This window comes from Ambystoma mexicanum, chromosome 4q, assembly GCF_040938575.1.
Source record: "Ambystoma mexicanum isolate Mex_15411 chromosome 4q, UKY_AmexF1_1, whole genome shotgun sequence".
Taxonomy (NCBI): domain Eukaryota; kingdom Metazoa; phylum Chordata; class Amphibia; order Caudata; family Ambystomatidae; genus Ambystoma; species Ambystoma mexicanum.
Genome location: NC_090928.1, coordinates 1,091,805,133 through 1,091,877,221, shown reverse-complemented (window position 1 = coordinate 1,091,877,221; position 72,089 = coordinate 1,091,805,133). Strand labels below are relative to the sequence as shown.

Sequence of the window (72,089 nt, the reverse complement as noted above, 5' to 3'; positions counted from 1 at the left end):
AGTTCGACAATGAAGTCTGTAGACACGTGTTCCCATGGTCGTGATGGTAAGGAATGCTGCTGCAAGAGACCGAGTGGTTTGCCAGTGCGGTATTTATTAGAAGCACATATAGAGCATGAAGTGACATACTGGTGCACATCCTTTCTTACCCTTGGCCACCAGAAACCTCGTTGCAGCAATTCATAGGTCTTTCGGATACCGGGATGTCCTGTCAAGGGAGAATCATGACACCAGGAAAGAATGAGTTTCTGCAGATTTTTAGTGGGAATGAAAAGTGCGTCTTCATGGTAGTACAACCCATCACTACGTAAGCGGACCGAAGAAGGGAGTTCTGTGCAAGCCTGATATTGAGGTATCAGGTCTTGGAGGAAGGAGACAGTAGTTGCTAAAACCTTAAGATTGGGGAAAATACGGTCATGCCCTTCGTAATTCCCTGAGCTGTCCCCGATGCTTTGTGACAAGGCATCCGCCTTCTTGTTTTCGGAGCCGGGAATGTAGGTTATCACAAAATCGAATTGCAAAAAAAAATAAGCCCACCGGGCATGTCGGGCATTGGTACACTCCATTTGTTGGAGAACCCAAAGGTTACGATGGTCCGTTCTGATCACAAAACAATGGGCAGCGCCCTGTAGGAGATGTCGCCATTCTTGACAGGCTGATTTGATGGGCAACAGCTCTCTTTCCAGAACAGAGTAATTGCGTTCGCTGCTGGTGAGGGTCTTAGAAAAGTATGCCACTGGGTGTTCATACTCATCCGCGGCCTTCTGCAATAGGATAGCACCTATCGCTCCTATCGGCGCATCAGTCTCCAAAATGAAAGGTTTGGTTTGGTCTGGTTGTACCAGAACAGGAGCAGAAGAAAAACACTCCTTAAGGGTTAGAATCGCCCTCTGTTGTTCCTCTCCGAAGGCAAACTTGACACCCTTCTTTAGCAGGGAGGTAAGAGGAAGCACTAGGTTGGAGAAGTTGGGAATGAACCTCCTGTAAAAATGTGCTAACCCTAAGAAGCTTTGTAGCTCCTTGACGGTGTTGGGTTCTCTCCATTCCCTGATGGCCTTAACCTTACCTGGATCCATCTCTATGCCTCTTCCTGACAAAAGGAATCCTAGGTAGGATACAGAGGTGGTTTCGAATTGGCACTTCTCCGGTTTAACTAATAGCTTGTGTTCTTGAAGACGTTGCAGTACTCTCTTAACCAGTACCCTATGCTTGGGTAATGTCTGGGAGAATACCAGGATGTCGTCCAAGTACACTACAACAGATACGAACAACATATCCGCGAATACCTTGGCAATGTATCTTTGAAAAATGGCTGGGGCATTGACAAGGCCAAACGGCATCACCCTGTACTCGAAAAGTCCAAATGGGGTGCGGAACGCCGTCTTCCATTCGTCCCCTCTTCTTATCCTTAGGAGGTGGTAAGCGCCCCTTAAATCCAGTTTGGTGAAGTAAATAGCCCCCTGTACTGCCTCCAGAATATCTCGGATCAAAGGCATGGGATACCTGTCCCGAATCGTCACCTTATTCAAACCTCTATAGTCTATGCATGGACGTAATTCTGCACTATCCTTCTTCGGAATAAAGAACAAGGAGGCACCACAAGCGGATCTGGACTCCTGGATAAGCCCGTTTTGAAGATTGGAGTCTAGGTAATTCCATAGAGCTTTTCTTTTAGGGAGAGACAAGGGATACATCCGTCCAACCGGAACTACAGCATCCGGAAGTAAGTCGATACCACAGTCTTCTGCCCTGTGAGGAGGTAACTCACATGGTTGGATGTCTAAAAACACCTCCGAATACTCTTGGTAATGTGTTGGAACCAAAGCGATGATAGCCGGACTTAGAGCAGGACCCGACCTCCCGCCATGGTGAGTTAAACCGATTGACTGGTTCATACAAGTGGACTTACAAAAGTGCGAATTAAAGCTCACTCTATTGGCCTTCCAGTTGATCTGAGGATTGTGTCGTCTTAACCAAGGGATACCAATGACCAATGGAAAGTGCGCAGCTCGGATCTGATCGAACACCAAATATTCAGAATGGTGACTCAATTCCATCTTCAAAGGTATAGTCTCTTTAGTAATAGGTCCGGAGGACAAAGGCCTCCCATCCACACCTTCTACAGGTATGGGAGTTATCTTTGGTCTTGTGGACACCTGATGTTCCTTAGCCCAATTGGAGTCCATAAAGTTTCCGGCTGCTCCACAATCTAACATTGCAAGAACTTCAATGGGACTCGAGTCAGATAGCCACAATTTAACTCGGAACACCATCAGACTGTTCTCCTCGGGGTTATTCATGGTTTTTGAGCAGTTGCAAGGGTACTTGGCAATTCCCCCGAGACTTCCCTTGAGACAGCTCGGGGGCTGTAGTTTTCCTTCCGCCTAGGAGGAACTTCCGGACAGTTTCTTAGTAAATGTTTAGAGGAACCGCAGTACATGCACAATCCGGCTTCTCTTCTTCGTTTGCGTTCCTCAGGTGTGAGAGGCCCTCGGGTGGCTCCTATTTGCATAGGTTCTTCAGGAGTGAGGTTTGACCTGGATGTGGGAGAAGGAGCAGGTAGACCGACAGTCTGAGGGGTGCCTCTGATTCGTCTTCTTTCTTGTCTCCGTTCTGATAGACGGAATTCGATCTGTAGAGATAGAGTCATCAATCCTTGGCAGGACACAGGTCGAGCTACACGAGCTAACTCATCCTTGATTTCATCGTGTAGCCCTCTTCTGAATATTGTTTGTTGAGCAGAGTCCGGCCAATCTGCCTTAGCCGCCAATCTCTGGAAGCGGGATATGTAGGTCTGGACGTCTGTGTTCCCTTGTGTGACATCCAATATAGCTTCCAGTGAAGAGTAGAATACTTCTGGTCTGTCAAACTTATCCTTAAAGGCTTCCACAAAACGGTCATAGTCATTCAGGGAGGGGTCATTTCTGGCTACCAGGGGAGTGGCCCAAGCCAGTGCGTTGCCAATGAGGTTGGCAATAATAAATCCGACTCTGGACTTGGCGGATTCATAGGCATGGGTGCGAAAGGCGAAATAAACATTGCAGGCGTCGAGGAAGTCCTTTAATCCCCCTGGGTGACCATCGTACTTGCCAAAAGAAAGGGGCATAGCGGGTAGATCCCCGCGGTCGTCACGGTGTAAGACCACCTGTTGTCGGAGGGCGATATTCTCAGTTCTCAGCGCTTGGACTTCTACAGTTAGGTTCTGCATAGCTGCCACTAGTTCTTGGTATTGTTCCAAGGAGGCCATGGTATTGCACGGCCGTTGTATTCTGTCAAGATCTGAGTCTACCTCCCCTTTCTCCTCACCTGACTCTCCTGAGGTGGATTCTTGACGGCCGGTTTCAGTCTTCTGGAGTCTCTTTTTAATCCTTGCACCCTTGGGTGCTCGAACCTTCTTTTCGTGCAGGTAAGGTCTAGCCCCTCCAGAGGCCACCTTGACAGAGGCAAAGACCTGTCCTAGGGGAACCCCAGGGGGCCAGCCTCCAATCTAGGGAAAAAGCACGAGGCAGAAAAAACCCTAGTTCATAGATGGTCTTGATGATGATTCGAAGAGATGGCACAGATGCTCAGCAGCTCTTGTTGTGGATCCAGAGAGGTGAAATTACAATCCGATGGTAAACTAGATAAACCTCGCGGAGGCGAGCAAAACACAGCATATGACTGGGGGTACAGAATCAAGTAAGAAGGGAGCTGCCGAGCTGGCAGTGGACGAAAGGCAGCAGAAATGAAGTAGAGAACACGGTGCGAAGAAGTGGCATTGCGTCCTAAAGGTAGGAAGTTGAACCAAAACTGCTGGCGGATAGGAAGGTGCTCTAAGCAAACGAAAGTATTGTTGACAGTACAGTACAGAGCGACAGCGACAAGGTAGAATGTAAAAGTTAACTGGGGAGGCAAAAGCAGGAAGACGGAAACACAGAAAAAAGGATAGATAGGTAAGAGAGGAAAGGAAACGAGCGTAGTTCAGGCTCGCTACGGGAGGGCTGTAGAAGGAGTAGAAATCACGGAACGAAGATACGAGTAAACAGCACTCGCAGCGTTGAATGAAACAGCAACAGATACAACGCGCCGAGCAGGGGGGCGGAGCCTGCCTTTAAAGGCATCGCGCCATGTTTGATGAGGACTAGAAAGATCCTCGGGATCGGAACTTCCATCGACTCCAGCATTTCCAATCCTGGTTCCTGACAGTCAGTGATGACAATCATTTTTGCCAAGACCCCAACGGAACGCCACTAGTACCTGTGGGACATATTTCAAAGTCTTAGAATCCAATGACTTGGCGAGCTGGTGTGAGAAACCTAAGGGTATTCTCACTTCTGCTCCCCTTGGATCCTCTATGCCAGGGAAAGACCATCGCTTTTGGATCCTGAACCTGAGGGTGGACAAGCGAGGGAGGATTACCGGGGTGGAGGGCCCTTAGGGATGGAGAGTGGGATGCCTTTAGGTGAGACATGGTATCCTCCTTATCCTAAGGACAATCAACGTAACTCTCCCCCGACCTTTATGGCTTATTGTAGGTCAACTTCCTTTCCTTTCCCTCTTGGGACACCTGACAGTAATGAGATGAGGAAGAAGCAACTCAGAATAATGAACACCAGGGTTCGAAATTGAGGGGATCTGGGAGCTAATTAACGCCAGCTTGTATCCTTGAAGAGCCTTGTTAGCTTGACACTAACTGTTAGCAGAAGCTACTTTTGGCTCCCCAGGCCAACAGATGCCAAACAAACACACCTATGTGAATTTAAATCTGTGCTTTTGGGACACTATAAAGATTAGGATACATCTATAGAACCTTTAAAGCATAACGGGTCATTGAAAATAGAAAGAATTTATGTGTTTCCATGCTATACGGAAGTTAGATTTGTGGAATGCACAAATTAGCTCCATGGCTGCCTCCAAACCGGGCTTTTCCGGGTTCCTGCAATGGGGACTTACCGGGTCATTCCGACATAGGAGGACCCGGTAAATCCTCCTTGCAGGAACCATTCCCCATTCCCATTTGAGCCCCCCATAGGGCTCAATGGGAATGGGGATGGAGGTAACAACGGGCACATTATGGTTTTACCAGGCGTCCGATCCGGGTCCCGCGATGGGAAGCTTGTAATCAGCCCTGACGGAATGAAGGGGGCTGGTCCCGTACCGGCCTCCTTCATTCCGTCAGCGCAAGCCTCGTAATGATGCCCTATGACTTTTGTTTTTGAAACTGCCTTTGAGAAATTATTTGTTTGCTGAATATCAAAATGCTAAAAGGAAGACTAATGGTTCCTGGTTGCGCGACCATATTTTGACAAGGAAACCTACTATTGTGTCAAAAGGAAAACTATTATTGGGGCATATAAAACTTGAGGAAGGGAACCCTGACCTGTGAAGAATTGTTAGAACATAGCTTAACCACGAAAACCAATAGATACTTTCTTTGGTGACAACTTTGACATTGAACGTGGGGGATGGAACCCTGAGACTTTCTCCCATGAAACTTATAGAACTTGGGGAAGGGAATCCTGGCATTTAAAAAGGTGTGGAGCTACATTTTTTTAAATCCAAGAGAACGGAATTTGAACATTGTGGTGAACTTGTTGATATTTGGGAGGAGAATCTGAACAATAAGCATGAGTTGGAATTAGCTCAGAACTTTACTTTTAGAACACTGTTTAATTTATGGTTGACATCCCTACACATTGTTTTGATGTTAGTTGTGAGAGCAAGCATAGGTTTTGGACACAGACAGAGCTTTAAGTTGAATTTACTGACACACACTATCCTTAGTTTCTTTAGGAAGGGAAATCCCACTTTAGCATCAAGCAAGTTATGCCTTACAACATCCTGACATTTAAGTTAATAAAGGTATTTTGGTTACATTGGGCCTCATTACGAGTAGGGCGGTTAGGGATACCTGGCACCGGTAAGGAGACCGGTGCTGGTCATCCCTTACCGCCCTACTACGAGGTCCCTTAGCGGGTCCCTTCCTTAATGCCTAGTCTGACCAGTTAAGGGAGTTAAGGGACCTGGGCGCAAATAACGGGCTTGGCATACGCCGGCCCATTATTTGCGCCCCCCCATTCCCATTGAGCCCTACAGGGGGTCAATGGGAATGGGGAATGGTTTGGTAAATGGGGATTTACCGGTCCCTCCAAGGTCGGAATGGACCGGTAAGTCCCCATTGTACCAAATCGGAGTCGGTACCGGTATGGGAGGCAGTCATGGCGCAAATAGCGCCATGGCTACCACCATACTTGGAATGAGGCCCATTGAATCTGTATTATGTGTCTCCTTCCAGATGCCATCCTCACACTAGACACCCAAGAGTGTGCTGCCAGGCACACGGAATTCAACTGCTTCGAAACCATGTGCAGGAAGATCGGAGAAGTGACCCTGGAGGTCAGGGACACTGTGATGGTAAAGTACTTGAGGCCTCAGGGAAAGGTTCACCCACTGTTTGATCTGTGGGAACTCACCACAACAGCCAAACAAAGAGGCATGATCATGGCCTGTAATGAAGCAGTGCAAGTCATGAGAATCTCATCACATTTTAAAGTATTGGCTGGGGGCGGGGTGCACCTGAGATGGTATATTATGTTATATGGCACTTGCATAACGCATACTGCCATTGGTATGGCTTCAAAGCGCTGTGGGGTTGAACACCCTTTGAAAGACCATAGTCACAGCTGTAAGAAGTGAAGAAAGGATTTCTAAAATAGGTGTGTGCATTTTTTGCCAGCACGTCTCTGGCAATTATGAGGTGTGAAAATGGGTTCCAGGACTAAATGTCAGAGGAGTGGGATAGTCAGAAAAAAATAATTATCTGAACGGCTGGTCTGAATTTTGCCTGGGTCTCAGCTGTATTTTATTGGATGTGCTGATGCGTGTTTTGGGTGTGTGTAATCGAGTAGTGTTTATGTTTAGTGATCGAGTTGAGAGATATGCAGGCGGGTGAGCTGTACCCGTGCAGGTACGGTTATGTTTTGTTGTGATGGTGTGCATCATGTTCCATCGGAGAGAGACTGACACCTGATTGGAAAGAATCTTGTGAATCTCATCATAAATGCTTGGCTGTGGTGCATTTTCTGGGCATGGAAAGAGTCCCACCTTGTCGATTCCTCAGGTGCCCCAGCATTCCTGTTAGGGGTGAGTAATAGTTCATCGAGGAGATGAGCTGAGTTTGTCAGGCTGTCGACAGGAAGAGTCAGGCTTTGAGCACGTTCCTGAAGGCAAGATAATCTTCTATGCAACAGATGATTAAAAGGATCCAGTTCCAGATGGTGGGTGCTAGGACTGAGAAAGCAGAGCACCTATTCTTGTCTACTTTGTCACTGGAATGATAAGGAGAAGTGCCGAGCCTGATCTGAGATTTCTGTTAGGCCTGTATGGTGTAAATTTATGCTGACCATAGTCAGAGCTGTAAGGAGTGAAGAAAGGATTTCTAAAATAGGTGTGTGCATTTTTTGCCAGCACGTCCCTATCAATTATCAGGTGTGAAAATGGGTGCCAGGACAAAATGTTAGGGGAGTGGGATAGTCAGAAAAAAAGAATTATGTGAATGGCTGGTCCAAATTTTGCCTGGGTCTCAGCTGTATTTTATTGGATGTGCTGATGCGTGTGTTGGGTGTGTGTAATCGAGTAGCGTTTATGTTTAGTGATCGAGTTGAGAGAATTGTAGGTGAGTGAGCTGTACCCGTTCTGGTACGGTTATGTATTGTTGTTATGGTATGCAACATGTTCTATCGAAGAGAGACTGAAGCCTGATTGGAAAGAATCTTGTAAAGCCTCTCATGAATGCTTGGCTGTGGTGCATTTTCTGGGCATGGAAAGGGTCCCACCTTGTCGATTCTTCAGGTGCCCCAGCATTCCCGTTAGGGCTGAGTAATAATTCATCCAGGAGATGTGCTGAGTTTGTCAGGCTGTCGACAGGAAGAGCCGGGCTATGAGCAAGTTCCTGAAGGCAAGGTCATCTTCTATGCAACAGATTATTAAAGGGATCAAGTTCCAGATGGTGGGTTCTAGGACTGAGAAAGCGGAGCACCTTATTCTTGTTGACTTTGGGCCTCATTACGACCCAGGCGGAAAACCATGGTGCTAGTAGCACCATGGTCCATGCCGGTAACTTACCGACTCCGCCATGGAGAAAGGGGGAATTACCACCCCATTACAAGGTTGGCGGGGCGGTAATTCCCCCTTCCTCCATGGCCCTTCCCCATTCCCATTTTTGCCCCATAGGCCTCAATGGGAATGGGGAAGACGCTAAGTACGGTACCGCAAATTGCGGTACCTTACTTAGCACCAAGGTCCCTTTGCGGGTCCCTACTTTAACGGCTGGTGTAGACCAGCCGTTAGGGTCGGGTCCCGCAAAGGGACCTCGTAATCAGGCGCTAATGGGTTAACGGCGCCGCAGCCTTTTACGGCGCTGTTAACCCATTAGCGCCAGGGTTGTAATGAGGCCCTTTGTCACTGTAATGATAAGGAGAAGTGCTGAGCCTGATCTGAGATTTCTGTTAGACCTGTATGGCGTAATTTTATGCTGCAGGTATTCCGGTCCTGCGTTGTGGAGTCCCTTGGTAGGTGTTGCACATTGCCTTGAAGGTGGATCTTTGCCCGATCGGAAGCCAGTGAAAGACACAGAGGGCTGGTGAGATGTGTTCTCTTCGGCCTAAGGCTGGGAGGAGCCTTGCGGCTGTGTTTTGCACCTGCTCTAGTTTTCTTATTTATGTTTTGTGAGAAACCTGAAGGGGTCTCACCCGCTGGTCCCCGGAGATATGTCACCTAGGTGGCCAGGACACAGCCATCGCTATTGGATCCAATTCCTGGAGGTGGACCAGTGGGATAGGATCACCTGGATGAGGGGTCTTCGGGGAGTGGAAGTGGGACACTGATGGGCAAGACGCGTTACCCCTTCCTTGTAACACCTTTTCCCCATCCTACCCTGTAGGACATTTAGAGGCTCTACCCCCTCCCTCTTTTCTGACACAAACACTTTCTTACACAGTAACAGACAACGGACTAACACCAGAGCCATTTACCTGACATGTCCCAACACATGGGTCAGACAGAGTCAGGCAATTGACAATAACCACGCACACCTGATGGCCCTTTACCTTCACCACAGGGATAAATGTGGAGCACGAGAACACACTACAAGCAAGGCTGAACGCATGAAGACACAGCTAGACCCGACTTGCAGTTGAAGCGGAGGAGAAAGGCGGCGAGACATGTAGGGATGACAAAGGGGAAACTGCCCTTGCCCTTTTCAAATCAGACCCAGAGCCACCGAAAGGGAAATCATAAGACCGGGAGTCACAGCTGGCGAGTGCAGGAACAGATATCAATGGTGCACAGCGGCCTCCCGCATTGAGGGCATAAGGGCCTCCAGCTGCAGAGTAGTCAGGCACCACAGAAGTGCTAATTCGATGGACTCTCACTGGCCCCTTTTGTTTGTGTTGAAACTGCAAGTACCAGAAGGCCCTAGTAGAGTGCTGTGTGAGATGTCAGAGTGATCCTACTAGGGTCACATCAAATCCCTTGTACAATTGAAAGCCTCTGACCCATTACTGAGAGAAAGCTAGGGGAAGGGACCCCCGCTTTCTGATAAGATTGTGAACTGTGGAATAAGACAAGTGTTAACCCGACAGAGGAATGCCCAAAGAAAGCTATGAGAAGGGAACCCACGCTTTCTGATGAAAATGAGCAAATCATGAACTGTGTTAGAGATTCATGAACTGTGTTAAAGAAGGCTGTAGTGAACCCGATGGAGGGTGGCCAATTTTGCAAAGAGGGTCCGAGCCCGGCGGAGGGAGGTCCTAGGAGCGAAGAGCAATCTCACATGGTGCAAGACCAGCAAAGGAACTTTTGTTTGTTTGTTTGTTTGTTGTTTTGATCCAGCAGGCCTTCTAAGGCAAGATACTTTGAGGAAAGAGACTTGACCCTTGAAGGTTCTGGTATCATGAAATAGACTTGTGAACCTCGTGCTGGAGAGGCCCAGGATTGTGCTGTGCTCAGGAGTCCCGCCTTCTCCCGTGCTAAAAACATGGGGAAGGGAGACCCGCTATACCATCCTGACTTATCATTTTGTGAACACTTTCATTCTTTTTTGTTGAACATTATCCCACACTCTTTTTGTAACTTAGTGGTATAGATTGGCAATAGGTTTTGTAAGTATAGGTCCTTTTTATTTTCGACAAGACGCTACTAGGACTGCCTTATTATTATTTGATAGTCATAACGTGGTCCCATCTTAGCTTTAGGTTTAGTTTAGTTGTTTTTCTCACCCATGCATACAGTTTAATAAACACCCTTGAACTCTTGAACTATGATCACTTGTGTCTGTCTTTACTGTTGCCACCATGACTTCCACACAGTTTCGATGGCTCTAAGGTATGGGGCATTAGCATAGTGAAAGTGAGAGTCCCCAAAAAGACTGTTAAACTCTTCAATGAGAGGCAATATTGCACGCACCCCATCAGGGAATGAGACCAAGACCAAGTTCGGGTGAGATATAAAATGCTTTATCAAAATCAATATAGGGCATGCAAAGGGCTCTGCAAACTCCGAGAGCGCTCTGTCTGGCAATAGCAAAGACAGTCATATTTATTACAAAAATACATCATGAGTTAGTTAAGCTATAGGGGGCACATAATCGTGGGGATTGGGTGATGAAGACCAGCTACTATGTACAATGTAGGTGCGGCAGTCCATGATTGGTGGAGATCCACGTGGTGGCATCGCTGGGTGCTTGGGTCACCTGGGCTCATCGGGGTGGAGTATCAGGTCACGAGCTGTCCATGTGGATACATTGCTGCTGCACTAACATTTTGCCCTTGCGGCCACGCATACACATTCATCATGAATTTCTATGTCAATTTAACCTATAAATCCTACAACTCATTAATCTAATACCATGAAAGAGACAGAGAGAAATAGTATATAACTCTGGGCATTCTTAATATATCATCATAAAATCTCTGGTACAAAGGACCCAGTGTCATGAGTCCAGGTGTCTTATCGGGGGGCACAGGTTAGGGTACCTTTATCATTCTACATTGTTAGATGTAGTAAGAGACAGCTTTATGACATGTTAGTACAAAAGGTGAATAACTGCCTCCGTGGTCGTGGCGATGGTGGGGTGCATTAGGGTACCAGTAGGTCAGAGGGGCACATAGCTGGCACCTTAACAGGTGGCAGGCTGTGGGGCCGTACTACTCATTCAAGTAGCATGCACATCATTATAGAGACGGAAAACTGAGGTATGTCAGTACACTTATATGTTTTACGTAAATACATTCATCTATGGATATATCGTACGAGCTTATGCACACTATTTAGTTTACACTTCTTCGTGGTTTAAGAATACTGTATTTACAGAATCAAATAAAAAGCTTTTTTTAACATCACATCATTCGCAGTTCTTCATTTTGCTGCGGGGACACATGGGGAAAGCTAGCATAAAACATGCGGTAGAACGAGGTTGGTGTATATGTACAAATTACAATGTTACACTTATAATTGGACTGATGTACATTCTTAAGGGTGAAAACAATTGCTTCAAACGACATCCCATGTGCCAACAGGTGGAGTGTGTTACTGTAAAATGGCTTGTATATGTTACAACGCTTACAATTGTATCATGCATATGGATTTTGTACATTGCCTTTTAAATATTGCGCAGTAGTGATCATCTATGGTCGGGACAATAGGTTTGAATATGCTTATGTTGGACAACTTTACATGTGAATATATGAGATGGGCAAGGGTCGTTCCATTTTAATATGGACAATCAACATTATGAGTTTTGAGCCTCCTCATAAATGGCTTAACAGCATGGGTAATACTGGGTGGCACATGGGTTCAACATTCAAGTCTTACACTTCAAATGGGGAACAGGGTAGGGGATTAGGCACAACATATATCATGAGTGTGGGGGTCTACAGGGGGTCAAGACATGTTTATAGGGACAGCTCTGTACTTTCCCTGTCCTCAACTTAAACTCCAGTCACCGTCAGGGCAATGATGTACTGCAGAAGTTAAATGATACAGTGTTTGTTCGGTTACTTGTTTGCGCCTAGTTGCTCGTGAGAACAGGCCTTCAGTGGAGCCGCCATGGGGAGGAGGCTGGGGGAAGTGTGGGTTTGCTGTGTGTGCGATCAAGTGGGGGAGAGCTGTAGCTCTGCAGGCTGCATGTTCCACGGAGGCCTGAATTAGTGTACTCAATATGGAGCCTAAGTGTATTACAAAATGGAGTCATGCTACAAGGTAAGCCGTGCAGTCTCATGCGTCGGCCCGCAGCCACCCTGCATTCCGAGCCCAGGCGCATGGGTGGCTGCGGACGAGTCCATGATTGTGGAGACTCTGTGAGTGAAGGTCAGGTAGGGAAATAGGTGGCGAAAAATGCAAATGTGTAGGTAGCAGCTTTTTGTCAGAGTCATGTGATAGGGGCTGGTCCGCATGCATATTGCATCTGGGGTTTTTTACTGTGTTGGAGGTGGAGGGCGAAGGGCCTAGAGAGAGTTGCCAAGTGGTGGGTTGGAAAAAGAGGGAGGTCTTGCCGCAGATCATGATCTCAGTTTTTCCCGGGATTAGTACGATTTGGGTGTTGTCTGTATAATTATATCAGGTCAGGCCATGGGATCCAATGAATGCGGGAAGGGGGCTCAGGTAGAGGTTAAAGAGAGGGGAGAGTGAGAGAGACACCCTGCAGCAGTCCCTGGGTGACTGGGCGGGGGGTCGAGGAGAAAGGTGGCAAGTGCACTATTTGGGATCTGTTGGAGAGGAAGAAGGCCATCCACTTCAGAGCTGAGACCCTGATGGCGAAAGAGTAAAGTCTGTCTGTGAGTGTGGGCTGGTCAATGGTGTCGACGGCTGCTGAGAGGTCGATAAGCATTAGGGAGGCTCAGCCTTCCAAGTCTGAGTGTCTTCCAAGTCTAGGGTCTGAAGCCAATCGGCTTCAGACCTTAAGAGGAACTGAATCGTGCCTATTTTCCATCTGGGATGATCTTAAAAGACACTCAGACTTTAGGGTCTAGGATCTGGTTAGAGTCTGTGAACTGGCATAGTTGTGAGTATGCTGCTCGGTCGGTCAGTTTAGCTATACATTTGGTTATTTGAGATGGTCTGTAATTCGGTGGGTCAAGGTGGTCGAGTGTGGATTTTGTGATCCGGGACTGCAGGGAAAGTGCCAGAAATGAGAGATGTGTTTACGATGGATCTTGCAAATTCGTCGTCCCAGGTGACAATCAGGATTTATTTTAGTAGAGCGGGGGAGCAGGGTTCTCTCAGGGGTCCTGAGGCATGGCTGGTTGTTCGTAGCTTGAGAAATCTTGGCTGAGATATGGGAGAGAAGGATGGAAAGAGCGGGAGGGTGGCAACCGGTACTGAAGTCCTGATTCAGGTCAGGGGGAGGGAGCATTGAGTGATGCTATTTTAGAGACGCTGGTGTTGTTTCTTTCTAAGGATATGTTGAGGAAGTGGTCTGAGAGGGAGTCTCAGAGGGATTGGATGTGGATGGGAGTAGAGGCGGTGCATGCTGGTGAGTAGAATTTGGCGATAACCTAGTTAAGTTCTCTTGAGGAGTTAGGCACATTGGTGATTCTATTCCAGTAATACTTATTTTTTTTGGCCTTGCATATTTCTGCCCAGTAAGCCTTTTGCTGTGAGTTGCATCCAAATCTGTTCAATGCCAATAGGTCTGCATGCCATCTGCATTCCAGGATGTGGTTCTGAGATTTAAGAATTATAAGGGCCGTGTTGAACCATTTCAGGGAGAGGTCGTGTCTACAAGAGAAGAATTTCAAGAAAAACATAGTGAAGATGGCAAGGATTGAATGAATCTAGAGAGGTGTGAAGAAGAAAGAAAACCAACATTGTATAAGCTATATGGTGAGGGAGGGGATCAGACAACCCTGAGCCCATGCCCTCCATTGGCACGCCACTAAACCATGAGAAATCAAAGGACAACCGCCAGACAAGTTCAATGACTTTATAATGTGGTAATGGTTGAAGTAAAGAGCCAAGGGAGCTAGACAATCTCCAACAGGTGGATACAACTTTATTGTAAAGGGGGAGGGATGTGATGATGCTCACAGAGCACCACAGAGGCGCAATTGCCGCACCTGGAGCAAGGCCCATGGGCATACACGCATACACACACACAGGGATGCTCTGACGCGTCACTGCACTAATAAAGGAGAAGCACTGAATGCACAGGCTGGACTCCTGAGATAGACACCTCAGACCCTCATCAAATTGCAAAGAAGACTGCAGGTACTCACAGAATGGCACAGCACTTTCTAGAAAAAATGATGATAAAGGGCTCCTTCTTTGCTTTGTCAACCGCAGCCTTATCAAGATAATCTCAGATTCATATGCCCACCAAATATTATGTAACTGCCCCTCCTGCTAAAGAAAACATGGTTCTTCACCAAACTGGATCTTAGTATTGCATTTCATCCCATCAAATTGCTCCCTTACTCCAAGCATTATGATGTGTTTTTCACACCTTAGGGTGTTTTTCAGTATACCAGGGTGCTGTTTCGGCTACGATTTGCAACCTCCATTTTCCAGTGCACCATCGCCAACCTACTGTGAAGGTCGCCTAAAGTTCTGTACCTCCAAGGCGACATCTTGGTGTATGGTGCTTCTCAAGAGGCCCACAGCCACTTCCTTGATCATGTGCTACAAAAGATCCAGGACAACAATCTCACACTACGCATTCATTCAAAATTATCCTTTGTGTTTCCCATTGAAAAGCAAGTAATACTCTCGTAGGTCAATCTACTTTGAAACCCATAGGATATTTTTATGCTAACTTCTCATAGGGCTTTAGGTGAATAATAATATTAAAGGTTATAACTAATTGTTTTATACATGACTTGCTGCAATTTGACCTTGGAAGATATTATATGATATGATAGTTTATTTATATAGAGCCTATACACAGTGTGTTTCAAAGCTCTTCAAGGAAACGGAGGGAACAAGGGAAAATACAATGAAATTCTCACAGACCATGAACAGTAAGGATGTGAAATTAACTATCGTACTCGGCCTGACGACATTTCAGATAGTAAAAGAGCTAAGACATGGATAAGGAAGGGAGGGGGAGAGTGGGAAGGAAATGGAAACAGACAGGCGACTACCGTACTAGGCCTGACGACATTTCTGGTAGAGTCGAAGAAAAACAAAAGGTGAAGGAGAGGCGTGCAGAAAGGGAGGCGAGGATCAAAACAAGCGACTAGCATAGTAGGCCTGACAACATTTCAGCTACTGCTGGAGGGGAGGAGGGACACACAAAGGGAGGGGGGAGGAGACAGACGATGTTGTCATCATACTAGGTCCAGGGACAATTCTGATAGAGTAAGTGCAGAGAAGAAAGTAAGGGGAGGAGGGGAGGAGATAGGAAAAGGGAGAGGAGGAGAGAACAGAGAGTAAGCAGTCAAAAAAGAGCAAGAGGTGAGAGCGAATGCAATTGCAGAAGGCAGTAGTAACACATAATGTTGCAAGCCAGGATACAAGATGAAGATGAGAACAGCATGATTCAGGGCCACCATGAGTACAAGATGCAAAGGAAGTTCAGCATGAGAGTTGAGAAAGGGTGACGCACTGTGAATCAATGAAGTCCATAAAAGTCAAATCCAGCATTGGCCTAAAGACGGTGATGGTGAAACCAGAATGTATCAGGACAGATTCCTGCAGAAGTAGTTGAAAAAACAATGTGTCCTCCAAGCCTTCTTGCTGCAGTAAAAGATCTGCACACTGAGACAAATGTCAGAATACGACTTGATTGCCAAGGGAATTTGTCAACACCATTCCTGACTTTTCGAGGTGTAAAACAAGGATGTCCACTTGCCGCCATTATTTTCAACTTCTTTCTTCATGATATTGACCAAACAATTAACGGAGAGGGATCATTTTCACCAAAAGTTAACTGGTCACATGTGAGTCATCTACTTTATGCAGATGACTTAATTTTGTTAGACCTAACTCCAATTGGTCTACAACGGAAATTAACAGCATTGGTACGTTATGTTGAAAAAAATGAACTATGCATAAATGCTGCAAAATCGGAAATCCTTGTATCAAGAGATCTGCGTGGTCAAAAAACCATCACACATTCCACCTTTAAATGGCATATAGGAAAAATACAACTTCACTCTATCACTGATACCAAATACCTAGGTATGAGGATTAGTTCCAGTTTGAACGACCCTCCATGGGTCGAACAAACAAAACTGAAGAGCCGACAACTGGCTACACAGGCTATGGTTTTACATAAAAAACATGGCCGGTATTCCATGCTTCCAGTTATATCTTTTTTAAAAAAAAAAGCTACCCCAGCCTTAATTCATGGGGCAGAATGTGCTTTTGGCTGTTCAGCCGATTTGTGGAACTCGATCGAAAACATCTTTTGGACTAAAGTCCTTGGTTTACCTAGAAGCACTCCCTCTGCATGTATACGGTATGAGCTGAGTTTAACATCTATCAATGCAAGAGTGACCTGGAATACATTGACCTTGTTTCGTAAAATGTCTCTTAAAGATCTCACCTTGCAGTTTAAAATTCTTTCAAATCCAGGAGAAAACAACAAAAACTCTGTACTGTATTTATGGGTGCAACGATGTAAAAACGTGCTTACAGAACTAGACACAGACCTCGAAACACTACATATTAATCCTGATCATGTCAAAAACAAACTATGGAGACGTGATTGGTGTGAGACCTGTGATCTTAGATGCACCTATAAACTTATGCAAGATGCTCCTGGTGAAAAACGAGCGTTAAACGAGATACACATTCCTTGGAAACAATTTCCTGATGAAAGGAAAAGAAGACTTTATATGATGTTTCGTCTCAATATCTTTAAAACTCGCGAAAGAACTAACCATTGGGCAAAAAATGAGTCGCCTTCCGATCTTTGTCGATTGTGTAACGAAACGAAAGAAACTTTACAACATCTTGTTCTATTCTGTGTGGGTCTCACTGAAGATAGAACTCGTCAATTTGGAAGTATCGCGTCGGAAAGATCGACCTATCGTGTAAAAGACTGGTGGCAACTAATGTTCGATGCAACTGATCAAAGACTAATTTTGGCGCTAACTTTTTTCTTGGAAGCAATGGCCTCAGGACTTGAATATCTTGAGGATGTAAGAACAAACAACTTAGAAACTTTGATCATGCCTTGTGACTAATCACTGCTCCAAGTTTATGCTCCTGTGGTCGTATTTGATGTATGAAGTTTGGATCGATCGATTGTGAAGTTTTGTAATCCGCTTGTGTTTGTCTGATGGTTTCTACTTTCCTTTTCTGTTTTTAAAGGTTTATTATACACCATATAAAAAATAAAAATAAAAGAAGTAGTCTGAAGGGGGTTGGAGCAGGGAAGAAGAATCAAGCAAAACAGGCAACACCTGTGTGCGAGATGGGGTGGGGGAGGCACAAGGGAACATCACGGGGGGACCAGAGGGGGTGGAATGGCCTGTGGGGACAGAGGGTGTAAACACATGTTGGTGCATGCTTATCTGCTGTCTGAGCAGGGGGTCGGGCCCTGGATCCTCCTGGTCCGAACAGGTCCAAACAGGGATTGCCCTTTTCTTCGACTGCCCTTCGCTTCGGATGCCCTTGATCTAAGAGTGAAGAGCAGGAAGGCAGAGGCAGGGCTAAGAAGGTGGGTGGTGCTTAGGCCAGGTGACCTAGATGCACTTGCACCTGCCCCCTAGCTGCAAAGGAAAAGAGGCCGGATGGCTCCTTAAGTAGGGAAAAGAGCGGCAAGCAGGAAGGCACTAGGTGGGCGGGGCTTGCTAAGTGGTGAAAAAGAGCAGCAACCAGGAAGGATAAAGGATAAACAAGCGTAGATTTAGAAAACACCAAAAGCACTTTTATACGAGGGCTGTTGCTTTTTCATAGAATGTTATGATTGGTACAATAGGATGGCACTAGTAATCCAATTGAAATCATTAGGAAACAAACTGGACAGTTTATTCTGAAGTTGCTTCATACTCAATTCAATAAATATATCTAAACGTTACACCACTTAGTGTTAACATTTTTTAATGTGGTACACTAAGTTCGCATTATTATCAAACCCCAGTACCAGGTTTATTGTAACAGAACCACAGCACAACATCCTACAAGTTATGCCCCAATAGACAGACATGCATACAAAATAATGAAGAAAATGCCAACAGACCTATAACTGGCCCTTTCCATGGTATGCTTCAGAAAGGGCCTGAAAGCCCTAATATTCAAAGAACATCTCACCGATCACTGATCACTCCAGTCCCCACTTCTTCTCCCCTTATGCAGCATCCCCTGTCCCTTGCTTTCCCTAACCCTTCCATTTACCTCTGCTACGCCCACAGCCCACCTGCAACACTGTGCTGCGTCTCCTCTGTACAGCACGCCGATGCCTCCGAGCTATGTTTGTGCTTTATAAATCCCATAGCAGCTCTAATCAATTATGGGTCCCACGCGATACTAAGCTGGGTTTGTATACAGCTTTTCAGCAAAACTTTCCGCAATCCCTTCAAAAGAAAGGTTCCACATACACAAAGATGGGTCACTGTGAAAATGCATTTGATGACAAAGTCTGACAATGTAAACACACCCTGTCTGCAACCATTCCAACCGGACAACCTCCCATAATTACAGTGGACACTGGTACTTATGGCCTAGGAACAACCACCATAATGCAACAAAGCAATCAGCGACGTCATTCACCAAAATGCCTGGGGTAGCTGAAGTAACATCACATGACCCTTGACCTCTTATGACATTGCAGGAAGTGATGTAATTTGACCCCACCCCGAAGTGACATCACAGGAAGCGATGGAACATGACCGTTTACCCCTTGACAAAACAGGAAGTGGCATCACATAGCATTGTTTCTAAGTAGACCTTGAAAAATATGGTTACAATATCACTGTAAAGTGATATACATTTCCTACAAGAATGGATCACCATATGTATCGAAAGAAAAAAACATTCTATAACTGCAGCTTGCAAATAGCAAAATACATAGTTTGAAATGGATGCTTATTCTACTCTAAATGCTTTTTGGAGGATGTTGTCTGCATTGTGAATTTGAGGTTTTTAAGAACAGACTAAATCAGTGAAGTGTGACTGAAATAAACCTTTAATGAGTCTGCCAATTAATGTATAGAATTCCAGAAAGACAAATTATTTGTTATTCATATTCCTTCTTATTTAGGGTCATTGCTCAAAGTGTTACACTTGTGGAAACCCCTGTTTCTCTAAGAATCCTGAACAAGAAAGCCAACCACTCTAGAAACAAAGAACCACATGGTATTGGCCACAGCCCAGGAGCTTCAATTTGTAAGAAAAAAATAAAAATAAAAAATATATATATATATATATATATATATATATATATATATATATATATATATATATATATTTTTTTTTTTTTGTATTTTAGTTTTAGAAAATGAGACCACAGGGGTTGCAAGGGAGACCTCAGGGGTCACAAGGGAGAACCCTAAATGATGTCCCTGAAAGCAATACTTCTGACTCAGTAGGAAATAATTAGTCAGTGATCAATTTAGAGATGCTTGCCTTTGCCTGGGCCACTGACTATTTCAGGGCATGTGTTTGGTGCAGGATATTCAGAGTTCACACTAAACAAAATCCCCTCATCCACATCCTCGCTTGTTAAGGATTTCAATCAAGCGACACACACCTTGATCTCGACCTAGTATGTAGCGCACTATTGAGATGTTTTTCTCCTTATTTGATGCAGATTTAATTTTGGGATGGTACACCACTCATATCACACTCCCTTTTCAAATACCCCCGGGTCACAATGGACCATGAACCAGGCTGGTTGGTAAAATGCAATATTTATTTATTTATTTTAAAATTCAAAAGGAAACATACACTTTTTAATATTGGGCAGCAATCACCAATGGGGTGATAATTACAATGAGAATGTGAGTGATGCACTGGGTCTAACCTTCTAGTGGAACATATACACAGCACAGTGGAATAGGAGCATTATTTTGGTTTAGGAAAGATAGCACCCAAGTTAGGATTTCCCCCTGCAATGTTCACTCAACACACAAATAATCAATTCCGAGTGGATAAACAGAAGCAGCAGGTAACCAGGAATAAGAAACAGGAAACGGAATCTAAATCTGACCTTCCCTCCCCAAATAAGAGAGAAAAACAGATTTTAAACCCCTTGCAATGTCATGAAATGACACTCAGAAATGGACAAATAAATAATGAATGTGTGTGAAAAACCTTGAAGCAAATATAATACCTCACTAAAGCAACAATACAACGACACTAACAATCACAAATAATAGATTACCAAAAGCATTCATTTCGAAAATGAGTGGCAAGTTTAAAACATGTTGCAGCAAAATGACACGTTGGAAACTTTGCAATTTACCCTATTCCCGCTTTAAATTACCCAAACGGTTTTTAATAAAAACGGGTGAAATACACTGATTTGGAGTGCAGTGCTGGGGGATAGAGGTATATCACAGGGATATTCGGAAGTGAAAGTACGTCTCTAGCTGGTAAATTGGAGGAGTTATACCAGATATAAAAAGGTGCGTTTGAGTAAAATGAAGCCATGAAATAGGAAAGGAAATCAGTTGTGACAAGAATAGTTTTACTTTAAACTAGAGAATTCAGGCTAGACCAACAAGGATGGTCACAGTAAGATCCAAGGTTGATTAGCGAGTTCAATCCTATCACCCCAGCACCCAACCTTGGCGGAAACCAGTTCGATCACTCGAAATAGGACTAATGGCATAGGATTACACAAGACAAAATTGAAAAGAGAAATGGTGCTAGCACTAGGAATCAAGGACAGGGACAGGGTTGCACGGATCATTCTGACAGTTTTACTAGTTGTAGGGATAAGGATAGGATGGCTTAGAGAGAGGGATAAGGACAAAGGCAAGACAAGGGGCCTCATTCCGAGTTGGGCAGTAAGGGTTACCGGGCACCGGTTAGGAGACCGGTGCCGGTAAACCCTTACCGCCCAATTCCTAGGTCCCTTAGCGAGAACCGCAAAGGACGTGTGGTCAGACCACATGTGTTATTCTCACCTGGTATCCACGGGGACACCACCCAGCTGCGGGGACTCTGGTGCCCTTCTCAGCCGCTCCCTGGTATAATCAGCGGGGAAGTTCTGCCTGGAAAGCAGGTGGGCAATGTTCAAGACTGGGCAACTGGGGTAAGAGCCTTCCAACACCCCGTATGCCCGCAGCCCCTCCCCGGACCTTTCCTCACCTTGTTATGGATTTTGGCGTGCTCTATGTCCTACCTTCTTGGCAGGGGCGCGTTGTCCTTTGTGGGCGAGTGCAATCTAGTTACTTCACTGATGCTGCCCTTTAGAGTCTTTCAGGTAGGTCTTATTACTGTTATACTGTAAGCCTTTCTTGGATTCAATAATGTCTTTTCTCTCTCCTTAGGTGCGCGGAAGTTCGCCGTGGAACGTTGGCTGAATTTGGACTCACCGGCAGGTGATGGTGTTTCGAGAGCGCCTTGATGCGGGAAGTAGGTGCTATGCGCAGCACTATGATGCCTTGCCTTTGCTAACCTATTGTCTTTTGTTCCCGTAGGTTGCGGTGCTCATCCGGAGCAAGAAGTCCCAAGGCGATGCTGGTCGATGGGCGACTTGAGAGGTAAGCTGCCGGCACAATTGTAAATGTCTAATGTCTTGTTTCTCTCCTTTTGCAGATCCGACGGTCCGGGAGGCTCGCTGCTCCTTGGATGCTGTTTGCAGGAGCAGAGGGCAGCTAGCGGTGGAATCACAGGTAAGCTGCTGCTAATAACGATGTCCCTTTTGTTTTTTCAGGTGCTGTTCTTCCGAGGTTCGCAGATGCTGCTGAACACGATGAGCGTCACGTTGCAGGATTGCAAAGTAACGCAAAGCGTGTTCTCCAAGTCGGGTGTGGTTTAAATAGCATCAAGAAAGTAGTCCAGGTAAAATAGTCCCTAGGCTACCACACCCAAAACACAATACCGCATAGCTTGGGTCCAAGGAGCCAAGCTATGTGGATGCCTCCATGTTGACTGGCATTGAAATAAAGTAGTTCCCAAGCAAAAGTCTTCATTAAATATAAGCCTGGCGCCAAAGTCGCCAGGACTGGCCCCAAGAGGGCCTAGGCAAAGGATGCTTAAGCTTATTGGGGGCCCGAGCCGAGACCCCTCCTGGCCCAAGGGCCTGCCGGGGGGGTTTCAGGAAGTGGGTCGTGACAGCAGCCCCCCCCCCAAGGCCCCACTCAAGGTGTTCCTTCTGTCCGGCCCTGGTTTAGTTGGAAAGTTGCGATGATATGTTCTGATCAGACGTGGTGCATGAATGTTTTCACAGGGTTCCCAGGATCTGTCTTGGGGTCCAAATCCTTTCCAATCGACTAGGTAGTATAACCTTCCCCTCGAATACTTGTAATCCAAGATGCTTCTAACTTCGAACTCTGGTTCTCCGTCAATAAGTATGGGTTTAGGTGGTGTCCCAATCCGTGTACCGGGCTGCATCGTTTTAATAGGGACACATGAAATACTGGGTGAATCTGTAGGTTAGGTGGTAAGTCTAGTTTGACGGCCGCTGGATTGATAATTGCCTTGATGATGTACGGTCCTAAGTACCTGGGTTGAAAAGTCCGGGTTCCCTTGACGGGTACAAACTTGGCAGCCAGCCAAACCTTGTCTCCTACCTGATAGTCTGGGGCCTTTTTCCGGTGTTGGTCGGCAAATTGCTTTTGTTTTTCTTTGGCGAAAATAAGATGTTCTTTGCCCTTTTTGAAAGCCTGAGTGATGTTGGTGTGAAGAGTTTTTACTGCTGGCATTTCCAAATGTGTTGGTACATCTAATTCTGAGGTACGCGGGTGTCTAACATAAAGGGTATAAAAGGGTGTTTGTCCGGTACTGGAGTGCAAGGAGTTGTTATATGCGTACTCGGCTATCCATAACAAATCTTTCCAGTCTCTTAGTTCATGGTGTAACATGCACCGTAGGTATTGTTCGAGGGCCTGGTTGGTCCTCTCGGTCTGACCGTTCATTTGGGGGTGATGGCTAGTGGATATCCTAACGTCCATTTGTGCCATTGCACAACATTTTTTCCAGAAGTTGGAGGTGAACGGGCTACCTCGATCGGAGATCAGGGCTAATGGGAAGCCAGTAGTTTTACAATACCATCCAGGAACACTTTGGCTAGAGTGGGTGAGTCAGGGAGGCCTTTGAGTGGAAAAAAGTGCGCCATTTTTGAGAACAAGTCCACGACTACCAGGATGGTGTTAAACCCTTGACTGGGAGGTAGGTCAGTGATGAAGTCGAGGGAAAGAGTGTGCCAGGGAGTGGGAGGAATGTCTAAAGGTTGCAGAAGACAGGATGGTTTTTGTTTTTGCGACTTGTTTTGCGCACAGACTCCGCAGGACTGAACATATTGGATGACATCCTTATGCCAGGCAGGCCACCAGAAGTTCTGTTTTACCTTGGCTAGAGTCTTGGTGATTCCTGGGTGCCCTTCGATCAGGGAATCATGATAACTAGCAATAATTTGTTGTTGTAAGTCTTTGGTGGGTACATACAACCGATCCTTAAAAAAGGGTAAGTGATCTTTAATGGAATATTGTTCTCCTTGCGCTTGCCATGCGAGGAAGGCATCGGGGTTCATGGTTTGTTGAATCTTCTCTCTCAGTTCAACTTGGGTTAAGGCCGTAGTGAGGCCCAAGAGCTTGTCTTCCAGTATGATGGGGACTGGATCTGGGGCCGTATATACCAAGTCATCAGTGCCTGTACGAGAGAGTGCGTCAGCTTTTCCATTCTTGACCACTGGTTGAAAAGTGATGACATATTCATATTCGGTGAAGAAAAGGGCCCACCGCAATAGGTGTGAAGACTGGGCTTTAGCTGTCTTAAGGTATTGCAGGTTTCGGTGGTCTGTGATAACTGTAATGGTGTGTCTGGCCCCCAGAAGGTAGTTCCGCCAGGCCTTAAAGGCAGATTTGATTGCCAAGAGTTCTTTGTCCGTGATGGCATAATTCATCTCCGGGGGAGAACATTTCTTTGACCAAAAGGCCACTGGTTGTAGCTGGCCTGTTACTGGACCTCTTTGCGAGAGGACAGCTCCCATAGCTATGCTGGAAGCGTCTGTTTCCACGGTATAAGGAAGATCGGGGTGAGGATGTCGCAGGATTGGCGCGGAGGTGAACCTTTTCTTGAGTTCCTGAAAAGCCTTCTCTGCTTCTTCGGTCCAGGCAAATTTCTTATTATTTTTTCTTAGCAATATGGTGAACGGGTGCACGACCTGTGAGAAGTCTGGTATGAACCGGCGATAGAAGTTCGCAAAGCCCAACATGCTCTGTACCCCTTTTACTGACGATGGTGATGACCATTTCAAAACAGCGTCCACTTTATGCAGGTCCACTCTGATGCCTCCTGGAGTAAGAATGAAACCCAGAAACTCAGCTTCGGTGATGTGAAAAAAGCACTTCTCCAGCTTTGCATATAAACGATGTTCCCGGAGCTTGGAGAGGACTGAGCGGACGTGCTTGATGTGATCCTGTTTTGAAGTTGAGTACACTAAGATATCATCTATGTACACTAGGGCGCAGACATCAAATAACTCTCTCAAAACGTCATTCATAAAATACTGAAATGCTGCAGGAGTGTTGCATAACCCAAAGGGCATGACTTGATATTCGAACAAACCATATTTGGGGCGGAAAGCAGTTTTCCATTCGTCTCCGCTTCTGACCCGCACCAGGTGGTATGCTCCTCGAAGGTCCAGTTTGGTGTAAATTTGGGAATCTTTGACCTAGTCCAGCATTTCTGGGATGAGCGGCAAGGGGTAACAGTTCTTTACAGTGGTCTGGTTTAATGCGCGGTAGTCAATACAGGTTCTTAGGTCCCCTTCTTTTTTTGGTACGAAGAACAAAGGACTAGCTCAGGGGACTTGGATGGGCGGATGAATCCATTTGCGAGGTACTGGTCTAAATAAGCCTTCAGATGAAGGTTTTTGGGTTCCGTGAGAGCATAGATTCTGCTGCAAGGAACCTGAGCACTGGGAACAAGGTCGATCTGGCAGTAATAGGGCCTGTGCGGCGGCAGCGTGTTTACTTGTTCCTTCTGGAATACATCCTGGAAATCTTGGTATTCCTCAGGCAAGGTACTAGTCACTCCCAAAGTTGCCACTTCAGGAGTCGTAGTGATACTGAAAGCAGGTTTCTCTTCTTGGTAATAACAGGCTGGAGAGAAGTCGCTGGGAAAGGTTAATTTTCTTGCCCGCCGGTCATTCAAAGGGTTGTGAGCAACTAACCATGGCATCCCTAGAATGAGCTGGAATTGAGGTGCCTTGATGAGATTGAACAAAATAAGTTCCCGATGTCCGTCCTGGCACAGCAAGGTTATCTCGGCTGTGTGCTGGTTTACGGGTCCGGAAGCGATTTCTGTCCCATCCACTGTGGTTACCTTGTCTGTAGTCGGCTTGGAACACAGGGGAAGCCCCATCTCTGCAGATAGGTCCTGATCTATATAATTCCCAACTGCTCCGCTGTCAATGTATGCTTCAATGGCACGCATTCTTGACGACCGTTGGTTATTAATTAGGATCACTGGAATTGCAAAGTGTGAGGTCGGTGGCTCTTTTCCCTCACTCGACAAACTGACCTCTACTTTTGCCAAGCTGGGCAGTTCCCCGACTGACACTCCTTCTCTTCATCTTTTTCCGTGGCTCCAACGATCTTCCTCGGAGGTTACACTGGGCAGTACTTCAGGAAATGCCCGGACTTTTCGCAGTACAGATATAGTTGTTGTTGTCTCCTTTTATCTCGCTCTTGTTTTGTTAGTGGGGGTCGTACCCCTCCGATTTGCATGGGCTCCACAGTATTTTCTTGCACTCGAGTTACATTGTCTCTTGGCCGAACGTACACTGGCCGAGGGTCCATTTTAGAACGGTTGGCTTTTCGGTCTTGCAACCGGTGGTCCAGTTGCACAACCAAGTCTATAAATTCAGAAAGGGAGGATTAACCACTTGAGCTAGAACGTCTTTTAATTCACCTCGTAAACCCCGATGAAACAACGTGGTTCTTTTGTTTTCAGGCCACCTAGCCTCAGCAACCAATCGGTTGAAAGTAGCGATGTACGTTAACAAATCCTGAGTTCATTGTTCACAGCTTTTTCTCGTGTATGGCCAGCAAAGATTTTTTCGATTTCCCTCTGAAAGTCTCCAAAGTTATGTAATAAAGGGTCATCATGGGACACCAATGGTACCGACCAATCTGCGGCGCTGCCACTTAGGTATGATAAAACAAAGGCTACCCGGGCTTGGTCATTTGGGAATGCTCCCGGCCTGCAAAGAAAATGAAGGCGACACTGATTCACGAAAGCTGCGTAATTTCGTGGATCACCAGCAAACCTCTCCGGTGATGCCAAAGGAACTGTACCTAGTTACACAACTTGTACCGGAGTAGAGACAGTGGATGACATGCTAGGAGTTTGCATTGGTGGGTTGTTCCCAGGTAGAGGCGTCTGACCCGCTTGTGATTGCAAGACTTGACTGCTGATATCTTCGGTACGCTCTTTAGTAACCATAAGTCTCTCCGGAGAGCGTTAGCCTCCTGTCTGGCAGAGTAAACCTCGGAACGAAGTTCTCCCAACAACTGGGCCAATTGGTCTAATTCTGATGTTTCCATGGCGCCCAGGTGGATTGGTTTGGTAGGCTTCGCATTCTCTTACGCTCACATGGTATCCACGGGGATGCCACCCAGCTGCGTGGACTCTGGTGCCCTTCTCAGCCGCTCCCTGGTATAATCAGCGGGGAAGTTCTGCCTGGAAAACAGGTGGGCAATGTTGCCCGCAGCCCCTCTCCGGACCTTTCCTCACCTTGTTATGGATTTTGGCGTGCTCTCCGTCCTGCCTTCTTGGCAGGGGCGCCTTGTCCTTTGTGGGCGAGTGCGATCTAGTTACTTCACTGATGCTGCCCTTTAGAGTCTTTCAGGTAGGTCTTATTACTGTTATACTGTAAGCCTTTCTTGGATTCAATAATGTCTTTTCTCTCTCCTTAGGTGTGCGGAAGTTCGCCGTGGAACGTTGGCTGAATTTGGACTCACCGGCAGGTGATGGTGTGTCGAGAGCGCCTTGATGCGGTAAGTAGGCACTATGCGCAGCGCTATGATGCCTTGCCTTTGCTAACCTATTGTCTTTTGTTCCCGTAGGTTGCAGTGCTCACCCGGAGCAAGAAGTCCCAAGGCGGTGCTGGTCGATGGGCGACTTGAGAGGTAAGCTGCCGGCACAATTGTAAATGTCTAATGTCTTGTTTCTCTCCTTTTGCAGATCCGATGGTCCGGGAGGCTCGCTGTTCTTGGATGCTGTTTGCAGGAGCAGAGGGCAGCTAGCGGTGGAAACACAGGTAAGCTGCTGCTAATAACTATGTCCCTTGTGTTGTTTCAGGTGCTGTTCTTCCGAGGTTCGCAGATGCTGCTGAACACGATGAGCGTCACGTTTCAGGATTGCAAAGTAACGCAAAGCGTGTTCTCCAAGTCGGGTGTGGTTTAAATAGCATCAAGAAAGTAGTCCAGGTAAAATAGTGCCTAGGCTACCACAACCAAAACACTATACTGCATAGCTTGGTTCCTAGGAGCCAAGCTATGTGGAGACTCCATGTTTACTGGCATTGAAATAAATTAGTTCCCAAGCACAAGTCTTCATTAAGTATGAGACTGGCGCCAAAGGCGCTAGGACTGGCCCCAAGAGGCCCTAGGCAAAGGATGGCTAAGCTTGTTGGGGGCCCGAGCCGAGACCCCTTCTGGCCCATGGGCCTGCCGGGGGGGTTTCAGGAAGTGGGTCGTGACAACATGTACTTAGCGGGCCCGCTAAGGGACCAGGGCGCTAATTACGGGCCTGCTATGTGCCCATAGCGGGCCCGCTAATTCCCCATTCCCATTGAGCCCTATGTCCCGGTAAATCCCCATTCAACCAGACCGGACCCGGACCCGGATTTGGAGGCAGCCATGGCGCCATGGCTGCCTCCAAACTCGGTATGAGGCCCAAGGTATGCTATGGGTTTCTATGGAGTGTTGATTTATACTCACAGTCCACTTCTAGTTTGGGATTTTGTACCATCAATCGTTCTGGTCACTACACAGAAGCGTGCCTGGCAAACAGCTGGGCAGTTCTGGTCACCGGGTGGCACTGCTGGACTGGCAATTCTGGTCACTGGATACTAAAGGTCAGCTGGATGGTAGGATTTCAGGATATCAGTATCGCAGCGGGCATGCAGCTAGTGGGCAGCAAGCCAGGCTGGTTCAGGATACAAAAGGTACCACAGCTTTCCCCTTTTTAATGGGAAAATAGGGGGTTTTCAGATTTGAGGCCTTGCTGGGAATAGGATCAGCACTGCTTGGGTTTTGCAGTGGGCCCTGGAGTAGGGTTAGCAATGCTTTGGCCTTGTAGTTGGAATCTGGACTCAGCAGGATAAATGGAACAGGACGCTGGTGTGTGTAGGGTCTTTTCAGGGACTCTTATTTATAATGCATAGTGACATCATCGAAGTATATGGCTGGGCAGGGTCTGCTAAACACGCATCTACCAACTGGATTGGGCAATTAATGTTGGCTGCCTCCCCTAGGATGTGACTCAGTTTAGGAGGTTGCATTTTATGATGTAAAAAGACTTCCCACAGACCTTTTTGCCAAAAATCAGTCATAACAGAATGTACACATTTGTACATGTGCAGCACCTTAATACATGACATAATCAGGTTACATATTTTATGCAGAGCATAGCAGTCCAATCCTGCAATCTGTGAGACGTTGTTTTGTCCTTTTAATCATTTTTGGTAATTTTGAGTATGAAAGATTCGGCCTAAAATTCAATAACTTTATAGACATATGTGGATTATCATAAGGGATGTAAGTATAAAAATTTGCATTGGTAACATGGATACTTTTCTTATAATCCGCAATACTTTGCCATTTCTATTCCCAAGGTGTAAGGGAATTCTACGTCTTTAATAAAAGCATATCAAATCAAATTTAAACTGTAGCATTTTCACATTTTTACAAAGCCTTGCTGCAGAGATAAAAGTCTTTAAAGTTTATTTATGAAATGGTCTCTGAAAGCAAATGGCAGCCCTTTGTCCTGCACTGGACCATTTTTTTTTCTTTTTCAGCTACCACCAACTGTCACTTCCCCCAAAGGGAGGATGGGATTATCCAGCTTACGTGAAGGTTTATTGCCCCTTATCCACTTCGCACTTCGATGTCCCAGAATTCCTATTGAAAGAGGCCCCTGAACAGACTGAAGTCTGATTAGTATGTGAAGTTTCATTGTCCTGGTTAGTCACAGTTTTCAAACCTAGCAATTATCACTTTTGTGTTCTGGAAGTTTATGGTGGTTTCCTTCCTTATGGAGGCCTTCGCTCTGCCAACTAGAATAACTTGTTTTTGGAAGCTTGCAAAATCTAGCCAAGTCAGTTTAAAACCTTTATTTTCTTTTATTTGGTCCTGAATCAAAAAAACAAGCCTGTGGAATAAAAATAGCCCATAAGTGTTTCCCAGCAGCCAACCCCTTCTCATTGCTAGGCACAGAAAAGCTTTTATTCAACATATTACTTTTCCTTTAAAACAGGCATTTATTTTTCTTTGGTTTGCAAAGCCCATTTTACACATGTGGTGAAAACTGCTAGCATTTCCTTTCAAATTCGATTTTGCCATCTGACTTACCAATATTGTCTTGCAGCCATAGTTAGTTTCTTGTGCAGAACAGACTGTACAAGGGAAAGGTCTCCTGGAATGGACATGTGTGCAGGGCTATGATTTCTTTTGCAGGACTCATTCTTTTGACATTTTGTAGCACAACATAAAGTATTTCCTGTGCATGGCAGAAAGTGAAGTTTCTTGGGCCTTTTTTTTTCTTCAGATTTGGTTTAACAGAGCCTGTCATTCAGGGGTCATGAGTGTTTTGCTGAAGCACAATGGGGATATGAATGTGCATGGCAGTGCCTTATTAATCACAGTGGTTTAAGAAAGAACAGATGGAATTGGCGTCAAAGCAGTATTTCTTAAAGGTGAAAAAGTTTCCTTTTCAATGGGGATTTTGGGGTTTGCAGCAAAGCAATGCTGCTTTTTCACTTTCTTCCTTTTGTATATGCCAGAACACAGTGGCACAGTATATGAGTGTATTCCCTGGTTCTATCCGGCCTGATGTGTGCTTGGCAGGACGGTTCAGACATTTTTATTTTGTTGCTGCAAAACACAGTTTTAAGGCCGAGGTGCTCACAGGAGCCAGCGCAATCATTTTGCTGTTTCTGCGCAAATGCAGCTTGGTGATGTGGAGAAATACTGTTGAGTGGGTCAATATATCCCACACACTCTTGTAGGAATGAGAAAATTGAAGTCAGTACTAGCCAGGTTGGCTGTTAATTACAAGAATTTACATTTAACATGGAATATGTCACAGACTGGAGAAATAATCAGGCTGGATGCATCTTCTGCTCATAATGTCCCTCAGCTGCAACATGTAATGGAACAGGAAAGAAACCGTAGCCTCAATCCATGATCCTGTGATACCACTAACTGCATGAATGTGCTTACATGGACAGAGAACATCTTCAAAGATGTTGACCCACCAATGACTGTTTATGCATAGCAGGGATGGTCAGCTCTTACAGGTGTGTTAATGTCGTCTTCTCTTGTCCTGCTGGCTACCTATGTATGCTGTTAGAATGTTGGTGTCTGAGGTGAGTGGCAGCTCAGGAGAATGTTGGTGAGTGTTTGCTGATAAGTGATCTGAGAGTGTCAGTTGCGGCCCGAGCTAGGAGTGTGCTTGAGGTTGGCCGGTGGGTGGTCTGATCTCTGTCTCTGTGTCATGTACCTAACCTAAGAGTAACTGTAACCTTGCAACTGTATATATGTAAATAAAGCGTACCTGGCTTCCTACATGAAGTGGCTGACAGCTGGTCTGTGCTTGGACTATTCCTGCCCACCAGGCCACAACATCAGCTGATACGGATGGTGACCATGGCCTGCAATCCTGCTGGAAAGGAGCACCTGAAATCACAGAGGAATGGCTTCCTGATACAACTCACGTCATTACAAAACACCCTCCTCCTCCTAGATGTGATGGTCACTTAAGTATCCCGCTGTATAGATGGTACAGGTGGCCATGTATGGATGGTGAAATTCCAAGGGCATTATAGGCCCTTTTGAGTACATGCCAATCGACAACCGTTTGGATGGAAGAGCATGATCTACAAACCATCACCACAACTACCACTATCAACGTGTGCATGGAGGTATACCATAGAGAAGGCTTTCTGCAGTACACTGTCTCAGAGCCCTATTTCCTCCAGAGAAACTCCATAAAACACGTCAGTTTAAATTGTGCCACTCGCGTGGGACTGGTCAGGTAGAATATGCAAGTAGAGACCTGGATGACGCTCTATGGAAGGCAAGAGCATCCAATACTTACTGCCATCATACTGACCAAAGGTTAAGAGAACATTCTACAATGGACAACACCAAATGAACCCAGCATGAACCAATGCAGAAACACATCAGCGACCAATTGACATGCCTGCTGTGCAATGAGGGATTGCGGCAACCCACACTCAACAAGCTAACCCGCACAATGTCAGGAATTCAGCTACACTCTGGCCCATAGCTGTTTGCGATTAGGTAAAAATCAAACTGCCACTGAAGGTCAAGATTTCCAAATACAGTGCAACTGTGCAAGTGCAAAAAGCACTACTAAATGTTATTGTTGTGGAAGAGGAAAAGGTGTGGAATCTAGGCAGGCTGCTATACACAATAAGGGCCTTCAAGTACATCCCAGTAAGAACAGGAGACAATTGCAAAATACAGAACACAGGGCATTCAGTATGAATTTGAAAACTTAACTCAGCATTGATCCTAAGCTCCCAATCCACCTGATTTCAGAAGCCACACCACAACTGGATGTTCATCTCAGCATACACAGCCACGATCATGCTCAACATAAGATGACCCTATAAACAACAACATTATGGGCTCAACCCTAAACGATTCACGGCAACGAAGCCTGGAGATACTACCTACAGCTAGGAAACAAAGCACACATAGCCTCGCTCAACAGTACATGACGTCTACTGACAAAAAATCACACCTACACTCAGTGACCGGTGTAAACTGAACTGGAGCTGCCAAAAGCACATCACAGCTCTCTTGCTCTTTCCCCCTGCTCAGTCCTACTAACTTACAACCCCCTTACCCTCTTGCTTTACAGATCCGCCTGGGCACCAGGGGACTACACATATGATGACATTGCGTGCTATAAGAACCTTTAACATAACATTAACAACGATATGTGCCAATGGAAGAGGACAAACTCCCAACTAGGAAGAAGATCACTATGTAATCAAATTGAGTGCATCTATGACTTTCACGCCCCCAAGCCGTGGCGTGAAAGCCATTCGCACCTCAGGATTTACCGGGGTGAAATCGTTTTTATTTTGTTCCCTTCCGATGGGAGATGAACCCTGCGGAAGGCCATATCCCGCCGGAATGGGAAATAATTGACAAGAAAATGGCTGTCACCATAAAGATAGAAAATGGACTAGGTACCTTTTTGAATGATGGCAGCCATGGAAAACCTGTTCCAAAACGGCCGCCGTCATCCAGAAAGGGACCTAGTCCCTTTTCTATTTAAATAGCGGCAGCCATTGTTTTGTGCTTTTTTTCCTAACCGCCGTGGGCGGTGAATGCAGAATCGCCCCTGGGAAAGGTGGATTCTGATTGGTCAGACATCCTTTCCCGGGTACAAATTAACTATATTGATTTCGATAGTGAAGGATCGGAGTTGGAGCAGCATCCTCATCATACCATGTCTCTCTGCAGGGGCATGTCATCTCGTTCCTTCCTTGTACATTTCTCCCAAACATGCATGACATAGCCACGCATCCCATGGTCAGCGCATGTGCAGAGAGAGCAAGAGGAGCACAAGAAGAGTGAGCGATTGTGAGCGGCAGCTCTTGCACTCAAATCTAAACATTGCAATCTGTTGCAACAAGAATACAACTCTAGTATTATATATATTTTGCTGATTTTTCTGCAAATGTCCAGCTTTGAAAAGTTTTTAACATAAGATTTAGAATATTGTATTTTTCACAATTTTTACAAATTAGGCATATGATTTTCACGAATTGGGCATGCTCGATTTCCGTACAATGCCAGTAAACCCCGAATGTTGAAAAGGCAAGTAAAATGGCAAATTAAGGAAAAGTTGAAAGAACATTTAGTATTCTGCAATTGCTGCAATTTGACTCCCAATGCAGCATCTCCATTAGCAATGACTAAGAACTGCATTTAAAAGAGCTAATGGAATATGAATTATCAAAATGCTGGTGGCATCCACAAAGGAGCCGCAAAGAACAATTTACTTTCATGTTACGGCATATTTCGTAAGGAAGTGTCATGTGTGAATGGCACTCTGCACCACAAATGGTTATTGAGTTCTATGCCGCAATCACCTATGATAAACCGCTGCTTGTTATGAAAAGATTTTGGAAATAGTTCTTTCTTAATGTAGTGTTGTCGTAAAACATGTGTCAAGACAGGGTGGCTCATTTTATATAAATTCCTAATTTGATGGTGGGCACCTGGTACGTTTGCACTCAGGCGTAGCGAGGTCCCTGATACCAAATTGTTGTCATTTACACGGCAGAGTACCAGAGGCGTATGCAGGGTAGGGCCTGAGGGGCAAGGCCGACCCAAAATATGTAAATGCCCACTCAGCCGCGCTGTGTGGGCATTTACAGATATTTTTGTCAGTGCAGTGGGCCCAACTACATTAGCTTCAGGCCCCATTTGCTAGACAATCTTGGCTATGCCTCTGCAGAGTACAAATGTGCAGGGCTAAAGGTGGCATTTGCACTCTGCCGTGCAAATTAGTAAACTCTTCAGTGTTTAATTGTAAACGCATCCTGCCATGTGAGCATGGTAGGAAGCATTTCATTGAACAGGCTATCTACCATGTGAGCATGGTGGGCAGCATTAACAATGGATCCCTATGGTTTCCGTCTGCTTTATGCTGGTGCTTAGTGCCGTTGCACCCCCTAGGTTTCCCCAACATTTGCACCGGTATGAAATTGCATGTTGGCGCAAATGCTGGATGATTTGTATGGTGGAGTGGAAGGGTGGCAGCAGAAATGCAAGTTGAGTATCGCCCCTCCACTATGCCATACAAATCAATGAAATGGGGCGTGGCATTAATGGAAGGGATAAGCTTTTACGCCTCCCGTTAAGGTTACGCCCCTGCCCAACATGAGCCCCATGGTGTAAAAGGCTTACGCCACTCATTACACTTATTTTTCTCCTCCTGGACATTTTAAAACTCTTTGGCAGGCGAAGTAGGAGACTGGGGGGGGGGGAACAGATTTCCTCCTCCTCATTCCCACTCCGCCTGCATAAGCATCTTGATTTACACAATCATGACAGGTGTAAAACTGATGGCTTATTATGCAATAATATGCATTATGATTATGCAATCAGCCTGCATTTTGCACCTGCAAAAAGCAGGTGGATTTCATAGGAATCTAAATGCCATCTGCAAAGCATAATTTGCTAACAGCGTTTGCATTTTACACAAAGCGCAGATAAAAAATGAAAGAGGAAAGGCAGTTTCCACTCAGTTCTGTGCATGTGGAAAATTGTATGAAGAGGTTCAAACAGTACAAAAGTGATATTCTTTGGTCTTCCGATGCACATAACTTCCACTTTTTGAAAAATGAACCCCTAAGTTTCCCACCACACAGTTGCTGACTAAACATGGCGGTTGCTCGATTACCCTTGGCTCGATTACCACTGCCGTTGCATCGGCTTCTTCTCTCTGCTGCCTTCACGTTTTCTCCCGTAATTGTTGTGTAGAGCGGAGGGCTGCAGAGGAATGATAGAGCAGGAGTCTTTGTTATCCAAGTAGCACAAAGCGTTGCATTTCAGAAAACGTTCCAGAAAAGGAATGTTCTGGACGTGTCGAGGCTTTGTATGGCTACGAAAAGCTGTGCGGAGGAGGGGCGCGGGAGAGGTGAGAGCCGAAATGGATGGGGTAATCGAGGTATTTTTAGAGACAAGCAAGAGGGCATTACACAAAAATGTTCTATGCAGCCTGCCAACATGCCTTCTGCGGAATGCATTACATTGGGGAAAGAATAAGTAATATAATATTTTAATGGTTCTTCAGGCTATTCTGGGTTGACCCATGCCCCAATGGTCACTGAATAAGTTTACATTTCGTAACTCGAAAATAGAAGCATGAGAGGAAAATGGGGTATTTGCTTACAGTGCCCTGCACAATAGTCAGTCTGTGACAAGCATTATTTAACTTAACAGCATCACATTGTTCGTTATGACTGTTTCACTGTTCTGCTTTTGGTACTGCTCATATTATGAATTATTAAAAATATCAGCTTCTCTATCGTTTGTAGATACTGAAATACAAACCTGAAGCGGCTCAGACAAATATGCTTGGTTTCCGGAAGAAGTGAAATTCAGAGTATGTGGAGGAGAGCGCAACCCGACTGGTAACTAGAAGAGTCATATGCCTGGAAAGCGTCTGCAACCTGTGGCTCTCAAGATATTTTGAACTGCAACTCCCATAATCCTTCATGATTGACTGTACTGGCTAGGGCAGATGGGGGCTGCAGTCCAAAACATTGGTAGAGCCACATTTGCCACCGTATGAACACATATTCAAGCCAGTTGTGCTCAATATATATCAGCATGCCATTCTATAAACACAGTTCCATGCCAGCTGTGCCCAATCTGTGGCAGTATGAGACTGTATAAGCATACGCAGCGCAGAATTTGAAACCATTGATTGGACTAACTGGAAATGTTATGCTTAGATGGGAGAATGCATTAGCCTCCAAAGTCAACTAGACTCTTCATCAGGTGGTGATGACAGAATGAAATGAACAATAAAACGGCACATTACTAAAGCATTAAGTTAGAGGTAGTTATATGTGTTTTGCACCCTTAATTCAGTGTCAGGGCTATATAGTCAGTTCATTGCAGAATTACGAACATAAGGGAAAATAATGAGATTCAGAGATCTTGGCAAGAGAAAGCCCTAATAAATATATACTAATGACCTTGTTGGACATGGTCAGCAAAGGTTTTTGCCACATTATTACTGAGAGAACTTGGTGTGGGGTGTAATCATAGGCCCAAACCAATGAAGCTGAAGGGACCCATGGGAAAAGGACCTGCCAGTATTCAGAAACCTGTATGCTGAAAAGAGGTCTATTTAGGCAGACTATAGGGGTGTCTTTCTGCAGTTGAAATCCAGAGAAAGCCAAAACAAAAATGTAATGCGGGTGCAGATTGGAAAAGCACATCACATTGATGGCTGACACATGAATTCAGCATTTTTCATGGAAACTGTCACCCATCAAAGGGCAGTGCACTGTGAGAATTCAGACCCACTGTTCAGCAAAAAAAACGAACAGCAGAGATTTACAAGTGTATTTTATTAATGACTGAAAGAAACAACCCTGTACTTTCAGCTGTCATCTTTAAGAAAAACAATGCTGTGTGAAAAGAAAGAAGAAATCCATTAATGCAAAAGCAAAGTGAACCCATATCAGTAAACCACACAGTATGTCCAAGAATCAAGGCTGATGTTAGAAAATGCAATATGTGAGTTCCTTTCAGCCAAGGAGAAATGGTGAGACTCTGGGCAAACTTCACAAAGGACTTCCCCCACTGAAAGCCTGATTTGTGCATCTCAACTGTTTACAACAACAATAAAGTGTGGCCTACCTGAAAGGTGTTGAAGACCAAGTGTCTCCCAGACATGGATTCTCTGAAAGCTCATTTTTTTGCAGGGCAAATGGCCTAGTGGGTGCATGACCGGAATATAGGCCATAGGTGTGAACACAGGGGCTGCAATCAAGGCTTTACTTTGCTAAAATACAGGAAAATAGAGGCTTTTCAGATCAAAAGGTGGTTCCCTTCAGATAAGAGGACAGGATGCCAGATGTCTGCAGTGGGGATCTCTGTGTAGCACATGCATCCCCCATTTACGATCTTCAGCCTAATAACGTCAAACAACATAGAGACTAATAAAAACACTGGCCAAGAGAGGCAAATCGCTGGGGAAATGAGGGCTCCAGTTTGCATAACCTAAAGATTTCCAATTAATTTAAAATGACTATTATCATTTAGGCATTTTTCTCATCAACCAAAAGTTGTACTTCCTTGATTGATGTGTTATTTTTTTAGGTAAGTTCCAGGCGATGTTGTTGAAATAAAATTAATCCACCTGCGACTTAGGGAATTGTAATGGCGAGCTAAAAGGTGTCCCTGGCTGCTCTGAACATGCTCCGCATTTGAAAGTTGGCAAACTGGTGGATGGTAAAATTAGGAATGTGGGGAGTAAACTATATGTTTCTAACTATTATGCTTTTTGTAAAAATGACGGAAAATTGCCAAACAGCCATGGTGTGGAACCAGCTGTCATTTAAATAAATTCTCTATGATTTAGCTGAATCAGAAAATATATAAATGTGGAGAGCTGGAGACCATCATTGAGAGTGGAGTGGCCCCTGCCCTGTCCTTCCAGAGGGTCCTGAAATGCAACTGGCTTTCATGACCTTTAAACAGAGGTTTTCAGTGTAAGTAGACTTGAACCCTTTGCAACCCAAAGGTGGGGGAATCTGCTGGCCTTAAATCATTTCCCTTTAATGTGTGCAGGAGCAAAACTGTGTAGACCCCTAGCCTATTTAACTAAAAATATTAATTTAATTAATTCCCCTTGGCGGAACACCACAGGGTGATTTTTGTTAAAATTTGAAATTAACAAAGCTAAGTGTGCCCTGAAAACTATAGACTGTATTTTAATTGAGTAATCCTATGGGTCCAGCTTACCCAACACTGACCTTTAAGTGGATGGAGGTCTGAAATCACAAATTCTTAAATCATCCCAATTTTTCTCTCCGACTTACCCAACATAGACCAAAGTAGGGGGGGTCGTGAAAAACTCATTGCTTAATCATCCTGTGTTTATTCACGGCTAGTCTTTTAAGTGCACAGGAAACCAAAATTGTACAGCATTGCACATGTAAAGTGATGTTATTCAGGGACCAGTGTTGATGATCACGTATTATGAATTTGTATAAAGTAAAATATTGCAATTTGAGTTTTCCCAACCAAATTGTGTGAGTTATTTATGTAGAGAGACGTGTATTGTGTTGTGCCACGGATAAAATGGTGTGTGACATTTTAGTGCGATTTTCTATTACCTATCATCCCAATAAATACAAATATAGTTCCCGTAGACCGGCCTGGTTCTTGGCACATTGGTAGCTCAGGGGAGATATCCAAGGGGTATGCCATGTGTCAGAAATAGGGCTGATTAAGAACTGACATTAAACCGTTTATTGTGTGACACCTAGGATTGAGGAGGAAAGGAACTCCCTGTGTTGAGGGTGGCCTCTCCATAAACCATTACAAATTGGGGGCTCTTGGCCAGGATTTGGCTGACTATTTATGACTCATGACAAGTGCATTGTGACATACTAAACATTTTGATTATAATTGTATTAAGGTGGAGGGAAAGTCATCCTTGCCTTGTTAAAGTGCTACAAGGACTTGACCCCTAAGTTCCAGGGGGATGTATATATGAAAAATTAAGATGGACAAAAAAGTGATTTTGATTTGGCATTGTGAGTGGAAATTAAGTGGGAACCGGGTGATTTTTGCCCCTTTGCAAAGAAAATTCTACAAAAATTGCAATTTTTAAAAATGAATACAATTGAATTAGATGATAGCAGGAGACACTTCCTTCCTAAGCTGTTGATTTGTGGTGAGTGGACAGAAGTCTATTGAGGAAGCTGGCAAGCTAAAATGATGCAACATGTTACATCAGATGGAATTTACATCTAGTGTAAAGGTGGGATATGGCACGAAGCATTAGAGGCATTATATATGACCCGAAATGCTGAAGAACGGAGTCAAATGGCTCTGCTCACAGCTTATCTATACTTTCACTTGCAGTTAGTGTAAGAGCGAGTGCAGAACAGTGAGTCCTGTGCCCGGAGTCAGACTGAGATTCTAAATGAGGTGCAGAAGAACTTAAATAGTTAGAAGATCAAGTACAGCAGAGCCATGAGTTTGAGCTAAAACAAGAAAGCCTCATGGAACAACTAAAACATGATTTTAAAACCCAGCAGCAAGAGAATGCAGAGCGTGAAACACAATCTCCTGCCCTGCAAAATGACTGTGAGCACACTGCAACATAAGGTAAATGATGAAGAATATTTATAATAGAGGGCTGTTAGATGACATTATGGCATTTCAATTACAAATAAAGGAGTTGAAAATGAAAACATTCAGTTAATTATAGATGGGTTTGATTCCCAAAATTACTTTGATCAGATGCATTAGCAGGTACATATTTTAAAAGAACAGAAAATTCAACTAGTGAAGGAAAAAGACCTCTTGAACCAGGAAAATAGTTTCCTTGCACAGGAGGTGCATCAGTTGAAAACAAATGCAGAAAAGAGTCAGTCAGGTTCTCAGGAACTGATTGGACATAGGCAATAAAATATAGAACTCATGGAGCAAGTGAGGCAAGTGGAAGCTGACCTGTTACAGGCAATGCAGTGTAGAAACGTGCAAGAGAAAGAGATTGGTATTTTGAAAGCAAACAGCTTTGAATATTCACGCACATTACAGGCCGCACAAACTGAAAATGAGCCAAGTCAGAATAAAATCAGGGAACTGAAAGATGGATTAATGGGCCAGAGTAAAGTGCTCGAGGCCAATCAGGCCCTGGTCTTGGAGTTTAAAAGCCAGCTCTCTGAACATCATAAGGAAATAAGGACAGATAGAAGCGGTTGTGAGAGTTTGGCAAATGAAATTGAAAATTACAAACAGGCAGTGAGGCACCCTGACCAATCAGGATATGGGGAAGGGTCCTCTGATCCAGGGGTGATGCCCTCCTCAGGAACCTCATGCCAGTTAACCACAACTTCCTATGGGCGGATTGCGACTGACCTCATGTTTTCCACCTATAAAGCCCGAGGAAACATGAGGTACCTAGACTTACCCAGGCCTAGCCAAACTGATCCAGAAGGCCAATCCTTATCTGAGATTAAGAAATACTTACCTCTATCAGACAGAAGGGAAGGTTGCCGGACCAGTGTGTCCTCGGAAGTTAAAATCTAGTGAGCACTGCAGACAATGAAAACTCCCAGATTGCAGAGAGACCACTGAGTTCGCTTCACCGGAGAAGAACATTCAAATCTTCAGCCCTGGAGGGGCATATTAAAAAACTCCTTACATTCAGGGGAAGGGGTGAATTTCATATGGAGTTCAGTCAGTCTGAGGAAGAGACTGAGTATTATCCTGTGCCAAAAGGTGACTACAGTGGAAATAACCCTGATAATTAACAACGGCACAGCCAAGAGGAGTCCAGACCCAGTGGTTCTGGGAGGTATTTGCAGTCTCATAGAGATAGGGAGTGCCTAGAAAAGAGAGAATGGCGTACCAATAGAAGCTCTGAATTAGAAGGTGAATGGACTGGGTGAGAAAAAGGAAAACAGGGAAACAAAGAAAGGTTTGTGTCAAAGACCCAATTAGACAGATCAAGGCCATGAAGAGCCTTGTGACCCCATACCATAAAAACGTGTAAGTATTCAGTGTGGGAACATCTAAAATTACATGAACAAATGATATCCTCATTTGGAATTAAAATGATGTAAACTGTATGGAGTTTGTGAAATGGATGTTCTCTCCTGAGTACTCCAGTTTCTTTTCGGGACTGGAGGACCAGAATCATCATAAATGGTCCACCCATAAGACAGCCATTTTGAAGCATTTTTCCACATATAGAACCCACAAGAGGCTCGTAAGGCTGCATATAATTTGTAATGTGGGGAGGATCAGGCGCCTAGGGAGTTTGTGCAGAAGGTGATGCAGGCATTTACTCTGCCTTCCTGGCTGGTGAACACAAATAGGGAGTTCAGAACTACATATTTTGATGCACTCCCTAAATACATAATGACTCCGTTGGTGTGTGATTTTAATGAGCGCATGACTTTAGATTATTTATAAGGCGCAACCAAAGTGGCCCAGAGGAAAGGGGTGTTTAGAAAATTGAACGAGTCGTGCCACGCACAGAATCTTATCTAAAAAGGTATGTTACGAGCTGAAAACACTACAGAGAGAGAGGCAAATTCTTAGCTCGATTGGAGAGCATTCCACTTAGTGGGTGCAGCCACCCAAAAAGACCCTTTTTTTTGTACTAATTAAACGGAGAATTTACAACAGTTTTGCACTACTTGAGCGCAAGGAGTGTACTTCAAGTTTGTTTTTAAGTCTGCATGCTACATATTCCGGAAAGAGCCCTACCAAATATTTGCAAATAATTCTAAGTAGCCTGAAGTCTATCCTAGCAGCAATAGGCAGCCAGTGCAGGCTCTCCACACCTCTGACACATGCTCGTGTTTCCACATCCCCATGATTGCTCTAATATTGTTATTTTGCACTACTTGAAGTTTGGCCAGTTCTCTTTTTCCCACCCCTACAAGGAAGGAGCTGCAATAGTAGCTTTTCAAAGAGATAATAGCTCGGACAATCATTTTGCAGCACTTTTGGGAGAGAAATGGGCGAATGTGCCAGAGGAGTCATATATAATAGGCCAATGCTGAGACAAAACTGCCAACCTGAGCTGTCATATTTAATGACTGATCAAATAACACTCCCGGGGCCTCATTACAAGTGAGGCGGAATGGGTTAACGGGCTCTGCTAAAGGAGGCGGACCCGTTAAACCCGTTCCGCCTCATTACAAGCTCCCCTCGCGGGACCCGGTAAGTAACGCCTAGTCAAACCAGGCATCCTTACCGGGTCCCACGAGGGGAAGAGGGAGCAAACAACGGGCTGCTCGTAATCGGCCTGTTGTTTGCACCCTCTCCCATTCCCATTGAGCCCTAGGGGAGCTCAGATGGGAATGGGGAAGGTCCGGGCCTGGGTTCCTGGAGGGAACTCCTAATGAGCCCCCCGTTATTTTTATTTTCCCTTTAGTGAGGATACCATGTGTCGCAATGTGGAAGGAGTCAGATTCCCCATTGAGCGTAAGTAGTCTGGGCCTAGAACCGACAATCATAAGTTCAGTTTCTTTGTGGTTCAAGGCCAGCCCACTCATATCCATCCACTCATGTATGAGTTCATAGATTTCTAACACTGCTATGGCGTCTTTCTCATATATGCCTGACAGGGGAATGAGGCATTGTATATTGTCTGCATAGTTTGAGAAGCATATCTTTTTCTCCTCAATTAGTTGGAAGAGTGGGGCTGTAAAGATATTGGGCCTCATTACGACCCAGGCGGTAAGTTACCGCCTGGGCCGTACCTTTACCGCCATGGCGTAAACTACGTTTACGCCATGGTGGTTGGCGGACTTACCGCCCCATTCCGAGGTTGGCGGGGCGGTAAGACCCCATTAACCCATTTACCCTTCCCCATTCCCATTTTTGCCCCATAGGGCATAATGGGAGTGGGGAAGGCGTTAATTACGCCACCGTAAATTACGGTGGCGTAATTAACAACATGGTCCCTTAGCGCCATGGATTTTAACACCTGCTAAAAGCAGGTGTTAAATCCGCCATGGCGCTAAGGGACCTCGGAATCAGGCGGTAAGGGTCGGCGCTGTTTACGCCGCCGTAAACCCCTTACCGCCTGGGTCCTAATGAGGCCCATTGTACAAAACGGAGGATAGAGAAGCCCCCTGGGGCACACCATAGAAAAGTGGAACTGGATCAGCTTCTGCTTGCTTACTGCAGACCCACATAGTCCTATTACTTAGAAAGGACTGCATCCACTCCCTCACTTGAGCACTAAAATTAGCCACCTCCTGTAATCTAGTCAGAAGGAGAGGGTGATCCACTAAATCAAAAGCGGCTGATAGATCCAAAGACATCAACAGCATAGTTTCCCCGTCATTGATATTAGCCATCATATTGGACTTTAGTTCCAGCAAAGCAGATTCATTGCCAAAACCTGGTCTAAAGCCTGACTGTCCCCCATTCAGAATTGGATGATCTTTTATGTGGCTCAATAGTTGTTCGTAGGCCACTCTATCCATAATCTTCAATATGCAAGGCAAGTTGGATATAGGCCGATAGTTCATTGCAATTTTAGGATACTGACCCGTTTTTTTTTAACAATGCAGTGATCCAGGAGCACTGCAATCTTGTGGGCACCCGTCCTTCTTTGAAGGATGTGTTCTCAATTTTCATAACAGAGCTAATCAAAAGCTCTGAACAGGCCTTAATGGCTAAGGCTGGAAACACATCCCCCTTGCAGGTGGATGGTTTGAGTTTGGCCAAGATGATACAAAGCTCATCTTCGGTAATACTCCTGAAGTTAAACTTTGGAGTAGTCTGCAATAGAGAGGGGCTTTCATTTGACAACTTTTACGGGTTTAACAGGCAGCATTATTTAGGCTTGTTAGATACCACTTTTAATCTTTTCCGTTTTATTCACCAAAGCATCTTGAATGTGCACACACCACTCCTGATCTTTACAAATGGGTTCTTGGGATGTAACGTTTACTTTCTCTAATTCTTTAAGGATAACAAAGATTTCTTTATAGTCATATTGGGCATTCTCTATACGTACTTCATAAGAATCTTTTTTTGCTCTAATAATAGCCAGTTAAAATTTCCTGGCCGCCTCTTGATAAGATAGCCTATCGTTCTCATCTTTGGAATTTTTCCACTGATAGAATGATTTTCTCTTAGCCACTCTTAACATTTTGAGGTCATTTGAGAACCAAGTATTTCTGGGATGGTTAATCACCTTCCTGTTTTTTAAAGCGGCTAGAGTATTAATAGCTTAGGCGACAACGTCCAGGAAGGAGTCAGTCATGCCTTCGACAGTCACAGAAGACAACAGATTCGTCTGGGACATGGGAAGGATCCATTCCTTCATTGACTGCTGGTTGATCCTCTTTATATTTCAGGAAATAATCCACTTTTGGTTTCACTATGCTCTTTTTGCACGCATTGAAAGTACTTATACTACATTCAATAAAAAAGTGACCAGACCGGGGCATAAAGAGCTGTCTGGTTTGTTAACCTTGGTATTAAGTGAAAAAAAATCAATCCAACATATGGCCCTTACTATGCATGGGTTTGTCTATCTATGTGTTGTTGGAAGTCCAGAGTATTCATAAACATAAAAGTTCCCCAGCTGCCAGATCCTTAGGGTCGTCCTTCCAAAGATTGAGGTCACCCATAACCAGCCATTTGGCGGCATCCTTAAGTTGAGCTAAACCCAGGATGTTCACATGTGAGACAATTCTGGCATGATATTTGGGGGACGGTAAATCAGTAGCATCTTCACTGTGGTGGATGCATCTTTTCTGACTTTGAAGTACAGTGTCTCACAACCACTAGTGCCTTGAACATCAGCTTTCCATATATCCAGACTGTTCTTACATATGCGCATGGGGACCAACTCTGTTGGTGACGGTGCGCAGTACAATTACCTTTAACAATTAACATTTAACATTATTGCCTCTCCCTGCTCCCTTGATTCTCTGTGTTAACACGTAACATGGAGTCATCTTTGGGGGTGGGTAGGGCCAATGAAGGGCCAGCAGCCTCATGGAGCCAAGTCTCCGTCAAGGCGCAGATATCTATGTCCCGGTCTAATATATACTCTGCTATTTCAACTGCATGTTTAACCATTGATCTAGTGTTGAGTAGCAGTGCTCTCAAACTCGTATTAGTACCATTTGGAATGCCATGAACGGAGCTGTCTCTGGGTATGGGACAGTTTTTTATGTCAAGGAACCTAAGTCATCAGCATTCATTGTATACACCCTCATGCCCAAGGGCGTGTTAAAATACAGGCAAAAGGAGGTAAGCAGACAAGCTTACCGGGGTGTGACCGGTGCATTTGTGTCTGTCACGGACCGGCAAAGACCGGTTTGCCTCCCTCGTGCCTGCGCTCTCGCGCCTGAACTGCAAATATGTAGTCTCAAGGACTACAGAACTGCTGGGGGACATAGTTTCCACGGAATGTAACCACAGAGTTGCCTAAGCTCTAAAAAGAGTGTAGTACGGCCATAACAAATAAGTGAAAAACTTCAATTTATAAACACACAAAAACATAAAGATTACTAAAATACAGTTTAGAAATAAAGCAGCACACTTGCACCAAAAAAATAAAAATATCTGCACAATCTCGTACACACACGCACAATGAAACAGTGAAACAAGAAAAGAAATAGCATTGCAGGAGGGAGCAGCTGTTTTAATGTCTGGAAAAGACCAGCGTGCCTCCCTGGTGCCGGTGCTTTTGCACCTGAATGACAAATATGTAGTCTCGAGGACTACAGAACAGCTGAGGGCATAGTTCCCACAGAATGTTACCACAGAGTTGCCTAAACTCTAAAAAGAGTGTTGTATGCTGTTTAAAAATAAGTTAAAAGATTCAATTTATAAACCCACAAAAACACAAAGATTTCTAAAATGGGATCAAATGTTTATCCTAAAATACAGTTTAGAAATAAATAAGCACACTTGCAAAAAATAATTGTAATATCCGCACACTCTCGTACACACACGCGCAATGAAACAGTTAACAAGAAATGAAATAGCACTGCGGGAGGGAGCAGCTGTTTAAATATCTGGCAAAGACTGGCTTGCCTTCCTCGCGCCGGCGCTCTCATACCTGAACTGTAAATATGTAGTCTCGAGGACTCAGAACTGCTGGAGGATGTAGTTCCCATGGAATGTATCCTCAGAGTTGCCCAAGCTCTAAAAAGAGTGTTGTACAGCGTTTACAAATACGTTAAAAGCTTCAATTTATAAACACACGAAAACACAAAGATTTCTAAAATAGATCAAATGTTTATCCTAAAATAAAGCAGCACTGAGAGGAATAATCAGAACATGCCCTCTGTCCGGAAGACCCTTGAACCGGAAGAAGAATCTGCGGCAATATGGCCGTCCATCATAAATCGTGCACCCATTCCAACTGCTCCCACGATGGACAATTATCATGAGAGTTACCCGCCCAGCATACCTTATAATCCAGCAGTAGCACGAATTCTGCCCAGGGCAAACGTAGAGACACAAGATGGAGCTGGAAACAGTTACATGGGCAGACTCGACTGAACAGCAAGACACCAAGCGACTTGTCGTTAGAGATGCCACAACGACTTAGCCACATCAGATATGAAGCACACATGCCATCCGCACACTTTGGACACACACACACATTAAACAAAACGAAGAATACTGGTACACAGCTGTATAGCTAGAGGACAGTGACATATACATAGCGATTGCACGGTTATTATTTTAGGCCTGCTACAGCATCGCAGTAACGCAAGAAGAAAGAAGAGTTTGTATACATGCTTGCAGATGCTCATATGCAAATAACCCTGTGGTGGGACAGGAACACCCAAGGGACCTGACAGCCATAAGGCACTAACTTCTAGACTATTTAGAAGGCATATGTAGTAGAAGCCGGAACATGGCTCAATAAATATAGCAGTCCGTGATCGGTCTAGAAACAGGACCGCAAGCCTCACGGATCATGCATAGCAGGACTACTGTGGCAGCAGCTAAGCCACCACCAAGATCGCAATGTTACAAATGACATTCTTCACTCTGAACTTAAGTACCACCAGCTACAGGAGAAGCGAGTGCTCCCACGAAATACAGAATAATTCAGAGCTCCTGGGCTCGCAACTATGGTCTCCATGCATGTGACCAGGCCGGGTTGAGGGGCTGCCAAAAGTACGTCCTGAGAAGAGCAACCTGTTCCGCCGTCTAGACAATAGCTGCAACAATATTGGTACAAGTATGCTACCGTACTGCTTTGGGAATTGGAGCGTGCTCAGTACGGCTATGGGCTGTACACCGCCATGACACTGACACAAAGTTGCATTTTACGGATACATAATTATGCAAGACACTGTTCACAGGTGTTCCACGGCTGGTAACGGAGTCAGTCCCAGGCTCGGGGGCTCATGGCTCATCAAATCATGGCCAAGGACTCTCGGGTACACAGTGGGGGTCACCAACCAATCACGGGGCTTACTCAATGTAGCAACTTTGTTGTAGCAACTTCTGGGGAATGGCTAAACTTACCACCTGACACTACATAGGCCAATGACATAGCACCTCTATATGTTTCCATATGTGACCTACTACTCAACAGCCTATCCCGAGTTAGGATAGGTTTTTGAGATGTTTCCCAAAGATGACGCCAATTGTGACGTCAGATGCTAACAAAACTGGCCTGCGAGCCAGGGTCCTTTGAGAGCTCTGTGGATGTTCTTCCATGTATGTGATCCCTGTGGCGTGTTTGTTATAATAAAACGCAGTATTCCTTGCCTCTTGTGTGGACCGGCATTCTTGATTAGGACTGAAGGAAGGAGTTAGGCCTTCCACAGACTCACTCCAAAGGGCCCCCAAAGTGGCTCAACCAGACCTGGAGGTCCACCCTAACAGCACACTTGCAAAACATGTTTTTAAAATATCTGCAGACTCTCGTACACACACGCGCAATGAAACAGTGTAACAAGAAAAGAAATAGATCAGGTGATTGAACAGGCAATCATGATCTATGAGGTCCAGAAGCCGAATGAGAGTAAAACCTCCCCCAAACCATCTAACACCCCGCTTCTGCAAAGGTGACAGAGGTGAAAACTACCCCTCCATTGGATCTGGAGAGGGGGGGGGCGTAAAAAAAACACTCCACTGCCAACAAGCAGAATGAAAGGCAGAGGAGATCATCAGACCCAGCCCAATCGAAGGATTGTCAGGCAGGATCTCAGACCAATGACCCCTCTGACACTGCTACCTATATAAGCCCTGGGTGCAAGCATATGAAACCAATCCTGGGTATGTATACACTCTCCTGGCCCAACCAATCAGTTAAGTACTGTCCCACCAAACTTCCCTCAGAAGAGAAGTTTCACTCCACCTCCCAATCTGAACTTTTTCCCCAGATATCCACCGGACCAGAATTTCAGAATTTCCAAAATAATTCTCTATCTCCCAGGTTCCAGGACAATAAATCCCTGAACCAGAGAGATGGGAGATTCAGCACAGAGAAATATGTGGGAAATTTCCAGTACCCGAGCTACTGCGGGAGAAGGTAGAGGTATGACTCGAGACCTCTGTACGACCCAGAAAAGGTCTTGCAGATGGAGCGACAGCTACAACAACTGACAGATGATCTGGGGTACATGCTGAGGGCTCAGTCCAACCCTCACCTTAATCCTGCTTCCAAGCATTCCCCAACACCCATATCTGATGCTCCAAATCTCTCATCATGAAAGTGTCTCTTCTACCCCCGAAATGTTAGAATGCAAAGGGTAATTAGGAGAGGCCAAAGAGGAACCCACTTTGTGGAGGAGATCAAGATCATACTCTTGGAAGAGAAGAGTACCCAGAGGTTTCAGGTGAGCATAATTTATCTTTCAAAAACAGGGGGATCCCTCCCAAAGGAAAATGGGCCCCAAAAGACCCTGAGTGGGAGAGGGTAAGTATGGAGACCGGGCCAGAACAAGAAAATATTTAACCCCCAAAATGTGAGCCAGATAGAATAGAAGCTGTCCTTCACCCAAACAAGTTCTGTAAACTGCCCCCAGGAAAAGGGGGACAGCAAAGAATCAGAGGAGAAAAAGGACTCCCCTAATCTGTCCATTGTTAGTTGTAACATTTACTTCACAGATTCCCGATCTCCGACACGGAAAGTTCTCCTAGATCATACTGTGTCGAAGTTCAATATTAAGAAAATGACCATACGGATGCTGGAAAGTCATTTCACCCAAATGCCAGGGGTAGCGGAAGTGACATCACACGACCATTGACCCCTGATGACATCACAGGAGGTGATGTCATTTGACCCCACCCCAAAGTGATATCGTGGGAAGCGATGGAACACAACCTTTCACCCGTTGACAAAACAGGAAGTGGCATCACATAGCATTGTACACTAGGAAAAATATGGTTACGATATCACTATAATGTGATGTAAATTTCATACCTGAATGGATCGCCATATGTATCGTTAAGATCAGTGTGTATAGGCCCATATTACCAAATTACTGTGATTGCAAGCAGACGTCCATGACCAAATGATAATGATGTGTTATTATATAGCACTTAAGCTTAAGCGCTTTACATAAAAGAAATATGCACCCAACATCACCCAACCTGTGTTGATACCCATTTATCGATCTCAGAAGGATGAAAGGCTGAGTTGAGGCGTTTGAAATCAGACTAAATCAGTGACCCACGCCCTGAAGTGTGCCTGAAATAAACCTTTAATGAGTCTAACAATTATTGTATAGAATTCCAGAAAGACACATTTTTTGGCAGTCCTATCCTTTCTTATTTAGGTTCAGTGCTGAAAGTGTTACACTTGTGGCTCTCTTCTTTTTTTAAGGGGCCTGAACAAGAAAGCTAGCCACTCCAGAATTTAATTTTCTTTTTTTTAGAGGTCGCAAGGGAGACCACAGAGGTCGCAAGGGAGACCTCAGAGTTCGCACTTGCGACCTCTGGTGACCCCTAAATGACGTCCCTGTACGGATGTCATAATAACTCACACTTTATTTGTACATTGGAAGAGAAAGAAAGGCGGATATTATGCACCGGTCAAGGTGCAGGGTCAATGTGCATTATCAGCTCTGTTGGACACTGGATCCTAAGCCACCCTAAGGCCTTTGACTGACTAAATTCAGGACAGGGGGAGGGCCACCAAATTCCTCTCACATCACTTCCCGGACAACTCCAAAATTTCAAGGGGAATGGCATCCATCGAAGAGCCTGTGGATCTGGAAATCAAAATTGGTCATCACTGATTAAAACATCCAGTGATAGTCGTGACTCCAGAGGGCACACCTTGTTTACTAGGGAATGATCTCCTGAGGAGGCTATCACCTGTGATCGACTGTGTAAACAAGGTCCACTGGACCAAGACTAACCGGCCTATGAAATTAAAAATAAGTACCAACAATGTAAACTTGAATGGTACCTGTCATTTAATAGATCGACTTTCTGAAAAAGTAGAATACCTTTTCAAGAATAACCAAGTCCCAGACATCACTGTCATCTCTGTAGGAGAACAAACTGGGGATGGGATCCCTTTTCCATTAATGAAAATCAACCTTTCTCCCAGTTTTAAGTTCCAATCCACACCGCAAGGGAACACCCTTACATTTTACACCAGTCCGAAGAAACCTTGAGTCCTGTGAAACCTGACAAGGAAGAACCCACTCAGAGTCTGACGAACATTCAGAAAAAGGGAGAACAGTTGCTTTTCCCCATTCACTTAAATGAGGGGGAGGAGCCAGTGCTCACCAGAGTGTGTCTTAATAATGGAAGGAGCTTCATCAGGAAAGAATTATTCAGGAAACACCCAAAAGATCAGCCCATTCCCACATTTAAATTGATTGACAAATAGGAAGTAGGTCTAGGAACTCCAAACATCTCCTGCCTAGCAGGTGTATGCTAAAAATGTTCATTGGTAACAAAAGCATAGAGCATAATGTTTGGGTCGTGAGAAATGTCTCTTCTGCCTTTTATCTGGGAAGTGAAATTCTCAACCGATTCGCAATCAATTTGGACTTAATTATTAATAGAGCCTGGTCCCGACTGAGGGGCAACCACATGGGCCTTGACAACACTGAAAAAGCATTCCGGTCAGCTCAATTGCTGCCTTATGCGGTTGAAGTTCAGGTACGAGAAGAGGTTACCAACCCAGGACAGGTGCAATAATTTACTATTCTCCTAAATATTAAGTGAGGACAGAACCTCAAACATCAGGACGTCCATATGCATTTAAATTCCCTTCTCCAACAACAAGGTTTGTATTTAAACCCGACACCTCTAGTAGACCTAGAACACAACACCATTTGAAGATTGGTGGATTGCAGCAACCCTCTAAGTATCACTTTGGGCGCAGGCACCTTTATTGGAATGGCAGTTGATACCCAACATTATTCTATTGATTTAGGTAATGAAGTGATGAACCAATCCCAAACGACTGTTTCAACATCAACAACGATATTACTTCAGAAAAGATCTTTACTAGGCACAGGGGGAATTTCATGGTGTACTCTTCCTGCCCCTACGGGGTGGAAGAGGTGACCTGTGACATCAGCAGGGAGGAGCTAGTGTTCAGATTTAAGAACCACTATGTCGAATCCCGGGAACTTACTGTCCAGGTCAGAGCCATCAAAGGAGATCTTTCCACCCAACTAGAGGATACAGCTGAAATTGCCAAGCCCAATGTCTTTCCAGGTTTCAAGAAAATGGTTGTGGAAAGGATCAATCTCTCTGATGCCTGTGAGACCAAGGAGCAAAACAAAAATTGAAGCAGGTCTTCGTGGAATTCCAAAATATCTTTTCAGTGGACTCTGTGAGACAGGCATGGTATCAAGAGAGACACAGACTCAAATATGTTAGTTTCAAAACCATTATTTACTAAGTTTCCTAGGTTGATGTAATGCCTAGCTGGCCCTAACTCTAACGGGATGGTTCCCTTAACTGATGTTTCTAAGGGCCGTCGATGTCTAAGAGTCCAAAACAATAATCCGTCTGTGTCTAAACCTATGCTTGCCCTCACTCTTTACAAAAATGTGTTAGCAAGTCTTTGAAAAAGAAAACAATAGTGATTCAACAGAAAATAGTTAACCAAGGTTAGTTTCAGGTGACTTTGTCACCAGGTGTGGGGTGGTCAGCTTCACAAAAATGAGTTCAATCAACGAAGGGCTGTTCATCAGACCCTCTCCACAGTTCTTGTCACAGTTTTACACTTTCAAATGTCTTAGGTTCCTTGGGATTCCCCTCCCTAAGCTTCAGCTATTCAAGTTCCAAAAACACAATCAGAAATTAATGTACACAGTTCCTTTGCAAGCTCCTTGGGGTCCCTTCCCCAAACTTTAACTGATGTAGCATCAAAACCAATAAGTATTCAACTTTGTTAGGCCACTCAGGGTTCCCTTCCTCAAGTTTCAATTTCTTCAGTGTCACAAAATAACAGGTATTGCACTTTGTTAGGCCTCTCAGGGTTTCACTTTCCAAGTTCAGGTCCTGCTTGGATTCAAACACAAGTTCAGCTGTAACAAAATGATGGGTATTCCAGTTTGTTAGTCCTCTCAAGGTTTCCCTTCCCCATGCTTAGGCCCCTCTTGGATTCAAACACAAGTTCTGTTTGTCAGGATGTAGCTTTGCTTTTTTATCCAATTCTTTCATACACATTTCACATGTGGGTACAATCAGAGACTTTCGAAACTGCCAGGTTCTTTGCTTCTCCTAGACGTGACCACTCTAATCTGTAGCGCCTCTTTATTCCTTGCTCTTTCCTTTTAACCTCTCACCTTCAAGAGCTTCCTGCATCCATTTCTTGCTCTCCTTTGTTTCTTTTACTTTCTCGTACATACTTGCACCTTCCTCTGCTTTGTTCTGTTTTGTGACTCTTGCACACTTTACACACTTTCCTTTCTTTAACGTGCACACTCGCATCTGTTTAATGTGCCCACTTTAAATGTCTTTATTTTCCTTCTGTGCCACCTTTCCGTGCATACTTTCAATGTCTTTATTTTACTTCTGCACTGCTTTACGAACTTTCTCTCGCTTTTCCATGTCATGCTGCTTAACAAACTGTGTCTTTCTCCTGCTCCGCCCCAATCAACCGCAAGCAGTGAGAGTTTCTCACTGACATGAAACCCACTCGGCAGCGTTGCATTGATGAGCGGTCTCTCTGGATACACAGGGTTGATGTCAGGGTCTCACCACCTGCCCCTCGGACAACCTTGGGACAGGCACCAGGGGAACAAGATTTTGCCAAACACCAACAGCAGGATGCAGGCTGCCTCACTCCGGCTCCTTGGAGCCAAGGCTCCCTAGCCATGCTATTGCCCCTCACACACACTGGGCCAGCGTCTTGACACACCGTTCTCCTCCCGGTGCTCTCTGCTCCTTGGCCTCTCTGGTCCAGACAACATCCCCAGGTCACTCTCTCCTCTGAGAAAAACCACACCTTTTATAGTTGAAGGAACAGCCAAGTGGAGTCCGGTGTGAGTGGTCATTACCAAATGCCTGACTCTATTAGTGGGACAATTTGTGTTCTTGCTATAGTAGGTTTCCCTTACTTTCCCCATGTTGTTTATATGGGTAATCTTCACTGATCCTAGTTGTATCCTCCTCATCTCAGTATTTGCTGTAAATGGGGAGGGGCATATGGGGAGTGATTGAAAATGCCTTGCAGAAGCTGAGGGAGAGGAATGTGAAGTGTAATGGGATTGGAGGTTAGGTTGAGTTCCTAGGGAGTTGACATTAAGAATCTTCTGATCCTGTCTTTACTGAAGGGAATAGTAGCCCTCTTTATATCTGCGGGTTGATTGTCTTTTAACTTGGAAAGGTAGAGGGTGAAGGAATCTTAAAGCAAGAATTGTGTTCTTGTTTTAATTTGGTCTTCTTCCACCCCTGTCTTGGACCACTGACTTCTTCCTTTCTCCCTCTTGGGTCATAACTGATAGGATCAGAATCAAAGGCCATGACACCAGAATAAGAGTTGTGGGAATCAACAAATGCCATAAAGGCTTCTGGAACTTCCTCTATTGTCCTGTCAGAGTACTGCATCTCGCCTTGGGCCTTCCCACTAAGACAACCGCAGACTCCCCAACCCAGGTGATCCTCCCTCACTCGTCCACACCCTGGGTTGGGATCCAAAAGCAATGGCCCTCCACTGGCCACCTGAATAGAGGACTCTCGGGGTCTGGATGGGAGAACATCCCTAGGGTTTTCACAACTCATATGACTGTGGATGCACATCCATTCATTCAACCACCAGACCCATGGAGCCCGAGATGGCTCCAGTATTTGTGATACAATACTGGTTACCTCTCGCGTCCAAGGAGACACTTATGGAGATTATTACGATTTTAGGATCCCTTCTGATAATTCGTCCAATCCACACTAGCTTCAACAACCTAGTACTGGGGATACTCAAACCAAACTGCCAATGAAGACTATGTGCAGACCTAAGGGAGTTGAACAAATGGGTCCACGTGTCAAGATGTCCATTTCCCTCCATTTATCAAGGGCTGGCACAGATCCAACGGTCAGAGGTGTACGCCAACGGTTACTGGACAGTACCCGTGAGTAGGGAAGACCGGTACAAGCTTGCCTTTACCTTTGGGGGTAGCAGTACACGTGGACACGAACCTCCTTTGAATACATAAACACTGGCAATGAGTTCAACATCTTTCTACATTAGGCTGTGCCCGACTTGTCCTGTCTTTTTTGATCGTATGAGCGTGTAGATTTTTGCGCCCCGATGTCTGCCGGCGTTCTGTGCATTACAAATAAATAAACAAAATAAATGAAGGGGAAACCTAGCCTATGTGGATGATGTTCTGATCAAGAGCTCAACTATGGAGGAAAAGAAATCTGCTATGTTCTAACACAGTTACATAAAGCCAGAGAAAAACTGTCCTTTCAGAAGGCACTGTTGTATGAGAACTGAGTGAGCTTCTTAGGGCTCTAAGGAACTCACGGTGGCAACAGTAAAGACAGACACAAGTGATCACAGATCAGGGGTGTTTATTGATCTTTATGATGGGTAAGATAAATTCCTGATCTAAACCTAAATCTAAGAAGGGAGCAAGCTACAAGCATCAAATAATAATAAGGCTGTCAGAATAGTGTCTTGTCAAATAAAAGGGCCTATACTAAAAAAAACTGTTGCCAATCCTTACTAGTAAGTTACAAAAAGAGTTTGCGATAATGTTCACCAGAAAAGGAAGAAGTGTTCACAAAAATGATAAGTCATGATGGTTTGGCTGGGTCTAGCATGGGACACGGCGGGACATCTGAGCACAGCACACTCCTGGGCCTCGTTGGCACGAGGTTCGAAGTTATAGTTCAGCGATATCAAAAAGTCTCCTGAAAAGGTATGCTGATTCATGATGACAACCAAATAAAAGTTAGTTCGGTATTCCTATACCTTGGGCGATTGCTTTTCGTCCCTTGGATCTCCCTCTGCCTGTCTCGGATACTTCTTGCGACTTGGGCCTCCCTCTGTCGGGTTGACTCCAGCCTTTCAAATATTGCTTGTCATTTTTAAATGTTCTTTTAAACAATTTCCCACTGCGGACAACCCTCGACTGGGTCCACCTTTGTCGACACAATGCTCACGGGTGTACTGCTCTTGATTGACAAACAATAATCACACAAACAAAAAGTTCTCTCACTGTTCTTGCACCTTGGGTGATTGCTCTTTACCCCGTATGATCTCCCTCTATCGGGCTCGTATCCTCCCTCAAAAATGGGCCTCCCTAAATCGGGTTCACTACAGCCTTCTTTCAATACAGTCTATGCACTTTTAACACAGTTCATGTATTGCCTATTTTCATCAGAAAGCAGGGTTTTCTTTCTTCTAGCTTTCTCTCTGCATTCCTCTGTCTGGTTCACACTTGTCTTATTTCACATTTCACAATCTTATCGGAAAGCAGGGTTCCTTTTCCCTAGCTTTCCTACAGGCTTCGGGTCCGAGACTTTCGATTGTACAAGGGGTTTGAAGTGAACCTTGTAGGACCACTGTGACACCTGACACCACCCTTTCCTAGGGCCTTCCGGTTCTTCTAGTTTCAAAACAGGTCCCGGTCAGAGTCTTTCGAATGAGCGCCCACGTGACGCCGGACTCCTCTGCACGTGGACCTCAACAGAGCTTTCTTTAAAGTTCAAACACACAGATAAGTTCTTTCTCTTGCAAATTCCTTACATTCAAAATGTTGCTACTTGCAACCTTGGGCTCAACACTGTTCAGTTTGCTATCAGCTTTCTCCGACTCACCTGCCTGTGCTGAACTCGTTGGTCTCTCTGATCTCTGGAACAAGGATAGTACCACGGTAGCCAGCTTGCACCTGCACCTTCGTTATCAATGCGGGAGCCCCCTGTATAGCATTGACCTCTTCTGTTTCTCACGCAGCTGTAACTCCCAGCCTTATAATTTTCCTTTTGAAGGCTTTGCAGGTCTGAGTTGAAAAGGGCAAGGGTAATTCCCCCTTCGTCTTCTTTCCAGGTATCACCGCCTTCCTTTTACATTTGAACTGCCAGTTTGGTGTAGGTGTCTGCTTGTGCGTCCAGCCTTGTTCGAAGTGTGCTTTCATGCTCCGCCTTTCATGCCTCTGGGGAAGGTAAAGGGCCGTCAGGTGTGCTCAGTTGTTGTTAATTGCCTGACTCTGCCTGACACTTGTGTTGGTACATGTCAGGTAAACGGCTTTGGTTTTAGCCCCCGTCTGTCACGGTGTGAGAAAGTGTTTGTGTCAAAACAGGGGGGTTGATACCTTTTCCAGATATCCTACTCTGTAGGGTTTGTGGGACAAACGGGAGTGACCGGGATTATTGTCATGAAATAAACAAGAGGGATTGTAAACATTGTAGTATTTGGTTAAAGCAGACTGGGAATTCGGAAAATAATAATCAGACCGATGGTAATAAGTATGACTAGGAGTGCTCGGGTAGACAACAGGATGACAGGGATTCTGGGAGGTGTAGTTTCCTATGGCCACAGGGTTTGGATACCTAATAGGTTTACCAGATATGGAGGGGTTGTTGGATTTTAGTAAGGGAGACTCATTTGGTGGAAGTGAGGTTGATCTAGAGATGCCTATAAAAACCTCATTGACTTGGTCCTCCTCGTCTTCTTCCCTTGCATTATAACGCATCACACTTGGTGTATCCCCGAGCACGACCGAGGGTTACCTTAACCAGGTGATCCTCCCCCACTGGTCCACCCCCAGGAACTGGATCCAACAGCGATGGCGGTGTTTTACCCACCTGGATAAGGGATTACCAGGTTCTACTTAGGAGAGCACCCTCAGGTTTCTTACAGGGGACAATATCAACCCTGAGGGGTCTTAATCCCCAGGCGAAGAAGGTGGAAGCCTTAATGAAATTAAAAGACCTTACCAGTCTGCGAGCACTAAGACGCTTTCTTGGACTCACTAATTATAGTCGGAAGTTCATTGAAGACTACGCAGGGGTCAATCAACCCTTGGTCCATTTATCAAAAGCCGGAGTCAAGTGTGGGTGGGGTTCGGAACAAGAAGAGGCAGTTAAACAACTGAAAAGAAGCCATTCCCAGGCTCCTTGTTTGGCCTACACCATAAAGAAGAAGGTGTTCTTCTTGGGGACAGAGTTATGAAAGACATGCCTAACAGCAGTGATTTCTCTAAAGCATGATAAGGTCAACAAAAGCAATCTTGTATGCAAATAAGACTTTGTCCTCCGTGGAGGAAAAATTCAATGCTGCGAGAAGGCACTCCTCGCAACGGTGTGGGCGCTGAAAAATGACACCCATTCATCCGGGGGTGGGGGGTGGTGTACATCATTGTCGAGACTCCCTACCAACCCTTCCAATATCTACAAAGTGACAGAATCTGGGTGGCGAATGATAGTTTTTCTGTGGAGGTCAGATATGGCCAAAAAAAGAAGAGTCCCCTAGCTCATAGGTTGGCAGACTTTCAGGATTGTGCTCAAGAAAACTTACCAATAACAACATGGAGGCTTACTTAAGACACTTGTCAGGGGGTACCAACAGTTTATGTGGCTGTGTCACACCCTTGGAGTATCTCGCAACTCCTTCCTAACCACGGAAGCCAAATGGTAATTGACCCCTCCCACCTAAGTTGGCACGGAATCCTGATTCTTATTAACAGGTAACCTTGAGGCACCAATGGGGGGAAGAGGGTTAGGGAGAGGTTGTGGATAGGTAAGGTGTTAGCAAGGAAAACCGGATAGAGGGTTAGGAATCACGTAATGGATAGGTAGCAGGGTTTGTAGGGAAAATGCAAGCATAAGATACAATATCGGATGACTGTTCTTGACTCTGAAACCTCCTCTCTATAGACCCTTCATACTTAGGGCGTAGCTCATACCCTTTCACATAGACCTGCAAGACACACTCCTTCTTAGTTAGCAGCGTGCCCCTTCTCCTAAAAGACCTCCTAAGTCATGACACCTTTACACATTGCAAGCAACAAACATTACATGGAGTGCACAAACTAAACATGTAGAGATTGGCAGACTGGTAACGTGTAACATGAAGTTTGCATCGTAACATGCCATACCCAATGAACACGTGTGACTTATGGACTCGTAGCGTATCTTGTTAATGCAGAGACTTCCAGAGCTTGTATGCCCCTGGGGGGATTCTAAGAAATTCAGTTCCCTCCCTTTACGGGCGTCAATGTCGAAAACATGTAGACCTAGCCAGTGTTCACAAAAAGTAAGCGACACACAAGCAAAGCTTGGCTTTCAACAAGACAACTGTTCCTTCTCCGTTATCATGCTTCACTAGCAGGAAGACACACTCAGGAATTTCGGATATGCAATGTTCCAAACCCTTCCCATTAGTGCACTTATCTTTGGCCTGGAGGGCCCAACTGGCAACCTCCCCAGACATTGTAGCTCTTGCGTTGAATGTCCCCGCCATGTGAGAGTCCGCAGGTGGGAGAAAGAGAGGCTCCTTGCCGCCCACCGCTCTCCGTGTCCTCACGCTGTCCACTCTGACTCCTTGGGGAAAACCGTGAAGTACACATAAGTACTGTTTACTGCGGGCGGGTGCTCCTGGAGTCATGCGGGTGCTGCTGGAGTCGTGTCTCCAATCAGTCTAGTGTGTTGGAACTGGCTGGGTCCTCCGTGCTTAACGCTGCTCCTTGGAGAGACTGGAGCTGTCAGGACGTCTTTGTATGGAACACCAACTGCCTGACTTTCGAAAAGGAAAAAGAGGTGATTGTCTCAAACGGGTGTGCACGAGTGGAACACTGCCATAGACTGAACTAATCTCTGATCTTGCGTGACATGTGCACGTTGTGTTTGCTGCCATAGACTGAACTAATCCTCGATCCTACGTGATATGCGCACGTTGTGTTTGCTGAATTTACACGTAGTGCCCACGTGGTTGCATCCGTCACGCCCCCCTGTTTGAACTCTTTGTTTGCAATTGCCTAACACAAATGCGCTCTTACACGCTTTTGGTTTTTTTCTTCTCTCATTGAAGGTGTGCCTTATGCACGCGACCCCGCCCCCCTGGCGTGGTGACGCCTCCCCGGGTGCTACGAAACACGTGGACCCAGTGCACTCGTGCGCGCACCGTGAAGTACATAGAAGTACTTTTTACTGTGGGTGGGTGCTGCTGGAGTCGTGTCTTCAATCAGTCTAGTGTGTTGGAACTGGCTGGGTCCTCCATGCTTAACGCTGCTCCTTGGAGAGACTGGAGCTGTCAGGACATCTTTGTATGGAACACCAACTGCCTGACTTTCGAAAAGGAAAAAGAGGTGATTGTCTCATACGGGTGTGCACGAGGAACACTGCCATAGACTGAACTAATCTCTGATCTTGCGTGACATTTGCACGTTGTGTTTGCTGCCATAGACTGAACTAATCCTCGATCCTACGTGATATGCGCACGTTGTGTTTGCTGAATTTACACATAGTGCTCACGTGGTTGCATCCGTCACGCCCCCCTGTTTGAACTCTTTGTTTGCAATTGCCTAACACAAACGCGCTCTTACACGCTTTTGTTTGTTTTTTTCTCTCATTGAAGGTGTGCCTTCTGCACGCGACCCGCCCCCCTGGCATGGTGACGCCTCCCCGGGTGCTTCAAAACACGTGGACCCAGCGCACCCGCGCGCTCACCGTGAAGTACATAGAAGTACTGTTTACTGCGGGTGGGTGCTGCTGGAGTCGTGTCTTCAATCAGTCTAGTGTGTTGGAACTGGCTGGGTCCTCTGTGCTTAACGCTGCTCCTTGGCGAGACTGGAGCTGTCAGGACATCTTTGTATGGAACACCAACTGCCTGACTTTCGAAAAGGAAAAAGAGGTGATTGTCTCATACGGGTGTGCACGAGTGGAACACTGCCATAGACTGAACTAATCTCTGATCATGCATGACATGTGCACGTTGTGTTTGCTGCCATAGATTGAACTAATCCTCGATCCTACGTGATATGCGCACTTTGTGTTTGCTGAATTTACTCGTAGTGCCCACGTGGTTGCATCCGTCACGCCCCCCTGTTTGAATTCTTTGTTTGCAATTGCCTAACACAAAACGCGCTCTTACATGCTTTTGTTTGTTTTTTTCTCTCATTGAAGGTGTGCCTTCTGCACGCGACCCCGCCCCCCTGGCGTGGTGACGCCTTGCCCGGGTGCTTCAAAACACTTGGACCCAGCGCACCTGTGCGCGCACTGTAAAGTACATAGAAGTACTGTTTACTGTTCACGGTGCGCGGGTGCGCTGGGCACACAAATTCCTTGAAGGGTGACACTTTATCCTCCTGACCCTGTACAGCCCTGGGGGCGAATGTGTATTGTGTGCATCTCCTGCAAAAACAGGTACTCCTGGAAATTCACCTGACAAACGGTGATAGCGGTAAGCGGATCCCCACAAGTACGGGGGCTGCACTTAGCAAGAACTTTTGAGGGGGCAATTGTGTTTACATTGAGTACTGCTTTCCAAAAGGGCGTTGTACCATTTCCTAACTATTATCTTGATGTCTTAGCGAGCACTCATGCCTTAAAGTTATCTCTACATGTGCGCTGCCCACGTATCTAGATATTGTCTGGCGCACAATGTTAACTGGTCAATCAAACCAGCTAGCAAAATGTAATCTCACAAGGCGCTGCTGGCGCTTGTTGCTTGCATCTAGGATCTTGGTTTCTGCACTCACGAATTAGTGAACGGGAATGTTTCAGTTGTATATTATACGTAGCTTGTACTTTTTAATTGAGTATGGCTGCATTGTCATTATCTGAATATTAGCACATACGTCTCTATTTTTGTGTGTGGTCGAGGGGTCTGAGTCATGGTGGAAAAGAATGCTGGTGATCTGCTAGACTTTGTGGTATTTTTGCAAGACTTCAGATGTCAAGGTACAATACCGCCGGGTAAGTCGAATTCAGTCGCCCTGCATTTGACTGCCTGTAAAAAGGACAACTAGCATACTCTTGCGACACACCATACTTTTGCAAGGAGGGAAAATTAATATAAGAAATTTTGCGCAAGAGTGCAATCCCCTCTGCACTTAGAAAGGGGAATGCAGTGAACATTGTGTAGGTGTCCTGAGGGGGTAAAAAGGCATAACGGTAAGGGAAAATTACAAATGCTAACTGGTGTCTAAGTGAGAGGGGATTGCTTATCCCGCATCTGGAGTATGGTGGGAACCCTAAGGAGTGGCACGACACCAATACTGTGTGAGACCCAAAAATATTCCAAGCGGAAAAATAAAAGAGACAAATCTGAGAGGCATAATACATTTATTGCATGTGGGACTTTTGTGTTTACACAGAAAATCAAGCCACTAATGACAATCCCCTGTTCTCCCAAAATGAACAGTGAAGACATTAGGGACACGTTGGGGGTGGGGAGACAGAAAAATGGGAATTAAGTGGAATTGATTTCCCGCCTCTACCCAATGTTGTAAGTGATTGGATAAAGGCCCAAATGGAGACTTTTCAGAAGATGGACCTCGTTGAAGAGATTGCGCAGAAAAGCTTTCTAAGCATTCAAGAATTACCCGTAAGACCTTCAGCCCTAAACATGGATGATTCCATGCCCACCACACCTCAGCTGCACATGTCCCTTTTGGCACCTGTGGTGTCTGCCGAACTGGATAGGGGGGTTAGGCTTTCAACAGGCCCTTCAACACCAGCAAGGGCGAGGGGAGGAGGTCTTGAAAATGTCCACCTACACAAATCCAATATGGAAAGTAGGGAGGAGCTCTGCGAAAACACTAAGGGCCCAACGATGGGCTCGTTTAGAGGTGGGGAAATGGGAGAACACAGGTTAACCGTAAACAACTGTTCCAGTCCGACTTACCCTGTTCCCCCGGGAGAGGAGAGTTTGAGGAAAGTATGCGCTACCAGCATACTAAGGAAAATGAGGTGGATGAAAACATGCTAGAACCATTCCCGGTATTAACCAGGATCTTCAATCTTCTAGACAAAGGGCACGAAAGGACTCATGGGGAGATACAGGAATTAAGATGCATGATGGTTGAATGCATAGATAAATTAAGTAGGCTGGAAGGGTTTGTACACGCTTGAAGCATAAAAGAAACCCCCACAATTCCTCCAACGCAAAAAATGATGATCCTTAATCAAGGTACCCAAACAGAGAATGAACTATGTGCGAAAGAAGGGGAATCAACACGGAAAAGGTGAATGAACTAAAAAGAATGATATTAATCAATCAATAAAAAATGTAAAAAGTGGAAAATCAAAGTGAAAAGAAATTAGGAAAATTGGAAAACTCCACATTAATCACCTCAGACCAGTTAGCAGGGAACAAGCCGGATAGCCCATTGGCACTTTTGGAAGTGATGGAAAATCAGGATGCCAAAACGCAAGCACAGAAGCAGAACGATGGGGGAGTGTCAACCCAGGAAGAAGGGACTCTGTGTATGTTATCACATGAAGAGAAAAGAAAATGCGGGCAAGGGCCCTTAAAAGAAGAGCAAAGAGTGAGAAGGGGGTTAACATAATGGAAACCAAAAAATCCAAAAATCAACCTTCTCCTAAGATGAAAAATACTAATACAAACTTCAAAGACATATGTAGTCTATCAGTAGAGGAAGGACACTTAGACTTCACCCAGTTAAATGAAGAAAGCAAAATAGCTTTGGAAGTGAAGGAAATGTCGGATAGACAAGGACTAATTAAGGGCAATTCTAAATGTAGAATAATTGAAGCAAACAAGAAAAAAGATCCAAAGAAGTCGAATGGAAGCAAATTAGAAGGATACAAGGAGGAAAGGAGTATCCAGCAATTTTTTGGTATAAAAAATAAGCAAAAGCCAATAGTTGATAAAGTGCTAGAAAATGCAGAGCAAGTAGAAGATGACAAAATAGCGCATCAGTCAGTAGATAGCCCCAACGAACGTAGTAGTTCGAGGCAGCCCAAGGAAGTAGAACCGGTGGGAGGGCTCGATATGGAGGTTAATAGTAGTGTGCCACCAACGATACCTAGTGAAGACATAAAAAAATTGGCACAAGAGGCACTCATTAAAATACTCCAAATTCCCTCCAAGTTTGGACACTCTCTACCACCTAGATCATTATTATCTGATAAAAAGGGGCTCGAGGACAAACAGCATAGGTTTCCAATGGTTGAGGAAGTAGAAGAAAAAGAAATAGAAAAAAAACAGACTGAACAGGGATTAAATGTTCAAACAAACGAAGATGGCCATGATATTCGGGAGAGTTTACACAAACATGGGCCCGCCCCAATAAACACACAGGATAGTGTGAGGGACAGGAGAGAGGAATGCAAGGATGGGGGGACAACAACAAACAAACCCCGAAATGAGGGGATGGGCTTTGAAGAGAGGATTCAGGAGATAGCCGAAATGTGGAATACAAAGCAGGGTCTTGAACAAGTTAGAGACTACAAACGAAACAAGGAAGGGAAGAGGGACATTGAGAGAGGAGAGAACAGAAGGTGGGAGACAAGCGGACATTCGAGGGCAGAGGGACAAGACCCAATGCTATTTAGTGCTTGGCCAGAAGATCAAAGAGAATGGAGGGAGCCGAAAATTTGTGGATGACCCCAGTGTCATACTAAGTTTTATGCTCACAATAGGAGGCCCTCCGTCCTTAAATAGAGGATGGATTTTGTCACTGTTTAATGAGATACCTCGGCTCTCTCTAATCACATCAAGCGACATTAAGCTCATTGACTACATTCACCCAACAAGATTGTGTTAGAATTGTGTTTTATTCAAGGGCCAGATACGAACTTGCCCTCACTGAAGGAGTGGCTTTGCAACGATTTGGGTAAGATATAGTGAATTTTAGCCAAGGTGCAAGGAAACAACAGGGAGGAGGTAGGGGAGGGCCTCCTAGAGAGATGCAGATGAGAAATGATCAAGAAGGAGTAAGAGACAAGAACGCTGAGATGCACTCAGATGAGGTGGCTGAGTTGAGATGATTGGCATCGACCTTGAGGGAATCAATCTCCAAGATCCAATGCATGAAAGACTCGACCTAGAGTACCGTGAAACTCACACTCTTATCATGGAACTCAAGGGGATCGCAAGCTCTACTATACTCCCAGGATACGTGCTCGGAACTCTTGACTCACTCGTTCCTATGTATACAAGAAACATGGGCAGAGACCGCAATAGTATTGGATGGTTTTACTACTGTTCAGGAACCCGCCTAAAAAAAAAATCTAAGGGGAGACCGTCGGGGGAGGAGGGTATTAATTGCGATTAAGATTTAGACAATATATATTTTACAACTCAAAAAGAGTTTCACATAAATAAAGGGTGTATAGCTGTCTTAGTGAAAATAGATCGCAAGAGTTCTCCTATGCTTCTATTAATCACTAACATATACTGGCAACCCGAATGCGATCTAAAGGCAAACATCGATGCAATAGACTCTGTAATCCAAGAATGTCAGGATATGAATAAGGAATTATACATTATCTTGTCTGGGGATTTTAATTCTGAAATACACCTAGATGAAGGAACTAAAGAATGTAGGTTTGGATGACTGATTGATGAAAGAACTGACCAGCGGAAATGTAACCAGGGGAATTTATGGGCCCTCTATTTCGGAGGTTGGGGTATGCAAGATGTGAATGAACTATTGGATGATTATATGGACAAATCAACATGGTCTAATGGAAAATGGTCATCCACCATAGACTACATTTTTGTTTGTACGAACACTTTTAACCTTGTCCAGGGTTTTGGCCTGATTGACACGGAGGAGAGTGACCATAAAATGCTAAAGATGTCACTACTGGTAGATATGGATAGGGGTGAGGCACAAAAGCTGAATATTCAGATCGCAACAAATGTCCAATTGAAAAGAATTTCTTGGCATAAAACAAATATTGAGAAAGTCAACATACTTTTCCAGGCCGATTTTCAAAATAACGTATATGCCGGAAAAAAAAGGTATTGTCACGATTCCTTTGAGAATTATGTTGAATCGGTAATCAGAGGTAAGGCGGGAATAAAGAAAAAGGCAAAAAGTAAAGAACGGCATAAGCACACATACTCTGAAGAAATGAAAACACTTCAGCAGCGTAGAAATCGTGAAATTCATGGATTCCGCAGACGCCATGCAATCTCCCTCACAGAGGTGGAAGCCTGGGAATTTCACGTAATAATAAACAAATGGAAAAATAAGTTAAGATCTCTGCATGCAAAGCTCTATCAGGGAGATGCAGAATCTATGCTAAGTTCGCTGTGTGAAGTAACTACCCGTAGATTTTGGGTTTTGATTAACAATGGAGGGCAAGACCAAACTAAGACCCAAACATCATGTATAAATTCAGAGAAATGGGAAGGGCACTTTAGTAGTCTTTATTGCCCCCCAGTGTGGCATGGATTGCGCCGTCAGTTATTGAAAATGCCACACCGAATATCGCATTTTGTGTAAAAGAAATTGAAGATATCATTGTGAAGAGCTCACCATCAAGGGCACCCGGACCGAATCTGCTCTGCAACAGGGTTATTAAGGGGAATGCAAATCTCTGGGCCAAAATATTATTTCTCCTATTCAAAGACATTGTAAAGGTACATCTTCTTCCAAATAGTTGGAGAATGTCTTATACAAATCTACAGGAAAGGGGACATGGCTCTCCCCACTAGCTATCGACCAATAGCCCTGTTGGACGTTGATTCCAAAATATTCGCGAGTCTTGTTTTAGAGCATATTCGGTGCTGGATGGACCAACACAAAATATTGCCGCCCTTTCAGTTTGGTTTTAGAAAGAACGTGGGCACTGATGCAGGTGGTTTATTAATTAACGTTATGCAAAAATCGGCCTGGGCCCCTGGAAATCTTCCCACTTAGCATCAATCGATCTTACATCCGCTTTTGATCTAGTGGATAGATCAATATTGTGGACCAAATTAGCAAATCTTGGGATGCCTGCTTCTCTTCTATCAATTGTATATAAAATGCATCAAAACTCTAGACTAAAGGTTCGACTCGGTATGGAGGGAAATTTGTCACAAGAAATTAAGGTAAACAATGGTCTTCGGCAAGGGTATATATAAAGGCCCGACAATATTTAACCTATATTTTTCTGATCTGGGTGCGTGTTTCAAAAAATTGGTCACAAACTCGCCTAAAGTCGAGGGCACCAAGATTCAGTGGACCGCTTACGCAGACGATGTAACTCTTTATGATCACACCCCTATGGGCCTTCAACGACTTTTAACTGCTTTTAAAACTCTAGATTAAAGGTTCGACTCAGTATGGAGGGAAATTTGTCACAAGAAATTAAGGTAAACAATGGTCTTCGGCAAGGGTGTATATACGCCCGACAATATTTAACCTATATTTTTCTGATCTGGGAGCGTGTTTCAAAAAATTGGTCACAAACTCGCCTAAAGTTGAGGGCACCAAGATTCAGTGGACCGCTTACGCAGACGATGTAACTCTTTATGATCACACCCCTATAGGCCTTCAACGACTTTAAACTGCTTTTGAAGAATATATCCTCACAAATGCCCTTAAAATCAATTATCCCAAAACAGTGATACTGTGTTTGGCTCACAAGGAAAAACAAAAAATGAATGCACTGTTCCTAAATCACGAGAAATTACCAACAAAGTCGGCAATAAGATACTTGGGCTACCCATTGTTTGGAAATAAGAATAAGGTAAACTTCCGGGTCTTACTGGAAGCGAAAATTGGCCCTATGAAAGCCCAATTATGTAAAATTGACGCAAAATATGGTACATTTTCATTAGTACCGTGTATCCGCCTGTACAAAAACAGATTAGTGCCCCAACTATGCTATGGTCTTAAACTAGCCCCGTTATGGTGCAGAAAGGAGGTGGCTGTGTATGAATCCAAAATTATAAAATCTATGGTAAAATGCCTGCCGAAGTGTGTACCATTGGTGGCAATAAGATACAAGCTCGGACTACACTCGATCAGAGGCACTATTGAATGGCGCAGAATGGCCTTATATAGGAAATTGATAACCAGCCAAGATACCACCTTATACGACATTATGGGTAGGGGTATCAGGAGCGGTGCTCCCACATCAATGTATCTCAGGGACATGTTGGAAGAAGCAAATGATGTTCTCGACAACTTGGGGGTCCCCAGAGATATGCTTATTACAAACCCCATGAAAGTAAAAAAAATATTGCTTCATGCCGACTGGAATCGAACAGTTCAAGAGGTTAAAATGACTACGTTGTATAATCACATTGTGTCCGATTGTAAAACTATGGGGGAGTTGGAACCATACCTAATCATATTTTCTGATGAATCCTGGAGGCAGGAATATATGCGATTCCGCTTTAATGTGTTGAGCACGGGACAAACAGTTGATATTAGAAGTGGGCAGTGCAATGGATTCTCCTTCTGTAAATTTTGTAAGCAAAGGGAGAATCGGGAGACTTTGTAGCATTTATTGACTGAGTGTAATGGTCTAAGGAATGACTGCATTAGCCATTTCAGTAAATATGTTCCAAATACTGAACGTGTGGATCTGGATCTGCTGTGGCTAGACATGTTGCAAGGTAAATGACATGTTGCACGGTAAACTACAGATTGCTGTTGTCAGGTTTTTGAAGAACTATTGCTGTCTTTAAATTAATGTGAAGTAAGAGGCAAATGATTAAGCATCAAGTGCCATTATTAAGAATTGGGAGCATCTCGATGCCTTGTGAGGGAGACTTAGATCTCGGGTAAATGATCTTCTCTTTTAAATTGTATATTGATGTACCTGTAATCGACTTGAAAATGAACTGAAAATGTATGTGGTAAATGTGAATTTTTGGATTGAGAAAGTATGTTTTATGTACTCTCTGCTGTATTACTTGTTGTTTTAATTTCCAAAGAAATCTTTTGTAAAAGTTACTTTGTAACTATAAACAAATAAAAAAAATAAAAAAGAAAACCAGCATACTCTCCTCCGGCCCATGCCTGCAGATGCCAAAATCACCAGCAAGCAGCACAGGCCAGGGAGGAGTACTTATAGCCACAGCCCTGTGCGCACACATGCTTCCATCACGGGCCAAGGTACCATGGGAATTTAAGTTCCCCACCATGTCCAGCAACAGTAAACACGGTACAGCTTCAGTTCAGCCACACAGAACACACAGTAGTTTGTGGTCCCAAGTACCCACACTGCAAAGGCTTATTAACCAGTGGATCATGATTCCTGTGACATGCTCATTCCCCATTTACTCACAGGATGGGGAATCCTACCATGTTCATAACAATGGGGAAAAATAACTAGTGGCGGCATTGGGAATGCCAGGGTGAGTGATACCCCAGAACCCTCTGCTGGTTACAAAAAAGGACCCTGAAACAGTTTGGTTTCAGAGTTGATGGCCATTCATCAATCCATCCTCACTGCAGGGCACCACCAACTCAAAGAACTGGTTAGAATCACTGACTTGGATTATATCAGGAATGAGTTGGTGGCCCACCTGATTAACTGTAAGAATAGAGGCATGATTTGTGCTAACAATAAACCCTTAAAGCATGTCAAACTGATTCAGTCAATTGATGATCTGGTGATCTCCAATGAGATGACCATCTATTGGAAGAAAAAAAGAGGTCATTCCAAAATAGAGGAGACAGATAAAACTGTGAATGACCTAGCTGACCAGCTGGCTAAAACCGGAGCCCTGCAGGGGGATTTCATAGAAACGGAATCCCTGCTGTGGGAAATCCAAGTTGCCCCTGTCACCAGGTCACAAACCTGTGAGAATAGGGAACTCTCAACTGCCCAGTGGAGAAAAGATACCCCAGATGCAGAATTAATCACTGTACTAAAAGAGGACCCGATCATTGGAAATTTCTATAAACACATTGAAGACCCTGTTAGTTTTCCTCTAACATAGTGTGATTATACTGGTAAAGAGGGTCTCTGGGTGTTGATTAAGTTTTCAAAGATGTTCCGGATCCAAGACAGTTTGTTGGTAAGGAGAGACCTATCTGGCTGTGACCATTGGGTGGTACATACCTCATTCCGATGCCTGATGTTGAGCCACACGCATGACGCGTCCACTGGCGGTCATAGGGAGTTTCACACAACATTGTAAATCTTGCGCAAGATTGCCTACTGGCCACACATGCACCTCGACCTCGACACTTACTTAAAGGGGTGTCTTGTGTGTGCTCAATTTAAGCCCAGTTCACTCACACAAAGAGCTACTCTACAAAAAAGGGGAATGACACTGCCTTGGTCAGATTTGCAACTCAAATTTATTGGACCAGTGATTCGATCCTCTAGAGGAAACAAGTGCATGTTAACTGTGACATGCTTGTTCACAAAGAGGGTAGAATGTCTTCCAGCCCCGAATTGTAAGTTGAAGACAGCTGCTGCACTAATGATCAACCACATCTTCTCTCGTTTCGGACCAAGGAAGCCATTCTACCAGTGAGATGATGCCGAAGATGTGGGAGATTCTAGTGGTAAGAAGAAAACAATCTGGCGGGGCTGGTAGAGAAATACAACAAGAAAATTGTGAGTATCTTAAAAAAGTTGGTGGCAAACTCTAGACCCATTTGGGACATCCGATTACCGCTTGTCCTGATGGCCATTAGGTCTACACCATTTTCTGCAACAAAGATGTCTCGATTTGAGCTCATGACCAAATGGGAAATGGTGTTACCTCAGCAACTGCTCTAAAGAACTCAGTAGCAGACACTGATAAATTAGTCTACTACTCATGAGTACATTTAAAATTTAAGGAAGCACCTCCAGCAAGCTTTTGCTTCAGCTCAGTGCAACTTAGAAAAGTCAGCTGAAGAAAGAAAGACCTATTATGATCGAAAGATCACCAAGAAAGAGTATGAAGTAGATGACAAGGTTTACCTGTGCAATTTTCTAAGGTATCAGACAAGGAGCAGAGGTTTGTGAAATTGTAGATAAAATCTCACCTGTTGCCTACAAGATCTGCATCCCAAAAGGAGAACAGAGAGAAGAAAAATCGGTCTGCATCAATCAGTTGAAAAGCTGTCATCCCAGACATGCTTTATGACTGATTGAGGAGCCAAGTGAAAGTCGAGCAGAGGAACCATCCAAGGAGTGAAATCCGAGGAGTGAAATCCCCGGCTGGGGAATTATAACAGGTGAGTAGTTTAATTAATATTCTGTCAGAATAGCCCCTACCGTACCATTGGATATGTTGATGTCCTGATACTCGTAGTTGCCCACGTTGTGTAGGAGAAGAATTCTTCCTACCAATGTACCCCTCTGGTGTGCAAAAAAGTACCACCAGAGGAGTCAATTAATCAAAAGATGTGGAGGACGCACACGTAGCACCACCGGATGCAAGAAAAACGACAATGAATCAATGTAAGTACAGGTACAATAAACATGAGAGAACAATGAGAATGCAATGGATTCTCACCTGGATATACTGTGAGATACTGCGAGAAAAAGATACAAGTGGTGCACTGTGTTATCATGGATATGTGCTGTCCCCTGCAACAAACAAACCCAGGTAAGTGTGGGATAACACTAGCATTAATCGGAAGAAGAAAACCAATATGGGGTTGATCTTACCAACAGGCGTGGCTAGAAGTCTGATGATGCAAATTCCTTCCTGCAATTCGTAGAATCCAGGAAGAACTATCCCGCCGGCACACAGCCGCCTAAAAATGTCCACAAAGTTCAAGTAATCGACTATTCACAATGGCATAAAGACGCCTAAATCAGGTAAGGAATGCACATGAGGCAGTCTCTAGTCCGTGCACTGTACTTGGTGGAAGCGGGTTGCAGGTGGTGGGATAGAGGGAAAGAGAAGCAGGCAATCTGGAATGAAACCGAATTCGGCAATGAGCAGAAAATTACAAAGACAAAAGACCCTAAGGCAATCCATGAGTGAAGTCTGAGTCAGCAGGATTCCGGCGTTGTGGTGCAAAACTTGAGGCTAAGGAGGCCATGAAACAAACAGCGTTGAAGTCCAGGAAATCAAGGCTAAACCAGGGGCAAGGTAGGGAAGGTCCATTAGACAAATACAAGGTCGGTACACAGAATAACGTAGTTCAAGAAATGTGTGATATAAGGTAGCTACTGGAAGTTAACAGACCTCTGGTAGGGCGGAGCTTAAATGGATCAAGTCATCTGCCAATGCTGTACACGGCTCCTGCACAACAGCGTGCGTCATAGCCTGTGTCCAGAGAACCAACGTTTCCATGGCAACTCCCAAAGGGAACAAAACGCGGCCTTGCGCGCAAATGACAATGCAAATTTCCATTAACTATATCGTGGATGGCATGAGACAGAACAATCCATATGGATAAATCCCACGGGAGTGGTGGCGGTGCGTAGAGAAACCTGAGTGAGAGCAGATGGGGGCATAGCTAACTGTGTTATCCCAGCGGTTTTATAGATTATCTGCTTAGAATATATCACTCTTGAATTATTCCTTTGCTACAACCCTGAGCTAGGAATTGGAATGCTTTTAAATATTGTTCAGCCATCGTTGGGTGGCTCTTTTAACTTTAACATCCCCACTTTATTATTTTTGTCTCTTTTCCCTAGGGGTTAATGTCTTACACATCTGACCTTTGGTCCTGAGGAAGGCGTTTTCTGTTAAAGTTTTTACGCCGAAACGTATTTGACCACACCTGGTTGACCTTTTTCGGCCCCCAGAGGTGATATCTGTGCCTGCACCTGCTAGGCCAGATCCTATACGTAGACCCGAGCAGTTTTGTAAGAAGTGAAACCCGAGCAGTATTATCTGAGGTTTTCCATATTTGAAACAGGATGGAAGCAAAGTAATCTCAGAAGACTTCTTGGATATAGAAGAAGAATGTATTTTTCGTGACATTCAGTGTCTCTATTGAAAGGAAAATCTCTCCTTTCTATGTTTAACTTTTTCTTGTTTGTTTTTTCAAAATGTATAGTTTTTCTTTTTGCAATTGATGCAGGTTTTTTTGATCATTATCGTTCTGTATGGTGTATGATTTATTGAGATATTGTTGATCTGATTGTCATATGTTTTGAGCCTGACACAAAAAAAGAAAAAAAGTGTCTAATAGCCAGTGAAATGTCACAGAGGCTCATGTGTAATATATTGTCTTATGCTCTTTATTAAATAATCGAAAAACATCCTTGATGTATAGG

General features: G+C 44.7%; 1 protein-coding gene across 1 annotated transcript; it reads left to right on the top strand.

Annotated features, from left to right (window-relative positions):
• The first annotated feature begins 34,860 nt into the window (after positions 1 to 34,860).
• On the top strand, positions 34,861 to 67,772 carry LOC138468203 (uncharacterized). Its single transcript, XM_069608663.1, has 3 exons — positions 34,861 to 35,007; positions 35,408 to 35,503; positions 59,572 to 67,772. Exon 3 carries the CDS (start codon positions 62,452 to 62,454, stop codon positions 63,565 to 63,567), a length of 1,116 nt encoding a protein of 371 aa, XP_069464764.1. The 5' UTR covers positions 34,861 to 35,007; positions 35,408 to 35,503; positions 59,572 to 62,451; the 3' UTR covers positions 63,568 to 67,772.
• Positions 67,773 to 72,089: the final 4,317 nt, after the last annotated feature.

Coding starts and splice junctions, on each gene's coding strand:
- LOC138468203 (XM_069608663.1), top strand. CDS start 62,452: ATGCGGGCAAGGGCCCTTAAAAGAAGAGCAAAGAGTGAGAAGGGGGTT.